At 39.0% G+C, this 72,089-nt stretch overlaps 2 protein-coding genes across 3 annotated transcripts; one reads left to right on the forward strand and one right to left on the reverse strand.

Annotated features, from left to right (window-relative positions):
• Positions 1 to 23,315: 23,315 nt before the first annotated feature.
• On the forward strand, positions 23,316 to 58,815 carry LOC129768335 (uncharacterized). Of its 2 annotated transcripts, none has more exons than XM_055769913.1 (2): positions 23,316 to 23,750; positions 56,325 to 58,814. In XM_055769913.1, the coding sequence occupies exon 2, from the start codon at positions 56,489 to 56,491 to the stop codon at positions 58,508 to 58,510; it is 2,022 nt and encodes a 673-aa protein (XP_055625888.1). In that variant the 5' UTR covers positions 23,316 to 23,750; positions 56,325 to 56,488; the 3' UTR covers positions 58,511 to 58,814. The 2 variants fall into 2 exon arrangements, with proteins under 2 accessions (XP_055625888.1, XP_055625887.1); XM_055769912.1 differs by lacking the exon at positions 23,316 to 23,750 and adding an exon at positions 55,667 to 56,135 and having other exon boundaries at positions 56,325 to 58,815.
• Positions 43,853 to 44,997, reverse strand: LOC129768336 (uncharacterized transmembrane protein DDB_G0289901-like). Its single transcript, XM_055769914.1, has one exon. The coding sequence runs from the start codon at positions 44,812 to 44,814 to the stop codon at positions 44,053 to 44,055; it is 762 nt and encodes a 253-aa protein (XP_055625889.1). The 5' UTR covers positions 44,815 to 44,997; the 3' UTR covers positions 43,853 to 44,052.
• Positions 58,816 to 72,089: the final 13,274 nt, after the last annotated feature.

Genomic DNA, 72,089 nt, shown 5'->3' on the forward strand with positions numbered 1-72,089 from the left:
GGAAACACAGTTTTTCCCGTAACTCCCCACATCAACATAAACAAATTTATATATTACAATATATTGCCCTACAAACGTTTTTCACAACTTGCCTTCGAGATACCGATGCTATCGGTGTAGGTGCAACTACTTGCAAGTTAACTGAAAAAGAAACATATAAAAAGCCACCTAATATTTTTAATAAATTGTCCTATTTTGTTTCATTTTAGGTATAGACGTAACGAGGCAGTAGAATAGTATGCGGGACTCATTTTTAAATTACAGAAGAAAAGTCATAGCCAGCAAATCCAGTGGATCGGAGCCAATGCAACATAAAAAAAATACCACGATCTATTGCTGTTCTTGACTAAAGTTTGTGAAGTGCGAGATACTGTAGATAATATGGATCTAAACAAGATGAAGGAGTAGAATTCATGAATGAGAAAGATTTTGCAGAAAATTCGAATGCGTCTGCTTCATCGGAAACAAGGAAATCGGAAAACCATTTGATGACTAGAAATAAAAATTTTGAAAGCAATAGAAGGAGAGAAACCTCGTGGCAAAATGTCGTTCTTACAATGTTTCATGCCTCATCTGCAAAATTAAAATGATAAGGATTTCCTACAATTTCAAATAGAAGCTTCGAAACTAATAGAAACCATAAATGAAAAAAGAGAGACAATGTATGCTTCTCCAATTGACTTCTCTCAGAAGCAAATTCCAATTTATTTTGATCGTCGTAATCCATTCAACGTGGAAAATGATGAAAACAGTCTTTACGGAATTTCAGTAGTATCTTCAGTAACTTACCATGTATTTTTATTTAATAAATCTATCAATCTAATATTATTTTAGAATGCATCGAAGTTTTGTAATAGATTATGTTCTTCGTTACAAATAAATTTGATGAACGTCCTTTTACATTTGATATGATGCCTTGGACTACCAAAATATGTGAACGGAAAAATTACAAACGATCATTGTATTTTACGTTTCCCTCTAAAATTATTGCACATCTCATGTTTACATAATTCTCGAACCGCGAACGTTCATTTACCTCTAGTGTCTGAAATGACGATTTTCCCAGGCTTCTCAGTTTAAAAATACGTTTTAGGGAAACATGTTCCGGTCTGCACAACGACAAGCGAGTACAAAAGTACTCAACACCAAAAAATACCCCCGATATGCATTTATCTGCAAAGCGGATTCTCCTAGGCACATTAATGTTGAAGTCCGTGTTAGGGAAATACAGCTCAGTGGGAAAAATACCCCCGACTTGCAAGTTTTGACAAATCGGATTCCCCTAGGCACATTGATTTTGAAGTCCGTGTTAGGGAAACACAGCTCGATGGGAACAAAAATATTATTATTAAGGTTATTAACGTTAACTTTATCTCATAAAAACGTGACCTGTTTTCTGATTTGGCACCCTTCCTGAAAGTCGTCGTTCAACGTCAAAAACGATTTAAAAAACACACACACACACACACACAAAAATAGAAATCGATGAAACCATAGTTGCGAGCGAGCTAACATTTACAAAACAACAAGCGGACATCATTCATGCTGTTTTTACACACATATACACACAGCTCGATACAAGAATCGAAAGAAATGAAATGCGTTGGCGTTCGTTGTACGGACAATGAGGAAGGAGAGTGGAACTATTGCGATTTGAGCTTCGCCATTTTTCGGTAGTTCGTAAAGATATTTGCATAAATCGATTGGAAATATTTCGTGTCATACAGTGAAAATATTCTGTGCAATATTTGATTGTTGTTGAATGGAATAACGCTATGAAGTATGTTGTACACAGAGAACAAACACGGTTTTATTAGACACGTACCGGCACGAGTGCTCCCGTAGCCGAGTGGTTAGCGTCACACCTAACATGCCGGGGGTTCGGGTTCGATTCCCGTTCTGGTCGGGGGAATTTTTCGTCAAAGAAATTTGCTCCGACTTGCACTGTGGTCACGCGTATTCTAGAGCTTGTCACTCAGAATGCACTCAAGGGGTGTTATTTGGCATAGAAATCTCTACCAAGTACTGGTAAAATTGATGCAAGTAATACTACGTTGAGACGGCGAAGTTCCTCTAGGAACGTTAGTGTCATTTAAGAAGAAGAACCGGCACGAGCAAATACATGATATATTCATATTGTCAGACATAGCAGGTTCTCAGTACGAACCGACAGCACAGACGGTGTGGAGATATTAGTTTTCAGCGAGAAGGTATATCCGCGTTGACGACATTGATCTTTCTATCACGAGTTTAGGAAGCGACAATGACTATAATGGATTTTTAAGTAGGATGAACATACTTTCTAGATGAAAATTATGAATGAAAAATAACTTTTATATATCTCATATGTAATATGTTATATATCTAATACAGGGTGGGCCATTTAAAGTGGAAGGATTTGTTTTTGCAATAGCAAAGTAAAGAAGTGGAATTTAAAAAAAAAATTTTGAAATTCATTTATTTTGGTCCAAGGAGCTTTGTTCTAAATACTTTTTGATTATGATATCTCGTAAATGACCGCCTCTGGCCTTGACCGCAAAATGTGCCCTTTTTTCGGCATTTTCCATCACTTTGCCCAATGTTTCGGCCGATATGGCAGCAATTTCTTGTCGGATATTGTCTTTCAGCGCAGCCAGGGTCCTTGGTTTACCAGTGTATACCTTGGATTTTAAATATCCCCATAAAAAAAAGTCACAGGAGGGTTGTATCCAAGACACGACCGCATAGTTGACGTAGGATTCCGTTAGGCTATCTGCTGCATGCTGATTTTGGATAAATTGTAAAACTCTTCGATTTTATTTATATTCCATCTAGCATAAGTTCTATCCAGCTCATTGAAACATCATTCATCTACGTTCGATGGTTTGGGTCAGTTTTGTCTGGTTGTTAGGAAATGTTTGTTCACTCCACCAGTGTCCATAACCGAGTGGTAATGATAGAAGGATGGTGATTAGTCATTAGATAGTGCGTATCACGTACCAAAGCCGCCCTCTGTATTCCTGGACGAGATGGCTCCTGTGTAATGTATGGATGAAATAAAGAAAAAAAAAGCTCATCAATCATCATCGAACACAAATTTTATCACCAGAAAAAAAGTGTTACTTTAGTATAGAGAAAATATATTTGAAATGGAAAAGGTAATTTCATTTATAATTTTTTTTTCTGAGTGTTTATTCAACCCATTTCCTTTTCACTTTAAGCCCAACGGAACACGATCCTACATGCCTCAAGGCGAATTTCAATTGAGCGAACAGCACCCAATACGATATATAGAGCATATGTGGAATCACTTTTTCGAATACTCATTTTTCCAATTTTGCTTGTCGCATGAACTTTCGTTGGGAGAAAAAAAAATTGTTTCATATTTCAAGTCATTTTAACACAATAGCTACCATATACAATTTTACGCTTACAGTTCTGCTAAAAGTTTCAAAATACATGATCGGTCATTGATATGAAATTTCACGAAGCAACCAACATAAAAGTTCCAAATTTTAATTTTATTTATATTCCATCTAGCATAAGTTCTATTCAGCTCATTGAAACATCATTCTTCAATCTACCTATCGATAGATTCTTATTGGAACGAAAATAACAAAAAAAAAACTCGTTCATCACTCCGAACTTATCCGCCAGCACGTATGCAATCAGCAATGTCCACGCTAGTTACAATGAGCACTATCCATTTATGCGCGTCGTTAGTTAAACTATCGACCACGAGGGTATTTACATGCTGATTTCCCCCAGACACCTTGGATTTGAAATCTCTGTTAGGGAATACATGTCGGTGAGAATAAAAGCTCCCCCTACTTTCATGTATCTGCGATGCCGATTTCCCCCAGGCAGCTTGGTTTAGATGTCTCTGTTAGGGACCCGCCGCATGTGTCTTCAATTTCGACCTATCAGAAGTGGGTATTTCCGTTAGGATGGGGGTTGAGATTTTTCAATTGTTCGATAGTTAGTTTCATGACATATATTATTTTAGTCAATGTAAAAAATTGTTATAGAGTGCCGGAATTGAATGACGCAAAAATCTCATCAATCCATCATAAAATAACTGAGCAATAAGCATTTGAAATTGGACAATTTTCACGGTGCGCTCGATTTTCGATTTTCAATTTGTACCCCAATATGTTCCCGAAAGACGTAATCCTACGTCAAAAGTCAGGAGGCGTCAAATCAGGTGATCTCGGTGGCCAGTCATAATCGCCGTTTTTTGATATTAATCTTCCGGGGAACATTTCGCGCAATAATTTGGTCGTGGCAGCCGCTGTATGGCATGTAGCGCCGTCCTGTTGGAACCAGTAATTGTCTAATTCATTTTCACGAACAAATGGCAATAAAAATCGGTTATCATTGTCCGATAATGCTCCCCATTCACGGTTATCGTTGCTCCATTTTCGTTTTCAAAGAAGTACGGGCCGATGACTTTATCGGCATAAATGCCACACCACACAGTAACTTTTTGGTCGTAAAGAGGTTGCGTTTCGATGAATTGAGGGTTTTCAGTAGCATAAAACCGACAATTTTGTTTATTCACTCCTCCATTCAAGTTGAAATGCGCCTCATCAGACATTATGATTTTTTGCCAAAATTGCCACAATTGAGAAGTTATTTTGAATGTACAGCTGAACAATTTCAGCGCGTTGTTTAGGTGTGTATTGTTCCATGGTTAAAATTGTACTGAAATGACGCTTCCAACGCGGTATGACATTTGTTAATCTGACATCTCTGTCAAAAGTTATGGGGTTGCCAGATGCATCCACTTTAAATGGCCCACCCTGTATGTTCTATATCTAATATCTAATACTCACGACGTCTGGCAGCGATATTTATTTAGGGAGGCATATTGACGTAGGACTACGTCTTTCATTTCTATACCGGGGTGTAAAATCAAAGTTTCGAGAACGAAAGCGTTACGCCGGAGACCGAGATTTTGAGCGTTAATAGCTCCTAAACAACTGAACGAAATGGTATGATAAACACTTCATTCGAAAGATAAAATGTCTACGCGTTCTATACTTGTTACTTTTTGATCCAAAAACTTGTTTCAATAGTCTTAAAATTGTTTTCAAAACAGGCTATTGAAATCACCAATCGGTATATAAGCGAGCGCCGCTCGGAAATCCACTCAGTTCTAATTGAACAGCAATTGGAGCATGTTGTCGCTGTTGTGGTGAAGCTCTTCGTTTATCATGAAAGCTCTGATGAACGGTGTCACCAAGAGCCTGTTTGTGCACCTTAAGCCAGACATGAATCCATTAGGAGGAGAGTGATGCCACAAACGGTTCCCCGGGAAGATCTCGAAGCAGCCGCTACACACACACATACAAGCGCGGAATTCTTTCCGTTTGGATGCCATTCAGCACCGAGAAAGATCCGGAAAATAATCTGCCAGTTCCTCTGGGAATTTAAAAATACATTCATGTGAAAGAGTTTATTTGAATGTTTTCTATCCATGTAACACTGTGACCAAATACATTTGGTTTTGTGATTTTTCAATCAATCGCAATTAACAGGATAGCTTCTGAAGATTATTCTTCCCCATCAGTAGGATATTTCCGTATCCAATATTGGATGCATAAAACCTTGTACCTCCAACGTAACGCTCTCATTTTCGAAGTCCCCAAATATTCATTTATTCATTCATTCAGAATGGATTCAGATTCAACTTCAAACAAAGGATCACTGAATCAACGATAGTCCTACGTCACCATTGCGGTTATACCATAGATATAAACCATTTTCTGTTTTTATTCTTTATAAGCTTACCAGGTTCGAAGACAGTTCTAAATTGTTCAAATTGCAAATGATTTTTTTTACTACTGAAGTAGTAAACATAACTAAATAACTAAATATCTAAAAATGTCGATCCGTTCTAAAATAATATCCGAAGTGATGAATAAGCGAATTGAATAATATAATTTCGAAAATGCTGTCTTATTCTCAATACAACCCCTTACAATTTTTTAACAGTAAATATTGGAGAAAGTCGGGAAAAACGGAAATGGCGTGTAAGATGGACGCTTATGTATGACTGATAAATTACATTTTTAATTTAAGTTTCAATGATTTATAAACTTGCAATACAGTGTATCAACACTTTTGACACTTACTGTGTATGCCTAGGCGGTCTTCTTTTAAAATTGTAAAATGAAACATAAAAGTATTATGCAAAAAAAAAGTTTAATGAAGATTTCTTCAGAAACTAAAATTCTTCTTGTTAACAAGTAATTTTGTTGGGTATTTTTTTAAGTATTTTTTGTTACGTGAGTGATTTACCATTACTTTTCTCTCATTTGATCGAATCGGCGGTAAGTTTTCTCATTTTTACTTCAGAAATATTGATGTTAATAAATACTAATCAAGTCGAGTCAGACGAACACTCCACCGAAGAGAAAGATGAACATGTTGTTTTGAAAACAATTTGATTATCTCCCCCTTCTTTTTTTAACAGATGCTCACTAACTAAATACGTTTGCAAGAGTAACTAGAAATCATGGAAAAACCAGGGAATGGAAGAAATTGTAAATGCTGTTAAGGGAGGGTCCCCCGTGAACATAGCTGCGTTGAATTTCAAAATTCCAAGAGCAATACTCCTACGGCACTTCAAAAATTCCAATTTTTAACCTACAGCTAAGGCCATTTTTGACAGTTTTCAGCAGGGCCCGAAATCTTCGAAGATGAAAAATGAAAACCGACTCTCTTCACAGTAGCATCGTTTCGACTAGAACTACTTCGGAATTCGCTGTCAACGTGATTTGAATTGACTAGAAAATGTATTGATGAGCGTTGAGAGTGAGGGTGACTGAAGAACTTTTTTAGCAAATGATTATTCTAATTGACGTGACTGATGAATACAAATCTGCCTTGTTACGGTTACGGTTTCGAGAAACATCACAATTCCAGAAAATTCTAGAGAACACATATTTTACTGTCGAGAGTTTTCCTTTCTTTCGAGTGATTCTTTGGTTCGCGATGAGTCATACAGAAGATATATATTATAATACATAATGCATGATGCAATCTCAATAGAACGTGATGCAATTCTCCAGCACACAGCGCGAAGGAAATTGCTAGAATCAGGCTTCAATAGAAAGCAAAAGTATATGTGTATAATGTGTATATAATGTAAATAGAAAACATATTGCATCGCGCGTAAATAGACTTATATGCATCGTTAGGAGAGAAAGAGAAGGAAGATAGCAAAAAAAATGTATACTCACGTGTGTATAAATACTCGATGAATTTGAAATAAAATCAGTTAATCAGTTACTCTCGGAAATTCTAAGAGTGCACTTCTTCTGTGTATATTTTCAGTCCAGCAATAAGCATAGGCCTTTTATGGTACTAACTTGTGCTCGACTAATATTCGCAGAATCACAAACACGCTTCCACAAAGTGAATTAATCGTACGTGGGGTTAGCACCACGAGTTCAACGCTAACATGCCTATTCATTCAACCTGACTTCAATCCACACCTTGACTCCCTCTGAGACGAACTTCGTCACCCACGTATACAATCTTATTCGTACGTCCATTTAAAGTGAAACGAAAATTTGATTTCTGATGCAAAAAAGTAGTTACACCATTATTTGACGGTTTATTGTTTACCCACCGTGGTTTGGTGAAATGGTTTTCTTTATTGTAGAATCAGTTGATTGATGATTAATTTTCCCCTCGCCTAACAATACACTAGCTGATCGTATGTCGCACTTTGTTCCATATCAATGCATTGAAAATTTACCTCGAACGCTATTCCGATGGCCTCTTTCGCAATAGACATGCATTCGACTACAGTCGCTTATATACTTGTTGCACCAGTACCATTATTTCACATCTCATAACTACATCAATCTATCTTTGGCACCGCATGTAAACAACAGCAATGGCAATACTTGCAAGTATCAAATATCATGCAACATGTTATTTAGTATTTCCTCAGTGGTATCGCACCTCTAGACATCATTCGTACAACGTTAACCAACCAGCACCAAACAAGCGTTCGCCATAGTATGCATACAGAGCCATACATTTGTGGCTCGAAGCGACTAGGAATATAAACACTTCTCATCATTCTGCGCTATTCTCAAAAGAAACGCTTCTGTTGACATTACTGACCTCGAAAAAAGTGGCATTTCTTTCTCATGCTTGAGATAAGCGCAGCTGTCATCCTTATTGGAGAAAGTTTTGCTACAGGCAAGCGAAACCAAATCACATACAAAATTCCAGGACGACATTTACTTTGTTGGTGACTAAATACACGAAATAAACTCTTTCTGTTAATCTCAATCACCTCGAATAGAGTAGCATTGCTTCATTATGATCAAGATTAGCGCAAATGCAATTTTAGTTGAAGGCTGTTTTTCGACTAGTACGCGAACCCTAGTAACTCATTACATTCCAGCACGACATTCACAATTTTCTAGATTGATATTCTCTAAACAATTATTTGGCCCACAACCCTAACGGCTGCTTCGCCATAGCGTCAGTTCAATGTATTGATGCAATGTCAAATGCACCAATGAAGCCCTTATGACGACGGAAAACAAGCAATGTTAAGTGCTTGCAATAATGAAAAAGACAGAATATTTGCCTCAGCAGAGATTCATGACTCATACCCTAGTGAAAATATTTCCCTCCCGCTATATTCTCTCCTTGTTTATATTTATCTTAACGCGCTGCATGATTTACACCACCAAACAATTGTCCATCATAGCATCAACAATCAGGCGATTGTTGCAACAGGGCCAATGCACACGGGAGCAGCTACAAATGGGGTTTCGGCGTAGCGAAGATGTACTATTTTTACGTACGGATTATGGAGCACATTCCTGAACAATTATTTTCTTGGTGAGCCGAGTGTAATGATTCCCCACACAATTGTGTAGTTCGGATGTAAAGATTGCAATGTCAGAGACATCAGATAGCATGAGATCGCAACTAAACGCTCGAATGGCTGTTGAGTCATGTTGACGGAGAAACTGTTGGAAGAAGCCAAAACTAACTCATTCCCAATTCCATGTAAATTCTTAAAGGTAAATTTCTTCATAGTCCCCTGACTATCCTCAGCAGAATATGACTTCGTCTAGCCCTGGTTTTCAGAACAAGAGTTAGTGCGATATCTCCTCGACCTAGAGAGGAGATTCTATGGGAAGTCTATGTCGGAAGTCAGAAAATTGGGTTTCGAACTGGCGGAAAAAACGAACTGAAGCATTCGTTTAATAAACCGACTCAGATGGCTGGAAAAGTCTGGCTGAGCGGTTTTCAAAATGTGATCCGAATCTGTTATTCCGGTTGACGGAAGCTATTTTGGATGTGAAAAAATGAAAAAAATTACAAGGCCCTTTTATGTGATTTTAGTTCAGCCTTTATGTTCAATCATTTTCAAGGCCTATATGAAGAACTTCATAACCTGTTGAGTAGATATGCCATAGGAATGAAACAATTTTTTTTGCATAATTCGAGCACAATTTGAATTTTGGGATGTAAGGGTTTTTGGTCATGAGAAATGTTTCTATGATGGTATGACACCCCTCCCTCCTCTGGAACGGAGAGGGGGTCCCATAAAAATATTCACATATTTCAACCTAAAATATTCCAATCAAACATGAAAATTGAAAATTTTCGGAAAACTCTGAAGGAAAAAGGGAAAATTCGGAAATAATTCCCATATGTTCTAGAATTACATAGTGACAAGTGCTGTTAGTTTGCGCTAGCGAAATTGATCTTTGTTCGAAACTGGAAATGGATTTTAATTTGATGAAACGCACTCCTATATCTTCTTCTATCTATACCAATAAAAAAGTATCGCCGAATGTGTTGATAAGAGCAGAACTCGAGGAAGAGATTGTCTGATTTGGGGCTGTCTTTATTATATCATATTTTCTGTATAAAACATTTATTCCATGCAACGGAGAAACATGTTATTTGCCAGTGGTTGAAAAATCTTGAACGAGAATTGTGTCTGAAAACAATCTGATATTATAATGATGAGTTTTGTTAGAAATACTAGGAATTTTATAGTAAAAGGTACATTCAACGGGGTCTGCCGTACAAATGGAACACAAATTTCTGCATTACTCGAGAATTAATCAAGCAAACGAAACCAAATTAGGCATTTGGAGGTTTTATGGTGCAATAAATGATTCTACGGTTATTAGATACTTCTTTTCCCTCTCCTAGGAGGGGCTGCCATACAAATGAAACACAAATTTCTGTATAACTCGAAAACTAATCAAGCAAATGGGATCAGATTTGGCATGTGAAGATTTTAGGGGGCACGAAACGTTTCTATGGTGAATAGACACTCCTCTCCCCTCTCTAAGAGGAGTAGAGGGAAGGGGTCCGTCTTTATTCTATCATGTTTTCTGTATCAAACATTTATTCCGTGTAACGGAGAAACATGTTATTTGCAAGTGGTTGAAAAATCTTGAACGAGAATTGTTTCGGAAAATAATCTGATATTATAATGATGAGTTTTGGTAGAAGTATTAGGAATTTCATAGTAAAAGGTAAATTCAACGGGGTTGATTAGAAGATCAATCAATGAACATATCTGCGATTGGACTCATGAACTTGCGCTTAGTAAGAAAACATGAATGTTTGAAGGTATTGATTACAAAAAAACAAATTTTTGGGCGAAACGAAGTTTTCCGGGTCAGCTAGTGGGTTATATTATTTTGGAAAAGACCTCAATTCTCCTACTTGCCCCCAGTTCCGTCCAATCGAAAAATCTTGGGCAATTGTCAAGTGGAATTTGAAGAAGACTCGGGATGCTGCAGACATGAAGAGATCGTTGAATAAAATGGCCGCTGAGTTTGACCAACAGAGAGTCCTAACTTCGATGGAGGGTATTCGGAGAAAAAGTACGAAAATTCATCAGAATTGTAACGGAATAATTTTGTCAGTATTTTTTTATGAAAAGAACAATAAAATAATTGCATTTTGATATAGAAACATGTTTATGCCTTTAACCAATCCAGATTTTAAATGTTTCAAGCTTTATGTATTTTTAACGACATATTATAATAGTATTCTTAATAGGAAAAAAGCGAAAAATTTACCACATGCTGGTTTAAAGTAAGCGCTTGTTAGGGGTAGGCCATACATTGGCTCTCAACTCTTTGAAAGTCATCCCACAAACATAATGCTTCACCCTTGGATCCAAAGTAGTTCGGTTTCTTGTGCTCGATGTTTACCTCCATATGCAGCCAGGATCCTATGCTTCAAGTCCATCCTCTTTTCTAGCACTCAGCATGTTAACAGCAAGTCTTAGATATTTGTCTTGCTAAAACTGAACACCCCACCATCACCACTTCTGGAGCCCCATCGTCAACAGCCACAACAAGGGGTAGCACACAAAACCACACACCGACGGCAGCAGCGATTGTAATCCTCCCAGGTTTTTAACGCAATTGATACGACCGAAGCGTTTTGCATTGTCCCTCCGAAGAGGAGGGGGAAGAATGCGAGCGCATAAACTCATTCACCTTTATTCACCATTTCATTCCGGCTGGGTGGCTCGGGTTGGGAAGGAACAAAGAAATTGGAGGGAAGGAAACGCGCCAGCTGGAAAACTGTCTTTCCCCGCGCGGTGACATATTTCGGTTGTTATTTGCACGCTCCGAACTGCTTTATTATGTTGTCAGTTTTCGCTAGTAAATAAAATAAATATACGGCAAGCGTTGTAAATTTTGCCTGCGCGCTGCACTAAATCATCTTAATATGAAAAATGTATGCGAGGTGCATACAAAACGTGACAATTTTATGCTTGTTTCTTCCCATTTTGTGCGCAGATATCTGTTGTCTTGTCTCGCGTGTGTAGGACCAAAGTGCGAAGGGGGGTTTAGAGGATCTTCCCGCCGGGCTCGATTCTGGCGCGGAAGTTTCTGCGGTCGTGGTAAACAATTGCACCAGTTAATAGTAACGGGTGCTGCGAGTCTCGACTCCCTTTGTGAGCAGCATAATTTACTTTCGAGAGGGCTCGCAGCTGGTGCTTGGATTGCTACTGGCAGCGGTTGACATATAAGTTCACTGGTTTGCATTCGGAAAGACGTGACACCTTCGAAACGTCTGAAAAATATTAGTCTGCGATTGTCGAATTTGATCCAGCTGCTAACTCACCCGTAAAAGCACTAGCAAAACTTGAACCCAATCCACAAGTCTATTCCCAACTACACGGTCGCAAACACCCTCGTAAAACTCGAAGAGTCTGGAAATTTATGAAAAAGCGAAAAGTTCATTACACGATCGTTATGATTCACAATTTTACGATCGGTTCCATAGGAAAATTATGACAGCAAAGTCCGGTGCAATCAAAGAGTTAGATTCATGGCGGCGAACTGCGCTTCTCGGCCACGGTAAGTTTCGAAAGTTTTAGCTCTAACCTCTCCGCACTTCTGTGTGACAGTAACGGTGTGTATAATGGGAATTATTATACAAGTTTATTCAACGTAAATAAAGCAAGAATTTATAGCCTGTTCCGTTCCCCGACAATGAGTCCGCGCTCCGCACCGGCTTTGTGTACTTAGCCGGGGTAAAACAGCGATAAAGATTTTATTATCCCATCGCTCTGCTGACCGCCCTTTGCTCAAACTCGTTCGTTTTTACTTCTTCTGGTTTGCGAGAAGTACTTTCCTCTTGAAGTGGGTACCTACATACCGCGGATGCCACAGGAAAACACAGGATAACTTCAGCTCTCTTATTATCTTATTGCAGCCTGTGCCGCACATCGCATCGGCTGGTAACTTCCAATTTCTGCGCTCTGTTTGTAAGGTTTTAATGCAGCAATAACTCTTCTACGAAGGGTGCGCGCGTTCGTCTTTTTCTCCAGTGCTCGCCAGGTCAACTCTATGCCGGGTTCGATTCGCGACGAGGTGGACGAGGAAGGACCTCAACTCGAAAAATACTTGTCAAAGACAGTCGTAAATGATGGCTGGTAACAAACAGGGTTGGGCATGCGAAGTATTCACGTTCACTGCGTTCGCTCCGCTTGGAAGGGTTTATTGTCGCTAAGCGGGGAAATAGTTTTTCGCGAAGAGCATAAATGTCTTACGACATTGGTTTTCATATATTTATTTTAATTTGTGAACTCTCGAATGTAAACTGCTTCTTCTGCTCTTGGTAAATGGTGAGTGGCGTATGACAGGGAAAATATTTTAACCTTGGTCCCGTTGAAATACTCTGAGATACGAGGGTCACTATTTATATTTCGGGAATTGGCAACACTGATGTCATGTGAGTCCATCTGACGGTTCCATCGTAAAGTTTGATATTTTTGACGATATACGTACTCATTACATTTTGTCATACGGACGCTATTTGTTTATTTCATATTTAGTTGAAAGTTTGGTCTCGGCAAAAAAATGGAACTGAATCGTGAACATTTTCGTGCGATGATTTTTTACGACTTTCGACGTGGATTATCACGACAAGAGTGCGTCAATCAACTTAATTTGACTTTTGGCGATGAAGCTCCATCAAAAACCACTGTGTATCGCTGGTACAGTGAATTCAATCGTGGTCGTAGTTCGCTGTCCGACGAGTTTCGTGAAGGTCGTCCAAAATCGACTGTAGTGCCAGAAAACATCGATGCTGTGCACGAAATGATTAAGCAAGATCGTCATGTAACCTATTGTGAGATTGAGGCATCCCTAAGCATTAGTTCCACCAGCATATATGCGATTTTACATGAACACTTAGTTGTTCGAAAATTATGTTCACGTTGGATCCCACATAATTTGACAATCGCTCAAAAAAAAAAAAAGGATCGTGTCGATTGGAATAAATGCTTTGAAAATTGGTTTAAGCGCACGCGCAAAAGTGTATCGATCATCGTGGCGAGTACTTTGAAAAACAATAAAAATATATTCGCAGCTTAACTTTTTGTTTTTGTTCCTATTCCTGAAATATAAATAGTGACCCTCGTATTACTAAAGTTCGGTGTTCGGTGGTCAACGATTCGATAACACTGAAGAAATTCGTGACGCAGTTACATCGTACTTAGAAAAGTTGGACGCTACACACTTCGCGCTCGGAATATAAAAACTCGTGCCACGCTATGAAAAATGCCGCGAACGTTACGGCGATTATGTAGGAAAATAGAAAATAAAACGTAGATTACGAAAATCACCAAACTTTATTTTTCCGCGATTTCTGAGACACTGAACCTTATTTTTTGAACAACCCTAGTATATAGTTGAATGAAAGTTAGAAATACGTGTTTCAAGTAATTAAATAACATGATGTGAAAATTTTCATTCAAATTTTAAAATTTAAAAACCGGCTTCGTGTCTTCTAATCTGATAGAGATTACACTAACGAGTTTGGGACTCACATTATGGCACTAATTTGAAGTAAATTTGAAAAAATATTCATTCATTTATGCAATAGATAGAAGTATTAAGAATATTCATACCAAATTGAAAATAAATCGGTTCAGTTGAACTTGTGATATGTGATATCGTTAGGGATATCATCCGTCCTGATTTAACAGGACATGTCCTGATTTTGAGATTCATTTGAGGAATCCTGATTTAATTTTCGTATTCTAGCATTTGTCCTGATTTTCATAAGAAATTTAATTTCGTTGACGTATCGTAATTTTTCTGTGTATTTTGTTTTTGTTTGGCAAAAGTTAATGAGAGATATTGGGTAACAAACATGTTTCAGGGTGTGGAATGACACAAAAGAAACTTTTCGAATATAAAATAATACTATAGCGACGCAGAAAAAAACTAAATTTATAACAAAGCATAGACGATGAAGAGACGAGAAATAATAATCAAAAAAATCTTTAAGGGGGTATTCTAGTGTAGAGACACGAATTTCGGACGTTTTTTCGAACTCCGTAAAAATAAAACAAAGAATATTTTTACTATCCATTATATCATTATTCGTTTATCTATCTTTCAACAATAAAACAAAAATAGGACCGAAAAAAAATATTCATAATTAGAATAGTTACATGCTGGTGAAGTGAGGGTGTTCAAAAAAAAGTTGTGCCATGGCGTACACGATTCCAGTCCTTCTGGTTATCTGAAACAAAAAATCGAACAGATTCTGAATCAGTAAAGATGTCGCTATGGCATGAACCTCGGACAAGTCAAAAACATGGGTTTTAACAAAATGGCGGCCGTTTGAAAACAAAAATGCTGTTTAAAACGTTTTTTTTTGCGTTTACCGATTTTTTAAAAATAGTAAAATTAAAAAGTTATAATTTTTTATTGGTTCATGCGATAGAGAGATGTATGCAGATTATTTTCATATAAATTTGACATAAATCGGTTCAGTAGAACTTGAGATATCGTGTACGCCAGTTAGAAAAAAACTAGTTCCGAGAGAAACGCGTTTGAAGTTCATTGTGATGGCCGTAACAGGTTAGATACCACATCACTAAGATGGCTCTAACTAGGTGAATAATAGGATTTTCGATAAGTCCTTTCTAGAGTATATTCTTGAATGCCTAAACTACAGAAATATGGTAAAAAAAAAATTCGATTTTTTCAGATTTCTAGACTAGAATACCCCCTTAACTGTCAAAATTCACTTTTTTCATATTGTCTTGGCAAACATTGATTCAAAAAACAAAATTGACTGCAATTGAATATGTTGCAGATTTTTGGAAGAAATATAAACGATTGGAGTGAATGTCGACACATTGGTTTTACCTTCGAGTTGTGCCGGAACTATCCTTGTTTCAAAGAAGGTCGTAATGATTATGAGTATGAATGCTGCTTATGTGATCCATACGTTTCACCTGACAGCAGCATAAACATTTTGTTAATCTGTTGAAACAGAAGTTTGGAATTAACAATCAACCATTACAGGTACACCTGATATGAAAAACCGCAAACGTTTGGCCATTGCGGGCGACTATTTGTTTAAGTGTCAGGCTGCGGTCTACCAACGTTGGCAGTGTTAACGGATCATTAGAAAATGTATGTAGTACTAAACGATGAAACAAAGTTTAAACCAAAGGAAAAACGTAGATAATACTAACAAATATTCCATGGTAAACCATTCTATAAAAATAAAATTAAAAGAAAAATCAATTGTGAAGCATATATTATCGATCGTTAACCTAAAATCGCTGTTTCAATAATCATCGTACGGAATTATTAATTTATGTGTTATATCTCGATTTTGCGTTCGCTCCGTCATAGGTAATTTTTTCTATAAACATCTTCCATATTCAAGAAATACATTCAAATATGTATGCGTTCGTAAAGATAGAAGCTAGCTATTAATATTTAATTTTAGAATTTCCTAAATTCCCATTCATCAGTACTGTTCTATTCATGACAATTTTTCTTGATAGCAACACTTTACACAATTATTTCTCATTATCATATTTTCAAGATTGAAGTAATAAAGCTTCATGAAAACTAAAAAGATTCTGTAATTCGCAATTGTCAAAGGCGATGTTTTCTTCCAACATTTATTTTTCATTGATTTTTGAAATTTCATGCAAAATGTATAACGTTTTTTTCAATTTCCTCAACTTGTTGTTTCAAAAATGATATTAGTAAAAATTATGGTCGAACAAATGAATGTGTAAATCAAACTACTAACAATCCAAATGAAAAAAAAATAAAACAGAACCTTACACGAAGAAATATCTTCCCTCACTCCAGTATAAATAAATAAAAAGATGAACTGATATTTAACTCATTGCATTTAAAAGAGATTTTATCCTACATCAGCTGGCGGGTCCTTAGAAATAGCTACGCGGGCGACCGGTAGACCGCGGACTACGCTTTGACCACCAATGCCATATCCAAACCCTGAAACATTACAAGAACATTCAATTGGCATCCAATTCCAAATCAATGCTCAATTCTGCGAAAATCAAAAATCAAGTCCGGTCGTTCAGAAAAATTTGGTCGGCAGAAGGTTTACACCGTTATGCATTATAACAGCTTCAAATCCATAGATTGTGCTCCGCAATTTTTTTTGGTATGATGTTTGATGACTCAAAAAACGAAGAAAACTCTCGTATTCGTACAGGAACCATAGTCTCCAGAGTATTTTCACCGCATGGATCGTCCGAGAAAAATTAAAAATTAGTAAATTTGAGCATTTTGATCTATTGAAGCGGATATCACATGCAACAGTTTTTTTTATTTATATCTCAAAGAATGACATTGATTCGGTTATAATCGTAGCTATGAAAATTGTCCTGATTTTCAACTCCGCCCACATGGTATCCCTAGATATCGTGTACCCCAGTTTGGAGAAATCAGTTTCGACAAAAATGCGATATAATTTTTGAATCAAGAACATTAGATACAGTGATCGCTCGAACGTTGAAGTGATAACACGCTTTTATTGGAAGACCACAAAAAGCCTTTGTAGCACATTCAGTGCACCTATTTTAACAATAAGCGGAATCTATTCATTGAATAGATAAAAGGAAAATGAATAAAGCTCGTAAGAATACAGTGAAAATAGCTTTCTCGAGCGGTGATAAGGCACCTGGCCATCTAGATGTGATCCGTTTCACGGCAAATGCTCTTAAGGTTCCAGCCTCAGAAGTGCACTCGATCTACAAGGATGAATACGACCGTTGTTTCTATATCAAGTTTCTCGACGAGCCAGATTTTGAGCGTTTTGTCTCTGGAATCGAAGAAGAATACCCGTTCGAATATAATGATGGAGGAAGAACAGTTGTGCGACTGGAGGTGGCGAGCCGACTCTTCAGATATGTAAGAATCTTTAATTTACCCCCCGAAACCGATGATAAGGACATCGCCGCTGTGCTTAGCCAATTTGGCGCAATACGACAACATGTGCGTGAAAGGTATCCAACAAGCTACGATTACACAGTGTACAGTGGAATACGCGGCGTTCACATGGAAATAGCCAAAGAAATTCCGGCTAGTTTATACATTGGACACTTCAAGGCACGTGTATTCTACGAGGGATTAAAGAACAGGTGCTTCCATTGTAAGATGGAAGGTCATCTCAAGGCCGAGTGTCCAAAAGCAGCCAGTTTCAATCCAGCTACAAATACTGCTTCGTATAGTGCTATGGTTGCGGGTGCAGTTGCGAACAACTCAAAAAGCTTAAACAATAGTTCTCCACAACTGAACATGACACCACTACCATTGGAAAACAATAGAAAATCTTCGAACATTAACAATGAACCTGAGGACCACAGTAAATCGACCGGTTCAGCTTCAAGCGTGTTACCAGCAGATGGAAGCAAGGAGGGTAAGGAAGAGAGCATGGAGTTTTCTAAACAGCCATCGACCGAACGAGAAAATCCGATTGAAAAACAATCACCAGAAAGAGGACACTGTCGGACCAAAACAACGAACGATGCACAAAAGATGGAGAACCTGCTCTCGCAGCTATCTCGTAGAGAGAGATCACGGAGTCTGCATACAGGTAAAGGGAAACGAAATCATACATAGATCGAATTTGTGTGTATTTAAGAAACGAATTGTTATAAACTCATGCCATTTGTTCGTAATCTTGCCACAATCAACTTGAACGCCATCAGCTCTCCTGTAAAAAGGTCGCTTCTCAAGGACTTTATTTGGAAATATGATTTGGACATAATATTTTTGCAAGAATTAGCTTTCGAAAATTTTTCCTTTTTGACCACTCATACTGCGATTGTCAACATAAGTGAAGACGGGAAGGGTATATCCCTGTACCCGTTCTGCGCAATAATTTAGTATTTTCTAACGTTATGTTAAACGTGAATGGACGAATCTCTTCCGTTACCATCGATTCGACCAATTATATTAATGTTTATGCCCATTCAGGAAGTGGGTTCAAGAAGGATAGAGAAATTTTATTCACTGAAGATATTCTAATCCACTAGGCTCACGGCAAAGAAAATGTCCTTGTTGGCGACTTTAATTGCGTGCTAACCGCGGATGATATGACTGGTTCAGGAAATAATTTTTCCGCTGGCTTGAAGAATTTAACCGATTCTCTTGAATTAAAAGACGTAGAAAAATTTATTCTGAAGAAACAAACTATTTTCACTTTTGTCAGAGGCGCATCAAAGTCTCGTATTGATCGATTTTATGCTTCGTTGGAATTCATAAAAAATGTTCAAAGTGTTAAAACAATTCCGCTATCGTTCTCCGATCACCACAGTGTGATTTTGAAGGTTTCTATTTGTCAAAATCAAAGTATAGTTTGTTCAGGTCGAGGATATTGGAAACTGAACCCACATTTTTTAAATGATGAAGATGTTATGCAGAGATTTGTGGAAATGATTAATCGGTTGAAAACACGGAACTCGTACAACAATCTGAACCTTTGGTGGAATAAGGATTTTAAATCTGGTGTTAAAAAATTCTTTAAAAACGAGTCGTTTGTGCGAAATTATGAAATAAATAGAGAGAAGAACTTTTACTACAGTTGCTTGAATGAACTGTTTATTGAACAAAAACAAAATAGATCGGTTGACGGCGAAATGAAAATAGTTAAATTAAAACTGATGGAAATAGAACAGAGGAAACTATTGTTTTATAGATATACTATAAACAGTCGCAATATACTGGAGGATGAAAAACTAAGCTTATTTCAAATCTCAGATAGAATAAAAAAATCAACAACTTCGAATGCTTCGACCCTAAAAATAAATGGTGTCCTAACATCGGACCCACGAATTTTGAAAAACGCGATATTTGAATATTATTCTGATATTTACAAAAAACAAATTGATTCAGATTCAAATGCTCAAAACGTTTTAAACTATGTAAATAAGTCTCTATCTGAAGAAGACTGCAACAATTTGGTTAAACCTATAGAGTTGTCAGAACTTGACATTGTTATTAAAAATGCAACGAAAAATTCTGCGCCAGGACCGGATGGACTGACATACGTTTTCTATAAAAAATGTTATGATGTACTTAAAGACGATCTTCTGGTTCTTTTTAACAAATACTTTTCTCAGGGTGAATATCCAGCTCAACCGTTTTCTGAAGGAATCATAACGTTGGTGCCTAAAAAAGGTGATACCCACGATCTGAACAATCGTCGTCCTATAAGTATGATTAATACGGACTGCAAATTGTTCACAAAAATTTTATGGACAAGATTGCAACCTTTATTGAGTAAGCTCATTGGTGCTGGCCAATCGGCATGTATTACAGAGAAATCGTGTATTAATAACCTACGTACCTTGAGAAATGTTGTATTGAAAGCTAAACAATCTAAACACTTCAAAGTAATGCTTCTGAGTATTGATCTAGAAAAAGCATTCGACCGTGTAGATCATGATTTTTTATGGAAGGTTCTTGAGAAATTCAAATTTCCTGAAATGTTTGTAAACTGTCTAAAAAGACTTTACAAAAACGCTACCTCAAAGGTATTATTTAATGGATTTTTGACAAACTCTTTTAAAATAGAAAGTTCTGTCAGGCAAGGTTGTCCCCTAAGCATGGCTCTATTTTGTTTATACATAGAACCGTTGATACGTATGCTCCACGACGCTGTTGATGGCTGTCTGATTAGTAACTACTTTGTCAAGGTAGTTGCGTACGCGGATGACATCAACGTTCTAATTAGAAATAATCACGAGTTCGACAAGGTTTTAGAACTAGTCAACTACTTTAGTATTTATGCTAAAATAAAGTTGAACATTGTTAAATCACAATTTTTGAGGTTTAGCAATTGTAGTTCAGGACCACATTTGATTAAGGAGATTGACGGACTCAAAATTCTTGGAGTTAAGTTTCATAAGAATTTCAACTTGACAGTTGACAGTAATTACAACGATCTCATAGCTAAACTGAATTATTCAATTTCAATGAATTGCAGAAGGAATTTAAACCTCTTCCAAAAAACAGTCATTTTAAACACGTTAATACTGTCAAAACTCTGGTATACAGCACAAATTTATCCACCGAACAACAAGCATATCGCTCAAATCAGACAAATTTTTTTAGATTCTTATGGAAAGGACAATTCTATAGTGTTGCCAAAAATCAACTCTATCTCCCAGTTTATAAAGGAGGGTTATCCTTAGAAGATGTCGAGTGCAAAGCAAAAAGCCTCTTCATAAAAAATGTACTGTATTCGAAAAAAAATCCAAATCTGAATATCGACGATTTTATACTGAATCAAATGCATAACAGCAATGTCACTAGAAACACAAGAGAATGGCTGAAGATTGCAGACAAATTAAAACAGCAACGAACATTAAACTAAACTAAGTTAATATATTGGGATCTGATCAATGAATTAAACATTGTGCCTAGAATTCAAAGCGATTTGCCAAATGTAGACTGGGAAACGATATTGCGAAATATAAGTAAAAATTTTCTGTCAACATCCGCTAAAACATCATTGTTTGTTATCTTGAATGATTTGGTTCCAACTAAAAGTAAAATGTTCAGACATAGAATTGCTGGTATTTCCGATTCAAATTGTGAGGCGTGTGGCGCGTGCGATACAATGCAACATCGAATTGAGACGTGTGGCTTCGCATGTCTGGAATTGGGTAGCAATGATTATTCGTACTCGAATGAAAATAAGAATAAATAGTCCTGATGAAATTTTATCCTTACATATTGGCGATAGAGATTGTAAAAGCAAAGCTGCATTGTGGCTTACAGTAGAAGCGATGGCGTTCAATCTAACGAATTTTGAGAACATTGGCATTGAAAGTCTAAAAAATTTTAAAAACTTTATTCGTGAAGAACAATGGAACCGGAGACAAGCATTTGATGTTCATTTTAGAACATATTTAAATATTTGTTAAAAAAAACATTCTGTTAGCAATAAAAAAAGGTTTTGGATGTGAGTGACTGTATAAATGGATGCATGTGTGGGTAAGTGTGAATGAGAGTGTACTTGGTTTTATGTTATTGTAAATAATCCTGAGGTTGCCGCAGGTAAACGGCATTTGCTAACCTTAGGTTTAAGTTAGGATAGTACTTTAGTTAATTAGTAAGATCTTTGATTCACGGATATTATTGTTAAACTGACAACTGTAAAAGATAATATCAATAAAGGAAAAAGAAGTTCATTGTAAAAAAAAAAATGCTCAATTCTGCGAAAATCAAAAATCAAGTCCGGTCGTTCAGAAAAATTTGGTCGGCAGAAGGTTTACACCGTTATGCATTATAACAGCTTCAAATCCATAGATTGTGCTCCGCAATTTTTTTTTGTATGATGTTTGATAACTCAAAAAACGAAGAAAACTCTCGTATTCGTACAGGAACCATAGTCTCCAGAGTATTTTCACCGCATGGATCGTCCGAGAAAAATTAAAAATTAGTAAATTTGAGCATTTTGATCTATTGAAGCGGATATCACATGCAACAGTTTTTTTTATTTATATCTCAAAGAATGACATTGATTCGGTTATAATCGTAGCTATGAAAATTGTCCTGATTTTCAACTCCGCCCACATGGTATCCCTAGATATCGTGTACCCCAGTTTGGAGAAATCAGTTTCGACAAAAATGCGATATAATTTTTGAATCAAGAACATTAGATACCACGTCACTGAAATGGCTATAATTAGGTAGATGATGAGAATTTCGGAAACACGCCTTCGTACAAAATACTGTATCCTATTTATATTATGAAAATTATCTATATATTTTTTTTGCAGTAATATTTGATATTTGATACATTATCCACGCATGTTAACTACAATTCCCGATTGAGTGCGAGCTACCAATCAGAAGGTCACAATAGCGATAAACTTCGCGTCTCAGCATCCTTGTCACGCCCAAGACGTGCATCATGAGCGCACTCAACATCAGCTACGTGCGAAACCTGAAGTTTCTTCCGGGTGCAAGGATTCTCTCGTTAGTGCAATATGCGTGACTGAAGAGTGTGACTGAAAGGTGTGATTTGGAAGCCAGCGCGCGTAATTTAGCTCATTCGCCAAAAGTAGAGCGGAAACAAATTGGAAGTGGGAAAGTTTACTTCCAAGACGCTGATGAGAAACTAATTACGTTGCGCTCCCTTTGAAATCAAACCCAACGATGGAATGAATATGACGTTAGTGATGGCGAATAAAAAAATAAATGCTTTATTTACTCCACGTCGGTGGATGGACGCACGATGACGAGTGGAGAGTAAATATCATTCCGATTTCAGATTTCTGTTTTCGTTTTCGTTTCTCAACACTATTTGTTTAGAAATATCTTTGTCAAACAACAGATGCTGAGGAAGGCCTAGTTTGCACGTCAATGATAGGTTTGGAAAACAGCTGGATTGATTATATATTCATCTCATTCGAAGAGTATGCCATCTATTCGATGACCTCACAGTATGTCTCTTACGAATAATCCGTGTGTGTTCTTGAGAAAAACCATATTCATTCGGTCTTTCCCCGTAATCGGGGCGTGGAAGCCAGCCACAGTGTGAACTCATTGTTTTTTGGTACAAGTTCGTGTTTGACCAGAGATGAAAGAATGCCGTGAAACACACAGGATCAAATAAGTGGAATTCCCCGTAAGCGAGTTGGTGTTTTTTTAGGGAACAAGCAAATATCCTTCAATCGCGCTCGTCAGCCGCTCTAATAAGGCTCAATAAAGCTCGTCTCTCGGCGTCTGCTCATGATTGAAACTACTGCCGGTAGCAGCAAAACGAACCGGAGGGCTATAATCACCAGCTGGATATCACGAAGCAATAGCAGTGGCGGTAGATAACAAACGATCCGGTGAGAAATTACAGCCTCCGGAATATGAGGCGGAAATAAAGCAACAAACAGTGCGGCAACTGAAAGCTCGAAACAGACCCTCACGATGCAAGAGAAAGACCAGGTAAACTAAACCATAATAAAGGTGTCAAAATACACACCAAAGATTATCGTTATGTGCTATGTTTGTGGAAGGTTCTCCCGGTTCTGGATCAAATTCTTTTTCTCACCTTCAGCTCCCTGATTTGGTTTGAATGCAGTGGCGGTATTCGAATGCCAGGTACTGTCGTTTCCTTTACATCGTTATGGATTTTTCCCTTTGGTTTCCGCAATTCTATTTGATACTGAACGCAACACAGTCGGTGTCCCTACGGGTTTCTGCATTCATCTTCGTCCTTTATCAAACAGAATAATGCAAGATTCCTTCCAGGATTGCTGCTCATTTTATTTCACCTGGACTTTAGATTTTTTTTCTTCAGCCTGCAATATGAACGTTGGTTCATTAATCGTTTTTTTGCCCCTGAATGGATGATGCACAATGACACAATTGCTAGCGAATGTTTTCGGGGCTGCACAGGGACAAGGGTATCATAATCCGGACTATCCAAATATGTTGACACCAAGTGGAGGATGAACACGGAGGCGTCTTCGATCTCGGTGTTGCATTTCACACTCTTAGATCGTAACAAAAAAAATGTTTACAAAACTTTTGTTCCGGCGATAGCAAATCTGGTCTGTCAGAGGTATTATTAAGAAATGTTATAACATTTCTGTACGCCCCGTGTTATCGTTGTTTGTTTTTCTTAAGCATGCGAAACGGATGTCTTTTGAGGAAAGTTTATTTGTGGATATCGGATCACAAATTCCTAGAAATGCTCATACTTCGGTTAACTCCGGTTGATTTTGCTGGTGAGGAATATAAACCTCGATCAATCCTTGTAATACTTTTTGCCTCGCTTTCTGAATATCTCTTTCCGATAGGTACTGAAACACTGTAAGCTAAAATTAAAATATAAAACGTTTTACAGATTATGTCGAATTTGCTCGTCACACTGAAACCAAAATTTCACACATTATTCAAGTGAAACCTTACATTCGTATTGTTATTAAATTAATCAACTGATTTTTTTTCTCCTAAAGAAGGGCAAATAGACGAAACTTTCGGAGACGAAATTTCATGGAAGACGAAACGTACGTGGAAATGTATCATAAACAGCTTGGCGGACAAAAGTTCTATAGAGCCACTGGTCGGCGAGATGTCCCTAGCAAGTTCAAATTCGAATTGGCCGAAAGGTTATGGTCTGGCAAGGTATATGCGACTGCGGTAAAAAAACCCCGGTTTTCGTTACAAACAAGTCTATGGATTCCAAAATGTTCGCTGTGTTGTTAACGCAGGAGCGCGTTTAGGGGGTGCGTTACTACCAAATATTTATTTCATTAGCAATGTTCCGGATTACGTCCAGATAATAAATGACTCAGGTATCGTACTCCGATGCCATTTTGCAATAGAATTCCGGTTCTTCAAAACATGATCTAAAAGATATGACAAGAAATCAAACTGTACGATTGGGAATGATGATGTTAGCAAGTATCCAAGTAAAGAGAATGAAAAATAGATAGTATTATAGTGAGAAGAAGATAGGATTTGAGCGTAATGCAGATAGTGTTAGACTAGGACGAACATTGCGTTAGAGCGAGACGTGGTGAGATTAGGGTGCCAATGAATGTATGGAAAAAAATCGACCCTAAAATTTCAAAAAGTTACCCTATACAAAATGGTCACCACCTCGACACTTTATGCAAAATTTCAGCTCAATCGGACTTAAGGAAGAGTGGCGCAAAGCGGTCAAAGTTTGAGTTTTTTGAAAATCGAAAAATCACCCAAAGGAAATCGAGGTTTTCGAAAAAAAATTTTTGATGCCAAATGTCTTAAAATGGCATGAAACGTCGAATTCTAGTGTCATCTAGTAATCTAGTGTTTTTGTTAAAAATCGACACTCTTGTACTTTTTTCTGGTTTTTTTTTCGGCATGCGAAACGAAAAGTATGGTTTAGGGTGCCAATAAAAATAGTTATCTCTATTTTTCATTCGGAACTTGCCACGAAATGTTGATTTGCACAATAATATACCCTATGCAAAATATTAGCTCATTCGGACTTCATTTACTGATGTCGCAGACGTTAAAATTGGAATTTTTTGAAAATCGAACAATCAGCGGAAATCGGGTTTTTTTTCAACACTTTGAACGCCCCGTCACCCAGATGTGGGTGACACTTTTTTCGTTCAATTTGAATAGGATTTTTCAACGGAATTTGTTAGAATGGGCACTTAAATGTAAATATGGATTATGTAGAATAATCAAAAAATCGAAAACATAAAAATATAGTTTTTATACTATACGTTCAAACGGTTTTATTTAGCATTACCTACTGTAAATATGTTTCTATGTTTCTGTTGTTTCTCCTTTCTGTTGACCGATTGATCTGAAATTTGGAGCACGCCTTTATCTCTGCTGTTGTTATAAAACTGCGTATTCCATGATCTTGAGAATCCAAGATGGCGGCCGCAACAAAATGGCGGACTACATATTTTATCAAAACCCTATCAATATGGGTATCAAATGAAAGGGCTTGACAAGTAGAACACACTTATTTATGAAAAATGTAAATCCAAAATGACCGCCATCACAAAATAGGACATTTTTTTCATTTCATCAATATGGGTATCAAACGAAATGGCTTGAATAGTAGACCATATTTATTTGTGAAAAATCACATTTTAAATGTACTGTTGAAAAATCAATATCTGTATGTCATCTATAGTTAGTTCTTCTAACATATCGTCCAGATCTTCACTTGCGTATAGTTCCTCAATATCCTAATCGGAACTCGATGAGATTATTCTCGAAACTTTTCTTCTAACTCTTCACATTATTTCGTCGTTACTAATTTCCTCGCTTTCAGATTCACTATTACGCCTTCCGATGAACATTTTAAGGATGAAAAAGAACATGTGTGTCTTAAAAACTATCCATAATAAACATATTGTTTTTTTGGAATAAACAGGGGCTTCTCTGCGTTGCACAATTATTATTCTCATTCTCAGAAAAACACTTGCAACTTGCTTCTGCTTTTAGATTTTTAACTACCAAGCGCAAAGAACGATGAAAACGAATTACGTGAAAAATCGGAGCTGCCAAATACGATATAGTTTATGACGATATTTTCCCACAAATGTCACATATGTTCTCAGTATGATATACAGGTAAACTTCGATATAACGTACATTTCACTTTCAAAAGTGTACGTTGTATCGAGTTGTACGTTATATCGAAGCATAATAAAGTACAAAAAAATTTTTTGACAAAAAAAAATCCGAGATAACTGTAAATCTACACGAGCTGATGATTGCGCCGGCTAGTGACCATTCTATCCTGGATTCCTCGAGTCGAGAAAGATGCGCCACGCTAGATATGGGGTACATACTAGGGGGGCGTTGCTGATTAATGGTCAGCTGCATCCCAATAGGAAGTATCCCGTGTCGGCCACACGTACAGAGCATTGGAGACAGCAACATCCCAATTACGAGAACACTTGTAATACTAACCTCGAGCCGACCGCGAGTAATCGGTTACATATTACTAACATAGATAATAAGAAAAACTGTCAAATTATTGAACTCCGGCCCCGTCAGGCTAACGCCATATGAGCCTTGATAAAATATATATTTTGGAAAAAAAAACTGTAAATCTCGACGAATAATGCAATTTTAAGACATTTGAAATAATAAATATTTTTTAAAACCTCGATTTTCGGTGATTTTTCGTTTTTCAAAAAAACTCAAATTTTCACGTTTGTGAAACCATTAAATGGAGTCCGAATGAGTTAATATTTTGCATATGGTATATTCTTGTGCAAATCAACATTTCGTAGCAAGTTCCGAATGAAAAATCAAGAGTACTACTTTTATTATCACACTAAACCATACTTTTCGTTTCACATGCCGAAAAAAAACCCAGTCCCAGAGTGTCGATTTTTGACAAAAAAAAATATAGGAGGTTGTGTCCAAGATACGACCGCATTGTTGACGTAGAACAACGCTGTTAGTTTATATAAGTCGCTTATTTATACCTTCGGATATTATTCTATAATGCTATGAAATTTTAGAAACAACTGTTGCGTTGTTGTTGAAAGTTGCATTACTTTTTCATTCTCGAGAGAAGCGCAGCTGTCACCCTTAGTGGAGGAAGTTTTGCTACTGGCAAGCGAAACCTAATCACATACATAATTCCAGAACGACATTTACTTTCATGGTGACTATATAAGCGAAATAAACTCTTTTTGTTAATAACCTCGAAAACAGTAGCAATCCTTCATTATGATCAATATTAGCACAAATGCAATCCTAGTTGAAGGCAGTTTTGCGACTGGTACGCGAACCTAAATAACTTATTACATTCCAATAAGACATTCTAGATGCTTGGTATTCTCTAAATATTTTTTGGCCCAAATCCTCAACGCCTGCTTCGCCATAACGTCAGTTTAATGCATTGATGCATTCTCAAATGCCGGAGAACGGAAGCCCTTATGATGACGGAGAACGAACAATGTTAACTGCTTGGAAAAAGACTGAATTATGCCACACAGCTTGTACTCTGCCCATGGATGCGAATTCGCTGATGAGTTTGTCAAGAGCGGCCGCCTTCACCACCAGCGGGGGGAGCTTGATTTTGGTTGCTGCCCGGGTAACGGCGTTTACATTTTCGACCAACGCGCCGAAATCACCTATTTCGCTGTTGTTCGATGCGGTGTAACACCTGCGAAGGCTCGGTTCAATGCGAGCGCTTTTCACTGCACCAACATCGCGTGCATCATTAGATGACGCTTGCCTCGAAATTTTGACGTAGGACTACGTCTAACCGGAAGATATAGGGGGTGAAATGGAAATCTATGCACTGAACAAGTAGGAAAAAATACAAGATTTGGAACGCTCGAGCATTTCTCAATAGATCGCAAAGGTTTTTGCATCAATTGATAGGAAATATATCTACGCATCTATCATAACGAATAACATTTCATTTTTCTTGAGATGAATAATTGAATAATTGAGAAATATCAAGCATTGTCCAAATGCACTATGTGCCCATTTTTGATTGGTCCATTTTGTTCTCCTCAAATCGTACCGACCAAAACGGGCAACCAGAGCAGCAGCGAAATAGAATGAAGCACGATTGGAAAGGAAAAAGAAAACAATTAACGAAACATTGGTCGCAGTCTCACACATGCGTAATTCTCGAGCCAGCCAGTCAGCTTAAAAATCCCCGCTCCGCTGGCGTAACGATCATTCTCATTCAAACCGTACACCACATCGGTTCGCATCACAACACATCAACAAACCAACCCAAGCAGCCATGTCTGGACATGGTAAAGGAGGAAAAGTGAAGGGAAAGGCAAAATCCCGCTCGAACCGTGTTGATCTGGAGTTCCCCGCAAGGGTAGCTAGGCCGAGCGCGTTAGTACCAGTGCACCAGTCCACCTAGCCGGCGTTATATAGTTTCGGCCGCCGAAGTGATCGAGTTAGCTGGCAAAGCTGCTCGCGACGATAGGAAAACCCGCATTCGGAACAGAACACATTCGGTTCGGTGGACATCAAGACAACAGGCAGTTGCAGCGAGTGGCGAGTGGCAAAAACGCAATCGCAAAACGGCATCAGGTAGCAGAAGAAAAACGTTTGTTCTTTATACAAACTGCTTTGGTGGCAAATCCAGAACAAGGCGGCATCGAGGGCGTTCGAAATGGGTTTTTTCAAAACCACGAGTACTAAGTTTTCTAAATTGGAACCATTCCATAAAACAAGGCGCTTTTCAGGGCCATTAAACCTTCCAAAAAAGAGTTTAGGAAATACAGTTCAATGCTTTCTAAAACATTATCCAAAATAATAATAAAACACAAATTGATTTTTTCATAATTTGTTTGCCAGGATCTGATGAGTATGTGAATTTGGCAGTTGTTCTGAGCTTATTGATTTTCACCAATTCTTAAATTGCTTCTAGATTGAAAGTACAGTAATTTACACTTATCCCGACATTTAGCTGGACGGACCTGTAATGCGACATATTTAGTTGGAAATTTTTATAAACATAGAGTTCGGGGTCTAAATTATGACCCCACATTGAAAGTCGACACTGTACCACTGTCATCGCAAATGTTCAATTACAGGTTAAAATTACCTCCAATCCGATACTGAGTGGTGGTAATGCGACGTGCCATTGAATGTAATTTACTGTACAACATGTCACAAAGCTGGATGGGAAGAAATTTTCCAACTGTGAAAGCTGTGGCGAGTGGCAAATGCAATCGCTAAACAGAAAGGTTTAGCCGAACAAGATGGGGATATCGAGTGATAACAAAACAATAAACTCTTTAGATTGAAGATAATTTTGTGATCCTGAAAAGGACCCTTTTTAGCCTGCATGTGAATCCAACGAGCGAACAAATCGTAATGAATGTATTTTTTTGCCATCGCTCCCTTTTAACGCTCATTCGTTCGTCTCGTTGGACTCGCCCCTCTGGCTGAGTCTGCCGATTTGTCTCTATCATGTGAGTGTGTACCGCTAGAGTATAAAACACGCGGACCCCAAAAAATATCTTATCATACTGATTTTAACCTCCGACCGAGAAGGTCACGTTTTCTTTCAGCTCGGCAGTTTGGCGTTTTGGACAGCGGACTAGGACGTCTCCCCCTGGCGATTCCGAAGGAGTTAATTTTAATTATTTTTAAGTGGCAGCAGAAGAAGAGTGGAAGAAAGCAACAGCTCGCGTCGATGGTGGAGCGCTTGCCGGCAAACCGGAAAAGCGCGCGCTTTTCGGCGTCATAGACGCCACGCCCCCTTTTCGGGCAGTGTTTGCAGTTCAACTGTAGTGTTGCTAAAATAAAAAATATATTTAAAAAGAATTTAAACACGCATACAGACAGTGAAGTGGCTGAAACAATTATCACAACATGTGATTTTTCATAGTGATTCGCGTCAATTGGTGGTTTTAAAGTGCTTTACCGGAACGAAGTGAACTTTCGGGTACATATCCCACTAGTGAAGATCCCTCAGTAAAGAATTTTTTTGTGATTATCACACTTTTTTCTGCTGACTATATCAGTGATATAGTCAAGCAGAAGCATGGCTTCTAGTAGCTCCGGGCCTCCGGGAGGCCGGGCTACAAACTTCTACGAGGGCAGGCCTACCGAAGCCACCGCTCCACTATGGGCGGACCCCTCAAATGGCAACCTCCAAATACTGCTTCTCAGAGCTACAGGAGACAAGGTGCTTCCAACGAACCCCTTCACCGTGAGCAAAACCATCAATGCAGTTGCAAAAGATTTCAACAGCGCAAAACCACAGCGCGATGAAAAGAAGAAACTGCAATACATCTTGACAACTAGGGACGAGGATGTTGTCGGTAAGTTGCTTTCTATTACTAAACTAATAGACAACACCCCTGTAGAGGTGATCTTTCACCCAACTTTGAACCAACGCAAATGCGTTGTAACATGTAGAGACGTCATCGATTTAAAAAACGAAGAACTAGCGAAAGAGCTTTCCGATCAGAAAGTGATCGACGTTAAGCGCATAACCAGAAAAGACGGAGAATCCATTATTCCTACACCAACACTAATCCTCACAATTCGCGGAACCGTTGTTCCCGAATTCATATATTTTGGCTTCATTCGCGCTGGGACTCGGAACTACTATCCGAACCCCATGCAGTGCTTCAAGTGTTTTAATTTTGGGCACACCAGCAAAAGATGCAAGCGCGAGGACCCGCTATGCAGAAACTGCAGCAAAGAACATCCCAAAGACTTCGATTTTAAGATGTGCAACTCTCCAGCACTTTGCATCAATTGCCAAGGAAACTACTCTTCTTCTAGTAGGAAGTGTCCTAAATGGCTTGAAGAAAACGAAATAACTAGGACAAAAATAGATCGAGGAATCTTTTACAGAGAAGCAAAGAATCTACTCACCCAAAACAATGGTCCAACCTTTTCAAGCGTCTTACAAGATAGAATTAACAAAATTCGGGCACCAATGGCCGGCTGCAAGTGCAAATGCAGTTGCGCCTCGGCCGCTTCGGCCGCTTCTAGTCGCGAAAGCACTCCCTCAGTTATGGACACAACCATGACCGAATCGTCTACCGAAAGTTCGACAACCGAATCAGATAGCGAATCGGTAATTTCAATGGATACATCCGAAGCCCCGAAAAAAAACAAAAGGAAAATAAATAAAGAATCATCTTCAGAATCAGAACAAAAATCTGAAGATGAAACTCAAATCAATAAAGAAAGAAAAAGAACAAAAAATGAACAAAGAACCACAACACCAACGAATAACAACAACACAACCATAACAAAAAACAGCAACAACAACAACAACAACGCACATCAAACAAAAAACAACAACAACAACCTACATACATCAAAAAACAACAACACACACACACAACAAACACCCCAAAGACCTCCACACCAAACAAGAACAACAACACCTAGAAGAAAGCTTCTCTTTCCAAGGGTAAAGGACAATCGAACTAATCCTCTTTTGATAGTCCAAACACAACACAACTAAGACTTAGGAATTAGAGTTAAATCACTCTAACACATTCACTCCAATACAGAAATTCGGGATACAATGGAATATCAGAAGTATCCGACAAAATATTTTAGAATTGAAAATGCTTATTTCGAGCTCCAATCCTACAGTCATAGCCCTTCAGGAAACTATGACACCAAACAACTTCGATAAAAATTTCATTCCAAAGTTCATCACATACTTCAAAGAGGGTCCCAACCCCTCAAAAAACGGAGTTCCAATCGCAATCAAAGATGGCACTCCACATGATCTTCTTCCCATTACCACTGATCTTCAGGCAGTGGTAGTGCGCATTAAACACCCCTTTCCAATCACCGTCGTTAGCATCTACATCACTAATGATTCCAATCCGAACACTCTACGCGGCCAACTGGACCACCTGTTCGCCCAACTTCCCGCCCCAATCATGCTTATGGGTGATTTCAACGCCCACTCATACACCTGGGGAGGTGCATACCTCGATCGAAAAGGATCCATCATTGAGGATGTCATATCCGACCATTCTTTTCTCCTTCTTAACAACGGCCAACACACCAGAATCCATTATTCTGGTACTACTTCAGCCATCGATCTCACTATAGTATCAGACAAACTCTCTTCAAAGCTTTCTTGGAACATCCACGATGATACTTGCGGAAGCGATCATTTTCCAATCTTCACTTCCTTCGGCCAAACTTCTCCAGAGTTTTCAACAAGGCCAAGATGGAAATTTGAATACGCTGACTGGGCTGGCTATCAGTTTGACATTGAAAACCGCCTCTCCGCTAAACGAGATTGGACAGCCGAGGAATTCTCCAAAGTTGTCCTAGAAGTTGCAATGGTGCACATCCCCAGAACCAGTGGCATCCCTGGCAGGAAATGTGTCCCATGGTGGTCGCCTGAGCTGAAGGCAGCGATCAAAGGTCGACGTAAGGCCCTACGCAAATTAAGAAAGGCCCATCCGGACAGCCCACTGAGGCCCACTCTGCTTACAGAGTTCCAAAGGGCTCGCAAAGAAGCTAAGATTGCTATCAACATAGCCAAGCACAACAGTTGGGTTAAATTCGTCAGCGAAATTAATCCCAACGCGTCAACAAAGGAGTTATGGAGTAAGATTGGCAGGCTTCATGGCAAGAAAAGGAGCAAAGAATATAATCTTCTAATTAACGGTCAATACACCAATGACCGGAAAATCATCGCCGAGGCGTTTGGAGATTTCTTTGCATCCGCCTCCTCCAATCAAAACTACGACCAAACCTTTCTAACCCATAAAACGGAATGCGAAAGAATTCCCATCGATTTTCATACCGATGTGGAATTTGACTTCAACAAAAACCTCTCCCTCAAAGAGCTCGATTGGGTACTGAACAAAGTCAAACAAGGATCCACAGGACCTGATGACATCAGCTACCCTATGCTTAAGAATCTACCCCATCTCGGGAAAAAAGCACTTCTGAAGCTCCTCAACAAAGTCTGGGACAGTGGAACCCTCCCCAGTTGCTGGAAAGAGGGTTTAATGATCTGTATCCCGAAACCAGACATGAACAATCATCTTCTTGACAATTTCCGCCCCATCACTCTCCTAAGTTGTGTTGGGAAAGTCTTGGAAAAAATGATCAATCGACGCTTAACGACTTTTCTAGAGTCAAATAAGCTGATTGATCCCAGACAATTCGCCTTCCGTGCGGGAAAAGGTACAGAAGATTGCCTTGTAGCAATCGAAAAAATCCTAGACGACGCAACTGAAAAATTACATCACATTGACATTGTTTCCCTGGATTTATCCAAGGCCTTCGATCGGGCATGGAGGTACCCAGTGCTGAAAAGCCTTTTCGACTGGGGGATTCGTGGGAGGTTAGGTCTCTTCATTAAAAGTTTTCTAGAAAACCGGTCTTTCAAAACCGTTATTAACAACCACCAATCTTCTCTAAAAATCCCAGAAAACGGCTTCCCACAAGGCTCAGCACTTTCACCAACCCTCTTCAACATTGCCATGCAATCTCTATTCGAGATTATCCCGGACCATATAAAGGTCATAGTCTATGCAGATGACATCACTCTTATCTCTACGAGCTGCTTCGGCTTAATTCAGAGAAAGAGGCTTCAAAAAACCTTAGACTCCATCCAAAACTGGGCTCTAAAAACAGGTTTCAAACTTTCCCCGGAGAAATCCAAACACATACATATCGGAAAAGCTCTCAGAAGGAGAACCTATCTTCAGCTCAACAAAATCCCGATCCCTACAATGAGGACATTGAAAATACTAGGGGTTACTTTCGACAAGAAACTCAACTTCCTATCACATTCCCAAAAGACCAAAATAGCCACCAGAAAGAAATTGAACATCATCAAGGCTATCGCAGGCAACCTAGCCTCTGGCCATAGAAAGACGCTGCTAAATGTTGTAAATGTTTGGTTGGTCCCACAAATCCTTTACGGAATAGGCACCTTCAGCCGTGGAGGGGACAGGGTGTTAAACACCATTCAACCAATTTACAATAAAGCAATTCGATTCGCAATTGGCGCTTTTCCCACCAGTCCTACTCTTGCTGTAATGGCAGAAAGTGGGCAACTTCCCTTCACCCACCTGGTAACAAAAGCCATCACTAATAAAGCCATCCGTCACTTGTCACTCCCCGAAAACGACCACAATGTCCCAATAATACATAGAGCTAAAACATGGTTCAAAAATCTCACGAACAAAGATCTTCCCGATATATGTGAACGTTCATCTGCGACGGGAAGAAATTGGAACGTCAAACCGCCGAACATTAACCTTGAACTTCTCAAGGCAGTTCGAGCGGGAGACCCTTCTACGAAAGTCAAAGCCTGCTTCAATAACCTCGTTGCATCCAATTTTCAAATCAACCACCAGGTATACACAGATGGTTCAGTCAGTGCCGATGGAGTTGGATGTGGAATCTTTGAGAGTAGATACACTGGTAGCTTTTCTCTTCCACCGCAATGCTCCATCTTCAGTGCGGAAGCTTTCGCCCTTTTAATAGCTACCCAAGAATGCACCCATGAGTTTCTTCCTACCACAATATTCTCAGACTCAGCTAGCTGTCTCCACGATCTTCTAAGTGGAAACAGCAAACACCCATGGATTAAGCAAACAGAAGAGGCTGCTTCAAATAAAAACATCTCCTTCTGCTGGGTTCCTGGTCACTCAGGAATCCGCGGAAACACAGCCGCCGACATACTGGCCGGCAAGGGCAGCAAAATAGAACCCCCAGACATGCCCTGTCCTCCATCTGACATTGTACGCTGGGTAAAACAGCAAGTCCGTGAAAGTTGGGACATAGGTTGGATAAACAGCCGTCCCACTCATCTTCATAAAATCAAAAATTCCACTCTCCCTTGGGAGGACCGTCTCAATAGTAGGGAAAGGCAAGTCCTTACCCGTCTTCGAATTGGGTACACTAACTTCACCCACTCACACTTGTTCTGCAGAGCCGAAAAACCCCAATGTGCTTGCAACGTAGCACCCCTTTCCGTTAGCCATCTTTTACTTGAATGTCAACATACCAAAGATGCTCGAGTCCGACACAACATAGGTCAGAGTCTCCGAGATATCCTCAGTAGAGACGAGACCCAAGAAACCAATTTAATTGCGTTTCTGAAAGAAACCGACTTCTTTGGTAAAATCTAAACCGAAATACTAAATACCTTGGAAATTGCTTATTAAAGTTCGCCACTTCACAGTCATGTATGCGTGTTTATGTGTGTATACACATGTATGTACGGGTCGGAAGGAAGGTATTCATACATGTATATACACGCATTCAATAATAATAAATAGCAAATAATATAATATATACTCTCATACCCACATCTATCTTCTATCCATTACATTATACTTTAATCAACTTCCTATTCCTACAGCCACACTCACCAAGGAGGATAAATTCATTAAATAAACCTCTCCATTTTTCAGCTATACTATATACCATTAAATTCAAAACAACTATATTTTATTATCTATTCAAACTGTATTTCATTTCATTTCACCCCACCCCACACCCACTCCTCCCCTCTTTCCTTCCCATACCACTCCCACCCCCTCCCACTCCACTAATCCCACCCAAATCCTTTCCACTCCTTTCCTTCCTATCCTCCTGAGAAGGGCCTTTTTGTTTTTTGGCTTTGGAACACGCCTTTCGCTGGGTCACTTGTGCTTCGTTACTGCTTTGGTCCTCGGATCAGTAAATTTTTACTTTTCTTTACAGCATATATTAAATATCTTATGAAGCATAGGATCCCTTCCTACCTTCTTCTTTAACCGAGAGTCGAGCGGACAGATCTGATGAGTGATTTTTTTTTTGGTTTCCCTTTCGCCAGTCCCCTCTGGGCTGGTTTTATTGTGGCTCTTCACTGGGCTAGAGGCGAATGAACTGCAAAGTTTAAAGCCTCTTAAAAACAAAGAAAGAAGAAGAAATATCTTATTTTCTTTCAAACCGTAAACCCGTGTGGTTGTACGGCATCGGCATCGTGGACGTAACAAAAGAGGACAAGTTAAGGGAAAGGCAAAGTCTCACTCGAACCGTGCAGGTCTCCAGTTCCGTGTTGGTCGCATTCACTGATTGCTCCGCAAGGGTAACTAACAGCGATTATAGAGTTTCGGCCGTCGGAGTGCTCGAGTTGGCTTGCAAAGCTGCTCACGACAATTAGAAAACCCGCATCAAGAACAGAGCAGCTTCGGTTCGGCGCTCATCAAGGCAACAATTAGTTTCAGTGAGTGGCAAAGTGTTTCTCCGACACGTCGCATTAAATGTAATTTACTGAACAACATGTCACAAGCTGGATGGGAAGAAATTTTCTAACTGTGAAAGCTGTGGCGAGTGGCAAACGCAATAGCTAAACAGGAAGGTTTAACCGAACAAGATGGAAATATCGAGTGATAACAAAAAAACAACACCAAAGGTTCTTTTCAGAACCATCAACATATTCATAAAGAGTAAACAGTAAACTAATCCATTTTTCAGGTAGATAGGTAGGTATTCACGTAGGAGAAGAAAATAAAACAATATATTTAAAATATATATTTAACAAAAGCTGACCCCATTGTATAGTCCTACGTCACTCCGGTTATGTTCCCGACATTACCCACCCGTCTTTTATTGCCCCTGGCAATGCGTTCATTTTTTGCAGGGCTCGAGCCTGCCTTCCTCTTCTTCGTGCTCATCACACACTACACGAAGCGTCCAATTTATGACGCGGAAAGAAAAACACAATACGAATAACGCGAAAAACTAACAGAAAAACCAAACGACGATATCCAAGTTGGATTACCACTGGTGGGGTCCAATCTTAGATCGAAGCGCAGCGAAAGCAAAGTGAACTGGATTGCTCAACAGTCCGATGCTGAATGAAAGTTTTCCTCAGCGAGATCCACTGTTTATACTCTAGGCAAGTATTCCCCTTCATTCTTCTACTTTTCCTTCGTTCACGGAGACTTGCAATCCTACGATTTCCCCTCCTTCTTCTTCTTCTTTTTGGCTTTAAGAGGGCTTTTCAGTTCATTCGCCTCTAGGATTTCCCCTCCGTTAGTCGTCGATAAGTTGCTCGTTATTGACATCTCTGTTCGGGAATGCTCACAAATGGACAGAACAAATGTATGGGAAAATGGAAACGCTTAAAGTTTTCATGAATTTTAACCATTTACAAACCAGGGGATTCCAATGTATAGCATATTAAACAAATCTTACGGGATTTTTGATTAGTTTAGTGTGTAAATCGTCAAAATCCGTTCGCGGCAAAAATAGTTATTAACGTTAACTTTATTTCATAAAAACGTGACCTGTTTTCTGATTTGGCACCCTTAATGAAAGACGTAGTTCTACGTCAAAAAATGTTTCAAGATGACACGAGATCTCAACGTTTCATGCAATTTTAAGACATTTGGCATTAAATTTTTTTTTTCGAAAATCGCGATTTCGTTTACTCCTCCTGTTTGCGACTATCATTACACCCCGGTGCATACCACCCTAGACAAATCAGCTGTGTTGTCTGGTGTGAACGACCAGCAAATACCAGACAAACAAAACCCGATAGACAAAACATGGCAAACAAAACGTAGCAAACAGAAACAACGGAAACAATCCAACCATGTGCGAAAGGGAGACGAAAACAACATCGGAGAACAGCGAACAACAATTTGAAATCTCACCACACCCGAAAATCAACGGAGAGTAAAACATCGCACATGGGAGAAACAACAATAATAACATCAGCGCGCTGTGAAATCGTACTCCAGCGGAGCGAGATCAGTCGAGGATTGACCACCACAGGATAATTTTAATTACTTACTTACTTTACGTCCACGCACCAATCATCAGTGTTGGAGATCGATGCACGGTCGGTGTTCTGGCCTCTCTTCATCCATGCAAGCTTCGCTCGCAACAAGAAACATCGGGCTGTTGTGCTAATAATAACACAACAATGATCAAATCAACTGTATCCGCTGTCCGGCCTAACCGAACAATAGAACAGAAGGAATACTTTTAAGCATAAATAAAATGGCTACTGTAATATATCATATGTATAGAAGCGATAAAAATTTAATACGATCATGATTAAATCCGGCTCTGTTATAGCTAATTTGCTAATGTGCCTAAATAAATAAATAAATGAATGAAATAAGAAAGGTCGAAGGACAACGGTCAACGTCATTTCAACAGGAAAACACGAAAGCCCATGCACAGGTACGCATACATGTGAACACACAGACGCAAATACATGCTTCAATACGTTCATGCTGCCCGACGGCGGACGGGAGTTAATCGTTGGCATCTAATAGCACAATCAAACTCGTTCCTCCGGTTGTGAGTACCGCCCGATGAGTCAGGCTTCTATGAGTCGAATTTCTTTTGAAGCACCGAAAAACACGAAATAACGTCATAACGCGAAAAAGGTCATAACCCAACCAAATTGTCAACGTTGTGACTATTTTAATTTGACACTACTGAAAATTCGGTGAGTTGCGACGTACCCAAGATCTAAGAGTGGTCGGGTCAGGAACCGGTTTTTTCGGATCATCTTCCTCTAGTCCGTTTGACGGATCGCTATAGTACCATGTTCGAAAAAGAACTAGAACTATCGAGAACCAGAGGAGCAGAGACGAATGAACTCCTTGAGTTTAAAGTCTCTTTAATTCAAAAGAAGAGGAAGAAGTAACTCCTAAGGAGGATTATTGTAATAGCTGTTGCATAAAGAAAGAAATGAAGAATGAAGAATAACGGAATATATTGCCGAGTCGAATGATTTTGGACCAGTTTCCTCGGTTATCTTTCTAAATTTCCCACAACTCTCTGCCATTGCGATTACCCAAGTCAAGCTATAACCCTTTATAAGATCGTGTCAACTTTTTGCCACCCAGAAAAACTTTTTTTTCGCTGCACTTGGAATATTCTTCAATATTTTGCTTATCCAAATACCTCTAAAGGTATCTGGGAACACTCCAATTTTTTAGGGCTGCTTAAAATATACGATATTAATTTGGGAGTCGTTTTTATGTTACAAAACCACGATAGTAGAGCGCCGGTTGTTTAAATTCGTAGAAAATATAACAAGTTGATAGGTTTTTCATTGGAAATGTTCTATTTAGAATCTACTGTGTAAGATCATGCAGTTTTTTTTCAATTAAATAAATGCATTATTTGATGGAAAATTTACATTTTCAATTTTTTCTTTGTAAGTCTATATAAAAAACATTTTTTCTCGCTGCACTAGAAATGTTGTTTTTATTTTTGCATAACCAAAGACGCAATAAAGTGAGCTAACAAAGCAGCGGCAGTGTTTTTGGGGTTAACGGGTAGTGGCATCGAGGTTTTCGAAAAAAAAATTTTGATGCCAAATGTCTCAGAATTGCATGAAACGTCGAGATTTGGTGTCATCGCGAAAAACTCTTTTTTGCTGAAAATCGACACTCTGGGACATTTTTTTCAGAATAAGAGACGAAACGTATGGTTTTGGGTACCAATAAAAATAGTTATCTCAATTTTTCATTCGGAACTTGTTGCGAAATGTTGATTCGCACGATAATATACCCTATGCAAAATATTAGCTTATTTGGACATCATTTATTAGTGTCGCAGACGTTAAAATTTCAGTTTTTTGAGAAACGAAAGATCACAAAAAAATTTTTTATGCCAAATATCTTAAAATTGCATTACTCTTAGAGATTTACTGTTATCCCAAAAAAAAATGTCAAAAAATTTTTTTTTAACTTAGTCATTTTTTCGTTTTGACAAAACATTTTTTTTTTGAGATAACTGTAAATCTTGACGTGTCATGCAATTTTAAGACATTTGGCATAAAAAAAAAAGAATTTTGAAAACTCCGATTTCCGGTGATTTCCGGTTTTCAAAAAACTCTAATTTTAACGTCTGCAACACTAATAAATGAAGTTCGAAATAGCTAATATTTTGCATAGGGTATATTATCATGCAAATCAACATTTCGCAACAATTTCCGAATGAAAAATCGAGATAAATATTTTTATTGGCACTTAAAACCATAAGTCCCAGAGTATCGATTATTGACAAAAAAAAAATTCGAGCTGGCACTAGATCTTGACGTTTCATGAAATTTTGGCATAAAAAAATTTGCGAAAACCCCGATTTGGGTGATTTTTCAATTTCCAAAAAATTCAAACTTTGACCGCTTTTCGCCACTCTTCCCTAAGTCCGATTGAGCTGATATTTGGCATAGCGTGTTTTTTCGAGGTGGTGAACATTTTGTATAGGGTAACAATTTTTTGGAATTTCAGGGTCGATTTTTTCATATAAAGGGTGTGTCACATCAATTTGCATCACGGAAAAAACGCTGTAGAAATTTAATTTTTAGGAATTATATCTTCAGCTTTCGCTTATAATCAGATATGAGTGTATAGATCACGTTGGCCATGCTTCACTGTCAATTTTTCGTTAATTTGGAAAAATGTCGTCAAACGAAAAAGAGCGTCGTGAATTAATCCTGTGCACTCATTTCGAGAATCCGGAGTTGTCACATCGGGACATCGGTAAGATGCTGGGAATCGTCCAATCCACGGTCAGCAGAGTACTAAAACGATACTTCGAGAACCTAACCATCGACCGGAAGGTGAAGAACGGCAAAAATGGATGCTCCGTCAGTGAAAAAGATCACAAGCGCGTAGTCAAGCAGTTTGGACGTGATCCGAGAAGTTCGGTCCGGGATGTCGCCAATAAGCTGAATTTGTCAAGTTCATTCGTCCAGCGGACCAAGCAGCGGGAGGGCCTGCGTACATACAAGGTTCAGAAGGCTCCTAACCGCGACGAAAGGTAAAACATGGTGGGGAAGACGCGAGCCCGGAAGCTGTACACCGAAATGCTGACGAAGCCGCATTGCCTGGTAATGGACGACGAAACCTACGTCAAAGCGGACTTTCGTCAGCTGCCGGGCCTGTTGTTCTTCTCCGCAGAGGACAAATTCAGCGTTCCGAAGGAGATTCGCAAGCAGAAACTATCCAAGTTTGCCAAAAAGTACATGGTGTGGCAAGCGATCTGCTCTTGCGGAAAGCGGAGCGCCCCCTTCGTGATGACCGGCACGGTAAACGGGCAGGTTTACCTTAAGGAGTGCCTACAGAAACGCTTACTACCACTATTGAAGCAGCACGAGGGCCCGACCATCTTCTGGCCGGATCTCGCTTCGTGCCACTATTCAAAGGACGTGTTGGAGTGGTACGAAGCCAACGGGGTCACCTTCGTGCCAAAGGAAATGAACCCGCCCAACGCGCCGGAGCTTCGCCCAATAGAGAAATATTGGGCGATTAAGAAGCAGGCCCTCCGGGAGAACCCAAAAGTTGTCAAATCGGAGGCGGACTTCAAGAGAAAATGGATTTCTGTTAAAAAAAAACTACAACCTGACGTTGTACAGAACCTTATGGACGGGGTAAAGAGGAAGGTGCGAGCATACGGGCTTGGGCTCGAAGTATGAATAAAAAGAAAATGCCAAAAGTTGTTTAATAGTTTTTATTTTACTGTCTAAAATTTCCAAAAGGATCGGTCTACTGGGCGAATTTCTACAGCGTTTTTTCCGTGATGCAATTTGATGTGACACACCCTTTACATTCATTAGCACCCTAATGGACATGCGGTTGATTTGAAAGGTCACATTTTGAGTTACGAATTAATGTTAACGAGCTCATCCCCTATATGTTATTCTATGAAATTTGGGCCACCCTATAAACTATAAGATGACCTGTTGGAGGTGGAAAAGTTGAACAAAAGGAGAACTTATAATTGATGCTGGATGCGGAAGTAATTTTGGCGGCCTCGATATTAAGCAAATTATGTGGTTTAATTTTCAAAATTAATTTTATTGAATGTTATATGTCCAAATATATGTTAACATCGAAGTGATGTTATATTTTAGAGTGGAACATTTGAATGATTGAAATAATAATTTTTCACTCCACCAGAAAGGAAGTGGTATTGAAAAATACCAGTTTTCCAAAATTTAACGAACATTCTTAATGATTACCATATGTCCGTTTTATCTACATCACAAAAATATTGAACTATTCGGTCTGTTTCTATTCCAGTAAAAAATATTGAAATACGCTTTTTTGTAAAACATTTGACGGATAAAAAACAATGTAGATATTGCACTTCAAAAAACCGCATTTAACTGTTGAAAAACATAAGTTTCCATAGATACAAGCGAAGTCCTTTCAGCTTCTCCGTTTTGCCCCCGATACCCCTACATTTTTCGAAGGCATCAACACTTTGTTTGATGAATGGAATGCTTTAACACGTTCGTCGCCTCATCACCCAGATATGGGTGACATGGGTGAGGAAACTCGGTCGAGTTGAAAAGGATTTTCCAACCGAATTTGATAGAATTGGTACCTGAATATAAATTTAGGAAAAATCATGAAATCAAAACTAGAAAAATCTAATGTTTCTTCTATTCTTTGTATTGATTCACATTACGGATGCTTTGTATTACTGTTTCATGCGAAACCCATAGATTATGACACTGGCATGTTTTATATTTGTTAGTTTGTCTTCAAATTGAAAAAAAAAATTGCCAGGAAATGTATAAAATATATACAAAGCCAGACTTCCATTGATTTATTTATTTGCAAGAAACTTAACCGGATCACGTTGGGCGACGAACATGTTAAAAGGCTAGAACATTTTTGGATAATGAATAAGTAAATTGGTTAAAAGATATGCAGAAGTTTTGAGCTGTAGATAGAGTATACTTTGCATCGATAATTATTTCACTTCACTTTTTTTTACAAAAAGAACGAGGTTGTATTTACACTTGCAATCATAATATGAGAAAGACAAACAGAAACGGATGCTAGTAGCTTCAAAACACTCAACAAATGACATTTTCGATGAATTCAAAGTGCCTCTACTGGTATTCGAAAATAACCTACAGATGAGAGCGAACAAGTTGGAGCCATCACATTTGATGCTATTTTTAGTTTTTGTAACACTGATAGGTTCGTTGACATAGCGGAACCTTATATGTTTCGGCTACATATTTTTGTTCATCGGAACCTGTTATTTTGCCCGCCATAGGTTTGAACGAACGTGAAATGGTATTTATGGGAGAATAAATGAAATTGGTACTTGATGGTTCAGTCATGCAAATCACTATATTCGTTTTCTGAACAGTATGAATATTCTCAAGAACAGTCTTTACGTTGAACCCGTAGGTTAGCAGAACAACATATTCTACAAGTAACAGATCATTATTTATTATCGCTAACCTACATTTGCACAGCAAAAACAGACACACAAATACAACGCAATCGGGCTGATAGCAAACTCTAGCCGGCACTCGAAAAACTGTTCGCCGAAGCGCCCGCTTTCACATTGCCACTGCTCTGGAAGCTGGAGGAAGAACTGAACGATTTGTTGATTACGGTTCCATCGGCCAGCACGATCGTTTCCGCACCCGTGTTGCTATTTGCTCCGGAAGCGGACCCATCGTTTCCTATCTGAAGCGATTGACTCGATCCGGTTGACTTCGAACCCTTTCGGTCGGCCTCATCAACGGTTTCACTGTTCGTCTGAGCCTGGCTGGATTGGCTTCCGTGCTTATCGACGACTGATGTTCCGGCTCCACCACTCGTCTGCTGCAGGACGTTGCCATTCTCCCGCTGCTCGTTGGTGTTGGTGTTTGCGTTCGAAAGAATTTGATGGTCCTTTCCGAAGTTGGCCGACTGACTTTGGCCACTGTTTTGACTCTGGAAACTGTTACCGGATTGCATCGTTTGTTGTTGGGTATTCGCCGCACTCAGCTGACCGCTCGATCCATCGTCTGCCAGGTTTGACGACTGACTTCCGCCCGACGTTTGCTGCTGAATTCCATGCTGGTTGATTATGGTTTGCGAGCCGGTATTGGCAACACTGCTTTGGCTGGAGCCGCGCTTTGGTGGCTTCATACGATCCGTGAAAGATTTGTATTCCTCCTGTTCGTATGTTTTGAATGAGATGTCCTGTCTCCGCACGCGAACCGCACGGCCATCGAGTTGTCCGATGACGATAGACACTAGAACAAACACACCGACAAAAATCCTGCACTTCATAGTGATTGTATACACAAGCGCCCCACAATTCGATCCTCACTGACCCAAACGAGATGTCGAACTAAAACATCGAACATAGACGGCGCCAAAGTTAAACCAGACTCCCGTTGGCCATATCAGTTTTAAATTTCCAGTTCCCCGTGTGCGGGATCTTGAACTTCACGTCTGTTCGAAGTTGTCGCTGTTGGCCTGTGTTGGTTTGAGAATCGGCGGTTTGTTGAATAAATATAGTTGGACAGGGTGGAGGCAAGTCAAATTGACGAGCGGTATCAATGAATTTCTGCAATAACGGATGGGAATTTCACCGATCACGCTATTCCAAATAAATTGTTGCTGATTTCATTGCATTTATTGGAGGGTAAACCATCAATCGAATGCCTAGAAGACTAGCCAAACGATTCCGTAATCTTGTGGCTGTGTGAGTCAGACAAAACACAAGGTGTTCCAGTTCCGGTTATGGTAATATGATTGGATATTATGGAAGAGGAAAAAATGAATGATGCTCACACCATCGGACGTAAGTTAGCGCTGAAAATAAACCACCATATCACTTTCTACAGTGAATCAATGATCAGCAGACTAAAAAATAAACATGAAGCTATTTTTTTCTAGAAATGACTGGTTTCATCTCAGCAGGGGATTTTTCAGTTGTTTGTTTCTGTTTGTCTTCCATTAACTCTATTTTATTATTCGTCAATACAAAGTCATATTTCACGAGATGCACACAGCCCAGTAGCAACAAAACTTGAGTTCATCTTGTGAATATACGCAGTAGAATCAAGAACGAAGCAACTAAAACAATACTCAAAGTTGCGTTTGTGATCAAGTTTTTTTTAACAATTTAAGGATAAACCACCTGAACATGGGTTTTCGAAGATTTCGTCATTTGCGAATTAGTCGAAATCCTACATTTTTTAAACCTTCTACAAAAATGTCTTTACGTCCTTATCAGTTTATTTGCAGCAGCCATGACGAAAACAGTCAAGTAACTACGCTGGTTTTTTTTTCGTACAGGCATCTCCATCCTGGAACGAAGAAGTTGGATATCGTGAGGCTCTTCGTGTGTGGCACTTTTTGCAGTGCCACTTTTTCTTTGATCGTGATTTTAGTATTTCGTATAAACAATATCTAAATCATTTCATTGTCGTTTGTTTTTCACACAGAGCGCAATTATTTACGTTGTTAAAAACAGATATAGCTACGTCTACCTCATCGAACTTGAGGGGATATTCTAGTATAGAGTTTTTGAAAAAATCGATATTTTTCACTAAATTTTTCTGGAGTTTTCATTCAGGAATGTACCTTAGAAGGACTTTCCGAAAATCCAATTTTTATCGATACATCTGTGTGTTACCGTGTGAGTTATCTGTGGGCCGCTTGTTTGGAGCTGGTTGGATGGCGATGCACGAAAGATGGCTATAGGTGCGATACCACTGGGGCAACACATTTGATACTTGAAAATATTGCCATTTTTGCGTTTTCGTGGGTTGTCAAAGATATAGTGAAGTGGTTAAGGTATGTGAATAACTGTGGATGTTGGTGGAACAAATATTCAATCACATGTGGCCGAGTGTGTGTGTGTCAAATGCGAAAAAGATCGCCGGAAGCGCTATGTAGACTCAGTGCAATGCCTGCATTGTCATTTTCAGGCTCACCAAAACTTTCTAATGAAGAGTGATTTATGAAATTTCTTTGCATTTATAAATAATATCCGTGTTGATAAGCAATCTTATCGCTAGTCACAACTTTTTCCCATCTTTTTGGCAATTCACGGATCTTTTTGCGGAAGTAATCGGCCGGTTTGTCGTCTAACCACGAATCGATCCAAATTTTTAACTTCATCAAAATTGGAGAAGTGCTGGTCAACCAGGCCAGGTTGCCAGGTTGACCAGGTTGCATCGATCGAAAAGGTTGTAATCGGGCGGATCATCGCAAAAATGAACCTTCCATTTTTGCGTATCCAAAGTATGTTTCTCGACATTCGGCCGAGCATTGTGTAGGGCAGGGTGTCTGTAGGGTTGTCCCAAATTAATAAAAAAATGTAAAACAAAATTTTTAAGTTAAATGGTTTAATGTACTAAAAGCTAGACAATAATTAGGCAAGTATCAGTTGATAGTTATCACATCCCTTCCTTCACGTTTGAAAAAAACAATTCAGTAGTGCTGCAATTACTCGATAAGTTACCAATTGTGTAAAAATAATTTTGAATAATTGAATGTTAGGTCCGGATAAAGAGATGACAAGATCATCGCAAAATACCAATGCTCCGTGACACTCAGCTATACTCCATCTACAGTATGAAAAAAAAAAGTCACAGGAGGGTTGTGTCCAAGACACGACCGCATAGTTGACGTAGGATTCTGTTACGCTATCTGCTGCATGCTTATTTTGGATATGTTTGAAGAATTACATTGTTAAACTCTTCGATAATGATTTGGGTCCGTTTTGTCTGGTTGTTAGGTATGGTTTGTTCACTCCGCCAGTGTCCATAATCGAGTGATGATGATAGAAGGATGGTGATTGGTCATTAGATGGCGCGTATCACGTACCAAAGCCGCCCTCTGTGGTCCTGGACGAGAAGCTCATCAATGTAATATTAGATAATTATCATTATCGAACATAAGTTTTCTCATCAGACATATACAATTATACATATACAATTTTACAATTACAGTTGTGCTAAAAGTTCTACAATACATGATCGATCGTTGATATGAAATTTCACGAAGCACCCAACATAAAAGTTCCAAATTTAAATTTTATTTATATTCTATCAAGCATAAATTCTATTCAGTTCATTGAAACATCATTCTTCAATCAAGCCATCGGAAGATCATTGCTGGAACGAAAAAACACTTGCTCATCGCTCCCAACTTATTCGCCAGCACGTATGCAATCAGCAATACCCACGCTAGTTACAATGAGCACTATCCATTTGTGAACGTCGTCTGTTAAACTATCGTCCACGAGGGTATTTACATGCTGATTTCCCCCAGACACCTTGGATTTGAAATCTCTGTTAGGGAATACATGAAAAATGCTTCCCCTACTTTCATGTATCTGCAATGCCGATTTCCCCCAGGCAGCTTGGTTTTGATGTCTCTGTTAGAGACCCGCCACATGTGTCGTCAATTTCTACCAATCAGAAGTGGGTATTTCCGTTAGGATAGGGGTTGAGATTTTTCAATTAATCGATAGTTAGTTTCATGACATATATTATTTTATTCAATGTAAAAAATTGTTATGGAGTGCCGAAATCTATTGACGCAAAAATTTCATCAATCCATCATGAAATGACTGAGCAATGAGCGTTTGAAATTGGACAATTTTCACGATGTGCTCGATTTTCGATTTTCAATTTGTACCCCAATATGTTCCCGAAAGACGTAAAAGAAAATAATATATGTCATGAAACTAACTATCGAACAATTGAAAAATCTCAGCCCTTATCCTAACGGAAATACCCACTTCTGATTGGTCGAAATTGACGACACATGCGGCGGGTCCCTAACAGAGACATCAAAACCAAGTTGCCTGGGGGAAATCGACATTGAAAATACATGAAAGTAGGGGGTAGTGATATCCGATTTATGAAATTAATCGTTCATCAGCTAATCGAATACTTTTCAGAAGTTTGATATTCGATACGATTAATCGCTCCAAATAATCGATTAATCGATTAATCGTCACACTGAGAGGAATAATTAGTTAGACTAATATTTCTCATTTGCAAGAAAGCCATCTAGAATCAAAAAAGTGTTCATTCCGCCTGATAATCAATTATTATCTTTTGCGCTTAACTCATAAACGAAGCTCAATTCGCGTTGACGGCATTGAGCTTCTTCGACGAGTTCAGGGGAGCGTCAAAGATAATAATTGAAGTTCAGGATGGAACTGCAGCGGCCGTACGTTTTTTTCTCTGGATCGATTAATCGACGAAAATTATTCGTTCGCTTCGATTATTGGTTGCGCAGTATTCGTTCGATTAATAATCGATTTCTGTAGGAAGTATTCGATTAATCGATTAATCGAACGATTATCGAGAATCACTAGTTGGGGAAACTTTTGTTCCTACCACAATGTGTTCCCTAACAGAGAAATTAAAACCAATTCATTATCAAAGGGTTTAACGATGTAATTCTTCAAACATATCTGAAATCCTACGTCAACTATGCGGTCGTATCTTGGACACAACCCTCCTGTGACTTTTAATTGAGATAGACGCGTAGAAATATTTCCTATCAATTGATGCAAACATCTTTCCGATCTGTTAATAAATGTTCGAGTTATAAGCATTTCGAATGCGGGTAGGGTTAGCAGAAATCTGCAAATGTATGGGAAAAAGGAAGTTCTTCCAGTTTTCATGAATTCAAACCACTTGGAGATTAGCGAATTGTAATGTATAGCATATCAAACAAATCTTAGAGAATGTCCGAATCGATTGGTATGCAAATCATGAGAATTCGTTCACAGTGAAAATAGTTATTAACGTTAACTTTATTTCACAAAAACGTGACCTGTTTTCCGATTCAGCACCCTTCCTGAAAGACGTAGTTCTACTTCAAAACAAATGCTCTTGCATTTGAGACAAGATGTTAAGGAGGCGATCTGGCGTAGTGGTTACATCCGTACCTCTTATGCTCAAGTTCACGAGTTCAAATCCCACTCCCGACATTCTTCCAAAAATGAAAGTAAAAGTGGCGAACCACCTAAAAGTGTTGAAAGTGTGCAAAAGTGGCATTGACTCAACATGTTTAGCAGTTGTTTCCGGGGTGATTTTGTCCCATTCAGTTGAGATTGCCTGCCGCAATTGCTAGATGCTTGTTGATTTTGGCTCCTGGAGCCGGGAGACTATTCTGGCTTCCTCCTTGATCATGATTCCATCAACGAACACAAGTTCCCCAACGCCGGATGTAGCAATAGATTCCCACATCATGACTCTACCTACAGGAAAAAATCAAATTCGTGCTCAGTTGGTTAAAAAATCAATTTTGCTAAAGTAACTTACCCCCGCCATGCTTGATTGTAGGCCGCAAAGACTCCTTTTTAAACTTTCACCGGTTCGCCGCCATCAGACCCAAATAGCATTACTTTCGTCTCGTTTGACCAAATCACCTTATTCCGGTTATCACTGGTTCATGAAATGTGGTCCTGGGCCCATCTTTTTTGATATTTTTGCGAACAACCATGGTTTCTTAAGTGCTACTCTGCCCTTGAGACCTTTCTTATGAAGACGTTTTTGGACGGATTGCGATGTCAGTTGAATGGAAAACTAGCTTTCAATCTGTTTCACAATTTTCGGAGCTGATAGTAGCCGGTCCAGCTCCGTCTCCTTGACGATAGCTCTGTCAATTGTCTGCCAGTTGTCTCTGAAGCTCGCTCCGAATGCTTAGCTGGTGAGATAGAACTACACGCGCTTCCAGTATACAAAATTTAAATCGATAGAAATATATATGCACCCGTGGTCGAGTTGTTAGCGTCTCACATTATCATGCCGGGTGTTCGGGTTCGATTCCCGTTCTGACCGGGGTTTTTTTCGTCAAAGAAATTTCCTTCGACTTGCACTGTGGTCACGCGTATTCTAGAGCTTGCCCCTCGGAATACATTCAAGGCGTGTTATTTGGTTTAAGAAATCTCAACTATGTATTAATAAATGACGCTACATAATGCATACGTTGAGACGGTAAAAGTTTCATAAGGAACGTTAACGTCGTTCAATCAATATATATATATAGATAGTATACAAAATCCAATCCAATGAACTGAGCTGTAGAAATTTTTAATCAAACTTTGTGCAAATTAAAAAAAAAACGGGCGGAAGAAGGTGATGTTCAATACATACCAGAAATATGAAATGAAAATATGAAAAAAAATATGTAAATACTCACCTACACGATGCATACGATGCTCATGAGACACCTGGAAAATTAGAGCACATGATTTCATACTAGCCATTTTTACACACCGTGCGCACCTACACTGAGGGAAATCTTTAGTAAATATGACCAATTTTTTCGACCCTACTAATCATTGGCACATTTTACGAAAAACAATTGGTAGGCAAATATGTCAAGCAAACATTACGATTTCTTATACCGATATTGGATCAATATTGGCCGAACAAAAGCGATTCGTCTCTTTAGTAATGGCAGATTTATTGGTCCACCAATGGTACAATATCAGGGTTGAGACAATATTTTTAATTAACTATATTCATTTAAAAAGCTGTGTAACTATGTACAAAAGCAGTAATTGTACAATAACAGTTACATAATAATAAACATTACATTGTAATATATAATAAAGTCTGCTTCATTTAATATTGGAACACAAACAATTGCGTGTAGTTCAGTCATTTATTAACGAATTCATAATTTGTTTTTCATACAAATGTAACATTTTATTTACTCTTTCATAAAAAAAAATTAAAAAAATTATTCATTGCTGTTTCGAAAAATTCTCGTACTTTTCCCGTAATACGGCACATTAGGCGGCGCACACCCTTTTCGTCCACCGTTTTGGCGATTTGATTCCACCAGTTCTTCATTTGAGTCATGTTCCTAACAAGTTTTCCCTTTGCCTTAAGCCTCCGCTTCGTGATTGCCCAGTATTTCTCTATCGGCCGGAACTGGGGGCAGTTTGGAGGGTTGAGGTCCTTCGGTATTACGCTGACCCCGTTCGTTGCGTACCATTCCATAACCGTTTTGCTGTAATGGCAGCTTGCGAGGTCCGGCCAAAACATTACTGGACGGTCATGGCCACGAATAAACGGCAGAATCCGTTTCTGTAGGCACTCTTTTTTGTAGACTTCTGATGTCATTGTCTTGTCAGTGAGAAAGACTTTGGTTTTCTGTCCACAACTGCATATTCCCTGCCAAATCATGTACTTGCGGGCAAATTTATCCGCAAACACGAACTTAAATTTTGCAGGTACATCCCCCCGAGCCGTCGCCAAATAAAATTGTTGACCTGGGATTTGCCCAAAGTCCGCCTTCACGTAGGTTTCATCGTCCATCAGAATACATCCGTCGAACTTGGTCAGCACTTGGTCGTACAGCTTTCGAGCACGGATTCTGGCCACATTGTTCTGCTTCAGCGTCCGATTTGGCTGTTTGCTGGCTCGGAATGACCTTATTCCTTCCCGGAGACGAATTCGTCGCACCGTACTGTGAGCGGCCTGGAACTTATTGGCCAAATCGCGGTCTGAAAGATTGGGATTCCTCTTGACGGCCTTGATGACTTTCCCACGCAGTTTCCGGTCGACAGTTCCACTCCGACGCTTCGAATGCGGCTTCCAAGCCGTCGTCAATGTTTCCTTGTACTGCTTGATAACACGCCATACGGTATTTCTGGGCATTTTAAGCTGTTTAGCTAGCTTAGATGCCGACAACAATGGATTTTCAAGAAAACTGTGCACAATTTTATCTCTCCGTTCGGCTTCCATGGCGGTTGTTTACAAAATGCTATCGTTTGGTGTTATGACATAAATACATGGTGAAAGGTAATGAATTTCCCGACACGTGGGTGAAAAAAGTTTCCATATCCGTCCACTAGGAGCGCCACAATGAGCAAAAGAATTTGTTCCAATATTAAATGAAGCAGACTTTAAAAACAATAGTTCCATTCTTGGCTACATCGCTGTTTTTCTTTCTCTGGGGACAGTGACAGCTGATTAGCAGGCAGTCGATGGTACCAGAAAACAGCACTCTTCCTCCATATTTGCATTTGTCCTGATGAAAACATGAAACATAAATATGTTAATGACTTTATTTTATTTTTTTAATGCCAGCTGAAAAAGAAAAAAAAAAGCTTCTCTCGACCGAGGAGACGGACTCAAATTTATATTTAATAAAAGCAAAATATTATTCTTCTGTGCATTTTGAACTGTCCTTGAAGCAAGATATCCATGGATATTCAGATTCTCAACGATCGAGGATCGCTCCAACGATCTTCGGTGCAAAGTATGGGGGTATCAATTGTGATAATATGTACTTTACTGATGGGTCCACAGGATTTGGAGTGTTCAACGAATTTTTTAGCACCTCACACAGTCTTCAGTATCCTTGCTCAGTGTATATTGCTGAATTGGCAGCGATTCACTGAGCGCTGGACAGCGTCGCCTCAAGACCTGTTAAACACTATTACATTGTAACGGATAGTCTTAGCTCTGTCGAAGCTATCCGATCAGTGAGGCCGGAAAAGCACTCGCCGTACTTCCTTGAGAGAATACGAGAAATGTTGAGTGCTTTATCCAGACGCTGTTATGATATTACCCTTGTCTGGGTCCCTTCACATTGCTCAATTCCGGATAATGAGAGGGCTGACTCATTAGCAAAGGTGGATGCGATTGAAGGCGACATTTATCAGCGTCAAATCGCCTTCAATGAATTTTATTCTTTAGTGCGTAAAAATACCATCGCTAACTGGCGACGCAAGTGGAACGTTAGCCTCAAACTGTGGTTCAAAAGTCTGGAATTGAGTCGGGACTTTATTCGCACCTTCTCCCGACTCATGTCCAATCACTGTTCGTTAGATGCATTACTTTTCCGTTTCAATCTTTTTTTTTTTTTTTTTTTTTTTTCTTTATTATAGTGACTTTCAATACATTTTGGCTGGTTCGTCACTTTTACTTCCATTTTTGGAAGAATGTCGGGAGTGAGAATTGAACTCGTGATCTCTGCGTGGAAGGTATGGATGTTACCACTACGTCAGATCGCCTCCACGCGTTTCAATCTTGTCAGCAGCAATCTCTGCGTTTGTGGCCAAGGTTAACACGACATCGAGCACGTTGTTTGCTCGTGCGAGGTGTATCTGGTCGCCAGATCGAATTTAGAAAACCCCCTTCGGGCCTGAGGAAGATTGAGCTTTTACCGGTGAGAGATGTGTTGGCTCGGTTAGACCTTGATTACATGTCCCATATATATGTTTTCCTTAAAGCTATCGATCTTCGTGTGTGATTGTCCCTATACCCACCTTTCCTTCCTTCGCGGTTAATTCATTCCCTTGCTATAAACAGTAGAATATGTTGAAACGTAAAAACACTATAGATATACGATTTAGATTTAAGAAGTGCTCATCAACTTCCTTCTCCTAAAAATATGTCACCCTTCTAAACTCGAGTTCACCGCGAGTAATCGGTTTTCCACCTTAATAACCATAGATGTAAGAAAATTGTTTAAGTTTTTTTTAAAATTATTTTTAAGAATTCGGTTCCTTTTAACTTAAGTAACTGAACCTGTAAAAATAAACGAATTAATAAAAAAACAACAAAATACTTACCTCCAAATTCCAAATTGCACAAATGCAATTATACTGGACAACATAATCTCCATCCCAGCTGTACTCCTGAGAGCTGAAAAGAGTGAAGAATTTTGTCTTTCGGTACTCCCTCGTGTGGTGTTTTCGCTAGAGTACTTCTGTAGAAATGAAGAAGTGGCGGATTTTAGCTAAAGGGGCTTGTTTATAATTGTATCATGAAGCTGTTTACCTGCAAAATTCGATCACGAGGAAGTGCTGTTGGTGGAATCCTTACGAACAAGTGGAGCACGGACTTTATTTTTGTTGATTAATTTTAGTTTTTCCACTCGTTGATTTTCGTTACTGTTACGCTGCTCCAACGTGCCATATATTATGTGAATAAATTGTTATCTACGCTTAGGAGCTGGAAAAAAGATATTTAAATATAGTGAATCAGAGCAAAACCAAAACGTTTACCTTCAAATCGCTTCGCTTTCGGTAGAGAAATGGCGACACACACATTTGCTAGGCATGAAAACACACAAGATTACAAATGCTATGTAATAAAATATACGAATCTTTGGTAGGGATGTACTTTGCATCTGACATCAGTTTTACAGAAGTTTGGTAATATGTACAAAAAATGTATACATTTTACCAATGTTTCAACTACTAAAGATTTGGTAGCTGCATTTACTAAAGTTTTTCTCCAGTGTATAAACAGTTCACACCTTGTTGATAATACACAGACACAACAAAGCACATGGTAAGTAGAAACACAAGAGAAACAAAACAGTACACAAAAAGAAACGTACAAAATTGAAGTCATAAAAGCGAACGGAAGAAATTTTAGAAGTTTTTAATCGCGAAAGAAAGTTTTCGGAAACCCTGTAAGCTTTGTAAACTTTGGTTTTAAAAGTTTACTGGAAAGTGATTGGAGAAGGTGCCGCAATCGAATTATTAGTACTGATGCAATCGGTGCTTGAACAGGTGGCGTAATCGCAAATAGTTAACTTTTATCGTTTCGTCGTTTGACTGATGAAAACCAAGGCGGTAATAATTTATATTATTCATGATTAAATTCATGTATTTTCCACAATATTTGAAAAATCATTTGTTGTTCTTACATCGATTTATCTTTAATCTGCATAGCAGCGGAAATTCATCCTGGCCTGGAAAATCTGGACTGTAACTGGGCTCAAACATCTAATTGGCGTATCATCTCTTTCTAAACGCTCATCCTAACAAAGAGGGAAAACACATGGTAATCAAGTCCGGCCAATCCCAATCGGGCTGACAGAACCAGTCTCGTGGGGACCTTGATCGTTAGAGGGTTCATCTTGTTCGCACACCGCGTGACCGAGAAAACCACCTCCAGTTGCGTGTTTTCCAAACAACCGGCCAGGTCGTCTGCGATGACTCAGTCCATCGGTGGCGCGCCGTTTGAGTCCAATGACTGCAATGAAAGGACGCATATCGAGTGGCATAACATAAGACGAATCCGAGAAAAGTCACGCACCGGGCTGAACCTCGTCAGGTGGTTGATTCAAAACAATATTCCGCTACGCATGCACAAAAATTCAAACCTGTTTTTTTTTCTCTCTCTCTCTCTCTCTCTCTCTCTCTTCGATTGAGATGATACGGCGATCGGATGAGAGCTAGCGGATCGACGTAAATAACAGCGGCGGATTGGAAATATTTGCAGATCACAATTTTTCCCTCTGTTTTTGTTTTACGTAGTTTTTGCTTCTTTTTTTTCTGTCTTCGGACAGCGAAAACCTGTTGACGAGAGGCGAAACCCGCGGGCGCATGAGTGTGTGATTTCTTGAAGTCCGCCGTAAGACGTGTCTTGATCGAACGGGGAAATCTTCGCCGTCAGTTGTGGTCACAGTATTCTTGAAGAGACTACAAAACGTCGTTGTGTTGGAGCTAGTCAGTATGTTTGCTTAAAAGGCGATATATCGTGGCTTCAATTGGGCCAGGTTCGATATCAATCGCGCAGTTAGTTTCTCCAAGATGTGGCAGAAGTCGCATGGTCGAACGCAATTTAGTGCTGTGCTGATTATAGTTATCTTCGGCTTCAGTGAGTATTGCATAGTGTTATTGGACTTTACAAGGCCAACGTGAAGTAGAAGGTCAAGTGCGTTTAGTTTTGAATTGGCATGTGTGATTTGTATGCATATCATGTGGATACGAAGTTTAACTATGAAGTGATGTCATGCTACGATCGTGTGGACTGAGTTGTTGATAGAAAATATTCTTTTTTTTTCAGTTGTCGTTAACGGTGAAAGAGGGAACTCCGAAACTCATGTGTACGGTATAAAAACCATCGAAGGTTGTGACCAGCATCATCACAACCATAGGTTTCATCATGTAACACCAAGACAAGTGAACTACGCGGGTCAAGTCTACGGACAGTATGGCCTCGGACAGCCTATGAACCTATTCTCACAAGTGGCAGCAAATACAGTCGCCGTATTGACCAATGTTAATAAGCAGATTTCTTCGGCTCTCAATCAATTAGCTCAACCGTATGGTGCCATTGGTCAGGCTGGATACGGTGTTGGTAGTTATGGATTAAATCAGTATCCGTATGCTCCATCCTATCCCCAAGTTTATCCTCAAACTCCTCAGGTCCATGGTCGACCTCCGCAACCACCCTATGGCTATCATCCAACTCCACAGCCTCCTCCACCACCACCGCCACCATATAGACCACCGCAATCACCACAGAAACCACCATTTGGTCCACCAGTACCACATCATCCACCTTCACAACCACATTATCCTCCACCACAACCTCAACATCCACCGCCGCCACCTCATGGCCGTCCTCCACCACAACCTCATCCTCCTCCTCCACCACCCCATGGTCATCCACCACCTTCGCCCATCAAACCTGTCGGACCACCCACAAGTCCTCCCAAACCATTTGTGCCAAGTCCAACGACGCCAAAAGTGATTCCTGCACCTCCCGTTCCCCCGGTTCCACCAGTACCAGCTCCACCGACCGTCATAACGCGTCCAATACAACCAACACCAGCGCCGCCACTCATTCAACCGATTGTCACAGACAAACCTGCGGTTAAAATACCAACAACAACCGAAATCGACATTGAAAATGTCTCCTATGACATCGATATTCGGGGAGAATTTGAAGACAAGAAAACCCGGAAGCGTCGACAGCTGTTACCCAATTTGTTCAACTCAATTGGCAGCGTCGTTCACGCGGGAGTGAATTTAGCCAGTAGGGTAACTAATCCCCAACCCGTTCAACAACAACCAAGTACACTGTTGGGTGGGTTACTGCTGCGACCCGGTGCAACACAAAGACCCACATATCCACAGCAACCGCCTCCGCCGTCAACTCATCCAGCACCATGGCCGGCACCTCCGCCATCACCACCACCAGCGCCACAACCCCCATACGCACCATCTACAGCGTATCCAATGGTGATCCCTGTGACCACTCCACCCCCGCAGCCTCAGCCTCAAACAGCCGCCCCTTCACCAGCTGAACAGTCAAACTCGGGTGCCACAATTCCTGAGCTAAATCTGCAGCAGCTAGGAAATAGCGATTTCACTTGGACGCGGGAAAGCATTCTGCAACATAATCGTGTTCGCCGTGACTCAGATGCTATCTATTTTCCTACCGACAACGATGAAGTCCGTCCCTATCAGATAAGGCCCGTTAGGCCTCACAAGAAACCAAACCAAGGTTCGCAATCGGGCGCCCAGAGTTCGTCACAAAATGTGTTCAACGGCTTCGAGCAAAGCAGTGGATCACAGTCACAGTCCCAAAGCATCCAGAATGCTATGGGTAGCTTCAACCAGAACTCCGCCGGTAGCACCTCCGGTAACGTAGCCGTCGATGGTTCTTCCGGCCAGCTGAGTGCAGCAAACACGATGCAGCAAAGTTTCGAAACGGCCGACTCTTCCGGCAGCAAAAACACCGCTCAAAGTCAGTCGGCTAATTTTGATAAAGACGGCAATCTAGCGCTGACATCATCCAACGCTAACACCAATTCCCTCCGGGAAAAGGACAAATTCAAGGAGCAGTCTAACGCAGGATCATCTTCGACGAACCAAAATCAATTCGGAACGTCATCGAGCAACGCCCAGACCGACTCGGAGACATTTTTCGAGAACGGAGTGCAAGGTAGTAAGAACAGTGCTTCCAGTCAGTCGCAGCAGGTTAACAAAGACGGGTCGTTTACCGGTTCCAACTCTAACGCGATGAGCAATACCTTCACCGGACCAAACGGGCTGCAGGGTTCGTCCGCGTCCAGTCAGTCGTCGAGTGTCTCCCAGGGCCTCGGTGGCAGCGGAACGTCTTCATCCGCTTCCTCTTCATCCAGCTCTGGAAATGGGGGGAGTTTTAGTATCAGTGGATCGTTCAGCGGATTTCCGGGAAATGTTTTCCCATTGCAGAATTTGTTCAGCCAGCTGAAGGGGTAGCTTTCCGGAGAGTGAGTCATCGTTAAGTGCGTTGTAGATTTAAGAGGATGAATAATAAAATAAAGTTTATAATATATTGTTTTTTTCCGTTGATCAGCTTGTATTGATCTGGAGTTAAGATTGAAATGGATTTGTACGTTTGTATTGGTCAACATAGTATACTATTCTTTATGCATACAGGTTTCATAGTTTTGACGTAGGATTACGTCTTTCGGGAACATATTGGGGTACAAATTGGAAATCGAAAATCCAGCACATCGTGAAAATTGTCCAATTTCAAACGCTTATTGCTCAGTCATTTCATGATGGAATGATGAAATTTTGGCGTCAATCGATTTCGGCACTCCATAACAATTTTTTATATTGAATAAAATAATATATGTCATGAAACTAACTATCGAACAATTGAAAATTCCCAACCCCTATACTAACGGAAAAACCCACTTCTGATTGGTCGAAATTGATGACACATGCGGCGGTTCCCTAACAGAGACATCAAAACCAAGCTGCCTGGAGGAAATCGGCATTGCAAATACATGAAAGTAGGGGAACTTTTGTTCCCACCGAAATGTGTTCCCTAATTGAGACATCAACACCAAGCTGCCTGCGGGAAATCGGCATTGCAAATATATGCAAGTCGAGGGCATTTCAATATTGCAAGTAAGGTGAGTGATACGATTAATTCTAGCAAATAAAATTTAATTTTGCAAGTTTAATGTTGGTTTTAGCACATGTGGAAGTGTAAAATTATATATGGTAGCAGTTGTGTTAAAAATGAATTGATATATGAAACGATTTATTTCAATTTTCATAAATAAAAACCAACTTTTAAGCTGTCTGTTTTGCTGTGTTCATTTTCACCCAATGATATTTCATACTGCGAGAAAAATTGGAAAAGTGAAGACATATTCGAAAAAGTGATTTCCCATATGCTCTATATATAATATAAGGTGTTGTTAGTCCAATTGAAATTCGTATTGGGTTGAATAAAGAAAGTAAAGAAAGTAAAAATTATAAAACCAAATTACCTTTTCCATTTCAAATATGTTTTCTCTATATTAAAGTAACACGTTTTTACTGATGAGAAAAACTGATAATTGTGTTCGGTATCGGTAATTATCTTATATTACATTGATGAGTTTTTTTTCCTTTATTTCATCCATACATAACACAGAAGGCATCTCGTCCAGGGTCAAAGATGGCGGTTTCCATCATATATCATTCCACTTCGGCATCTTCTATCTGATACGCATCATCCAATGACTGTTTACCATCCTTCTGTCATCATTACTGTCATCATCACTCGATAAATACTGGTGGAGTGAATAAACAATATACAACAACCCAACAAAATGGCCCTTTTCAGGACCACCAAATCATCATCAAAGAGTTTAATGATGTAATTCTTCAAACATATCCAAAATCAACAAGTAGCCTAACGGAATCCTACGTCACCTATGCGGTCGTGTCTCGGACACAACCCTTCTGTGACTTTATTTTTCCCTGAAACATCCAACAGATCAGTAGCTTGATTGGAACGTGTTAAATAATATAAAAGAACATTGATGATAAATGCCTGTGGTATCTTTGAAATCGGATACATCAGCTGAATAAATGAGTTGATAATACGCACATGTGACATATACTCGACTGTTCCTTCAATTTTTGTTGTTGAGTGTACATTCAATTAGTTCCCCAAAATTGTGACAAATATTGTCTACATTGATAATCGTTTTATGAACAGTGTACTTCGATGTTATCTACTGAAATTGTGTATATCCCATATATATTCTGTCGAAAACATACCGGGAATTTGTGTTTCTAAAGAAAATGCAGTATTTGTCATCTAAATGTATACTATCGCATTCAAAATAGGTCTATACTTTTTCCAACAAATAATCCAGTCATCGAAACATGAAAAAAAATCACAGGAGGCCATATCTGGAGAGTACAATGCTTTTTTAATCACATTCGTGCTATTTTTGGTCAAAAATTTCCTCACAATTATCGACCGTTAAGCTGGTGGATTATCGTGATGAAATGGCCGTTCTTGACGAATTTTCTCTCTCAAACGCCTCATAACGCCAAGGTAATACTCTGTTTGGCCATCGGGAAAGTGTTCCGAATGGACAACAAAAATTCAATCCATATCAATATCGCCGAGCAAAATAAAGTTCACCTCATGAAGCTCAAAATTGACATGAGGACCACTGACGCTTAGGACGCAGGACTAAGCAATCTTTTTTTTGGAAATTTGTTGGTTTATCATTTCGGATATTATTGGCGAATACGTCGAAATTTCATAAATGGTTTTCATGAAAAGTTCTGGGGACCCTTAAAAAGGTTTTATGGCTTGCGTGGTTTCGTAGAATCATTTCAAGAAGCAACGATTCTTTCTTGCCTTTGCGAGAACAGTACACTAATTGGTCATATGTCGCAAGTTCCGCGCAACGAAAACAAGCAACACACAAAGCCAAACACTGATGGCTAGAAGCGACCTATAATCATTTGTACCCTTTTGATTTTTCGCCTGCTTTGCCATGGCTCGGATGGTTGTGTTAATTGCAAAACGAGCAGAAGAAGCGACCTTTGTTGTTTCGGGCACAGAAAAATTCTGAGAATTTTCCTCAGAGAAGATGCAATACTTATACGCTAGCGACAGCTTACTTACTATACAAGGGTGGAGTTTAATTCGCAAATATTCTCTTTTCGCTATCCCCCTTCGTTGTTTCTATTCTAGCTGCATAAGTTGTCCGTTATTGACAGCTCTGTTCGGGAAAGCACACAAATGGACATAACAAATGTATGGGGAAATGGGAATGCTTCCAATTTTCATCAATTTAAACCATATACAGACTATAGGATTGGTATTTAGAGTATATCAAACAAATCTTGAAAAATTTCCGATTTGATTGGTATGCAAATCGTTAAAATCCGTTCGCAGCAAAAAAAGTTACTAACGCTAACTTTATTTCACAACAACGTGACCTGTTTTCTAAATTGGCACCCTTAATGAAAGACTTAGTCCTACGTCAAAAAAAGAAAAAAAGTTCATTGGGTAGATTTGAAATTACAAATTCTGACCCAAGAAATTCCGCAGGAACCATTTTATATTAGGTTGGGGAAAAAGAAATCCACTATTTTTGGGTGAAATTCGAAATTATTTGTAATATGTATCGGGTTGTCCGATTTGGGTCGAATATGCACCGTTTTGTTGGAAAAAAATTGTTGCCATTATAAGGGTAAATTCAAAATGTCTATCATAGAGGTCTTGGTTCTTATTAAGGAAAAACCATAGCAATAGATTTTTACAATCTTTTCTTGATCTCAATTTCTCATCACTCTGGAAATTTTCCAATGCGAGAAAAAGGTGATAATCATTTGGTGCCAGATCCGAACTATATGGTGGATGAATGAAAACATCCCAATCAAGCTCTTGAAATTGTGTGGCCTTGCGTTGTCCTGATGGAATACAACGCCTCTTCTGTTGGCCAATTCAGAACGTTTCTAGCTAGCTTCAAACGGTCCATTTGTTGACAGTAGAGATCATATTATTTTATATTTTACTAAAAAAAATATATTATATTTTACTAAAAAAAATAAAAGAAAATTGAAAAACAAAAAATTGGAAAATAAATTAAATTGCACGTATTTTACTCTTGCAGTATCGGCACCAGAAACATCAATCACCATTTCAACGGACTGGTTTGCTTTTTCGCATTCAAAAAATGAAAAGTGTAAAATTTACCAAATTTTCTCTTTATTGACCTTCATTGTTAACACCCTGTAACTCACAACTGAATGGAACAAACAAAAAACAACAAAAGATTTTTTTTAGTGTGAAATTGTATGATCGATATTATGCGATTTATTGATCACTGAAGCCAACCAACAAGAAAATCATAACTTCTTCAATAAATTCTGTACAAAGTAAGTTTATAGCTTTGACAAAAAAAATAATTTTTTCGCATGGATTACACAAAAAGACCAAAACAAAATGTTCGTAGTGTTTCAGAAAATCTTCTGTTATTTTGCAAATATTACAGTAAGTTCTAATGTTAGCAGGCTAATTTATAGCATAGTGTATCTCCAAAATATCTATGAATGTTTCATTTTGATACGCTGAGCCTTTTTTTTGCCGATCGATCAAGGCTTGGAGTAAATTAGAGGAGTACTTTATCGCAAATTGTACCAGAATACAGAATGCTATGCGTACTCTCAAAATGTACGATTCGTAACTTTCGTTAGTCTTAGGTCAATCTTGCGGTTATATCATATATATATATATATATATATATATATATATATATATATATATATATATATATATATATATATATATATATATCCCATTTTTCCCGTTGATTTCTCGACAGATTTGGATTGGATTGGGTAACTGCGCAGGCCATTGCATTACATCAAGAATATGGTATTTCTCAACAAATCGTCTCTAAGCTATCCTGAAACAAACGGTCAGTTTAGTTCGAGTTTTCTGAGGATGTTCAGAGATTACTTTTGGTTTCGGATCACGGAGGTCATTGAAAACGAATGTTCTCGATCGTTCTAGGAGCAAACTCTCGCAGAGATACAACTCGCTTTGTGATTGACCCAATACACAACCGTTATTGATTCGAGCATCGATTTCTCTTACCCACTTTTTATAAAATTATTCCGCACAAAAAAAGTTTTTTTTAAATTGTGAACCGAGCACAATTTTTAAAAGCTACTGGTGAAGTTTTGCACGATTTTGTTTATGCGAAGGGTTGCCTGTATTATGTTTTAAACTAGGGAGACAATAAGCTGTACATTTACAAATCTTATGCGGTGCAACGGAGAAAGTTCAAATTGGAAAGTCGATTTATCAATGAATCTGGATAGTATCACATCAATATTGTTAAAATGCTTCGGTGAGGCATGGCATACGAAGTACTTTTGTGTTGAAAGTAATAGCACTGCATACCTTCCCATCCATCATGGTACACACCATGGCGTGTTAAATTTTCACTCCTTGTACATCAGTTGGTACCAAGTGTTTTATTTGTCCATCAATATCATCCTTCTCTTTTAAGGACAACGCTACAGACTCTTTTACAAACTGCATCCGGATGGGTCTACATAGTCTAGTAGAAGACGGTCTTTGGTTCATCCACAGAATGTTCCTAGAGTTATCGCGAACTCTCAATTGCAGAGGAACCAAAGATGTGATTAATACTGCGCTATCATCATGATCTTCATTTGCTTCATAGGAATTCGATCGGATGCTCCATCGAATCCCTATTTGATTAGAAGCTCTAGGCGTTTAGCGGTATGATCCACCAACGATTGCCATGGAGTTTCCGCAGATTTTTCGGGCACCTTTATACATTCTGGAAGACATCGTTCATGAGCTTTGATCAACTATAATGGAGTCAATCAGTAGAACTGGTAAAATGCTTAAATATATACCTTTTATATGAAGGATAAATTTGCGAAACATTGCACTGTTTAGTCGTTCTACGTAGAAGTGTCCATTGCTCTTTCGAAAAGTCCCCGTCAATAAATAAAGACAGAGTCTCATCTTCAGTCATTGATCGCTCACGTTCACGTTTTGATTCATTTTGTGACTTCCATGCCCTTCGAATTTGACTTGTTCGCGTAGAAGTTGTTTGCAATACTGCATTCACATTTTTTGCTGCATCTTAAGATGCTCCATCAGCGCGAGCTTTCATTTACGCCGCGAAAGCCAATTCCTTACTTGTTGCCGAGTTCCTAAGGTTCTTAACTCTGCGTCACTTGTTCTGAGTTCAGCTCAGTGAATGGTTTTTGAGGTCGTCCTCTAGGTTTAATCGCTTCTCCAAAACCGTCAAATAGTTTTGGAAAAATGGTTCGCTTTAGCCAAACCGTGTTCATTGCTAGGAATCTGGTGAAAATCCTGTTGGCCTTGATCCAGCGCTTTTCTAGATCTGAGCAGAATTTTTCAAGGTATTTTTTCACACTTTCGTTGTTTTCGTTCGAAATTCCAATCAAATTTGATAGCATGTGGTCTCGTACATGAACATACATGAAGCTCAACCTAGTTTGAAGAAAACGAACCGACTTCGGATAGTTAGCAAGCAGAACCAATCCTGATACGAATTATCAGGGAGAGTTAAAAATTAGGTAAAGTTAAAAAGTAAAGAACTAGTTTTCATGCTCTTCTAAGAAAAACAGTTATATCTCTGCATGTTAAAGAGACAGAAATGATGCATCTTCAGCAAAATGTCATGAAAATGTTTTTTTCTGAGGACAGAATTCAACTAACTAATATTAGTCTTACTGATTTTTTTTAAACTTAGTAAGAATCAAAATGAACATGAAAATTACGGGAGGATTGCATCGAATTCTGATTCATGGAGCAGATATCATTATCACAGCTATTCTACTGATCGGATATCTATCAGAGTAACCTCAAGAGTACAGAATAAAGATTTAAATAGTTTTTGTGAAAATCGATCCATCAAATGCTCAAGTTATGTTAAATGTTAATATTAATATATTGGTAATATACTTGTTCTAAACCTTCAAATTCCAACTTGCCAAGTCCAGCAGTCAGCATGTTTTTGTGAGATTGCTCATGATATCCAACCCTCTGATAAGTAGCTTGCGAATGCAAACAAAAAAGGTCCCATTGCTATCATCAACTGCAATGAAACTTTTGCAAAATAACTCAAATTTGAGCTCTGATAGTGAGATAGAATCAGAAATTGAGTTGTAAATTAATATAATGCAGATAAATATCAATAGTATGAAGTCGAATCAAAAGTATGAAGAAAACAGAGTCAAATATTGAGTAAATAGCGCTGTAAATAATGGCTTAAAAGTAATGATCCCAAAGGTTCCCGAGTGCGAAAAGCAGTGTGCTGTATACTCCAAACGGTGACGAACAAAATGACGTTGAGTATTGATGCACAGACGTGCACATTTTTTAATAATATAGTAATGTTATTGTCATCTATGTCATCTAGAACTTTGTGGAACATGTTGAGTTGATATAATGCAATTTAGATACAACTTAAGTTAAAAAAAAACTAGTTTTTAGATACTCTTCTTAGAAAAACAGTTATATCTCTGAAGTACTGATAGATAGATACTATGTATCTTGGGCAAAGTTTCATAAAATTGATAGATTAACAATTTTGTTGAAGACATAACTCAAATATCTCGTAAATATAAAAAAGTTAGTTTTTTTAATTTTTACTGTAACTTAGTAAGAGTTCAAATGAAAGCGTTAAGTTATCCGCATGAACATTCTGAACAACTTTTCTGAAGACACCCAACTTCCAAAATGTAAGGTAAGACTAGAAAAGATTTATGACCGTCTTTTTTTCAGAACGGCCCTACTGTGCGACGGTCCGAGGATCTTCTGGCCGGATTTAGCATCATACCACTACACGGAGGACGTGCTAGGGTGATATAAGACGAATGATGTCAAAAAGCATGAATTGATACGCAAAAAACTGTTGATTGTGAGGTCGTGCCGAACCTTATGGTTGGACTAAGGCCATGGTTAGTGCATTCGGATATAAAGGTAAAATAAATTAAATGAATGATGCCAAAACTAATTTTAATTGTTTCTTTCGCTCCCTAAAAATTTGGTGATTATCGAACAAAAACTAGAACAATTTGAGAATGAATTTTGTGTGTGCGGATTTAAACGTTACATATATCCTTTATTTGGTTGACGGAGCGACGAACGTGTTAAAACATTTAGGACCGCAAAGAAATCTGTAAGACATGCGCCTGGGACCGCACATTTTGAGGTAAGCTTGTACGCTTCATTCCTTCGGACTCCATGTGATAGTTTTCTTTGAAGCTCCTGAGCGGTCCTTAATGTGTTTGTAGCCGTTTAGTACAAATTATACACAAAATATGTACAACACAACACTTTCATGCGTGTAGCACGCAACATATACATGCAATGAATTATAACTTCAATTTAGGGTTATTTAGATAAAATTAAAACAGTTATATAGAGGTATATAGATAGTTATAACAATAGATAGTTATAACAATTTGGACATCTCTAATCACTACTACTACCTTCACTGATAATATTGATAACACGGATAACACGAATAAAATCGAAGTGGTTATATAGTCATGCAGGGACAGATTGAAACGGAACATACAGCACATTAGATTCAATAAAATTACCGGTCAGTAGTAGCCAAACGATCTTGAACAAATATAGATTTGTCGCAAATTTATACCATACTCGCAAATAAATTATAGAATATTTTCTATACAAAAAAAAGTCACAGGAGGGTTGTGTCCGCGACACTGCCGCATAGCTGACGTAGGATTCCGTTAGAATTGCGGTTGCATGCTGATTTTGGATATGTTTGAAAAATTACGTGGTTAAACTCCATGATAATGATTTGGCGACCCTGAAAAGGGCCGTTTTGTTCGGTTGTTGGGTATTGTTTGTTCACTTGTTGCTACCACCGAGTTATGAAGGCAGAAGTATGGTGATAAGTCGTTGGATGGTACGTATCACGATAGAAGATGACGAAGTGAATTGAGATATGATGAAAACCACCCTCTGTGGCCCTGGACGAGCTGCCTTCTGTGTTCTGTATGGATGAAATAATGAAGAAAATTACCAATGTAAAATAAGATAATTATATAGGAAATCATTTTTTCTAATATTTCTTCAGTTTTTTTTTCGCCGTATAAACTTTTCTTGTGTGAAAATGAACACAACAAAACAGACAGCCTAAACCAAACGACCCGTTCTCGTGCGGGAACACACTTTGGTTTTTATTTATGAAAATGAAATTAATCGTTTCATATATCAAGCCATTTCAACTACTATATACAATTTTACACTTACACTTGTGCTAAATGTTTCACAATACACGATCGGTCATTCATACGAAGTTTTACGAAGAAACCAACGTTAAAGTTCCAAATTTAAATTTAATTTGCTAGAATTAATCGTATCACTCACCTTATTTGCAATATAAAAACAGGAAGTGGGTTATATCTATGGTATAACCGCAAGGGTGACGTAGGACTATCGTTGATTTAGAGATCATTTGTTTGAAGTTGAATCTAAATCCATCCTGAATGAATGAATAAATAAATATTTGGGTGACTTCAAAAACGAGAGTGTTACTTTGAAGACTCAAGGTTTTTATGCATCCAATATTGGATACAAAAAACCTTGTTCTGAAGAATAATCTTCAGAAGCTTTCCTGTTAACTGCACTTGATTGACAAATCACAAAACCAAATGTATGTGGTCGCAGTATTATATGGATAGAAAACATTAAAATAAACTTGCTTGAATGTAATTTTCAATTCCAAGGGGAACTGGCAGATTATTTTTCAGCAACGATCATTTCTTTCCAGGTTTCCTCTCGATAACCAGCAAACGAAAAGAGTTACGCGCGTGTATGTGTGTGTGTGGCGGCTGCTTCTATGTCTTCCCGAGGAACCGTATTTCGATGCTGATACTCTCTTGGTCACGAGAGTATCAGCATCGGCTTTTCTGCGCTCCCTCACAGTTAAAACAAACTGATTGCATTTCAGGTCAGGTCAGGCCAGGTAATGAATCCCTCGCCGTTCAGCTCGTTCAGTAACGATGTTGTCTTGTCGATGTTCTCAGGCGTCGTGCACAAATTACGTAACGCTAAAAATCCGAATTTTGAACCACCTCCCCCCCCCCCTTTCGTAACGCAATTTCCTATTTCTAATAAACAGAAAGTAACGCAACATCTACCCCCTCCCCCCTTATCGCGTTACGTAATTTGTGCACGACGCCTCACGAAAAATGAATCGGTTTCACCACCAGAATATCATTTCAGTATGCTTTTCGTGCGTGATTGAATCGAGAGAAGGTGTGGTTTACGATGGCAATTTGGAAGGCAAACTAGAGGAGAATGAACTCTCTGAGTATAAAAATTTCGGCGACTGAGCAATAATCGATTGAAAATTATATAATTTTCGCGATACGAAACATTTTCCGTTTTTCATGTTATGCATCCATTATTGGATACGAAAATATCCTACTGATGGGAAAGAATAATCTTCAGAAGCCTTCCAGCTAATTACACTTGATTGAAAAATTACGAAATCAAATGTATTTGGTCGCTGTGTTCGCCATATAATTAAAAAACATTAAAATAAATTCTTTCGCATGGATGTATTCTTCAATTCCCAGGGAACTGACAGATTATTTTTCAGCAACGATTAGATCTTTCCGGAATTTTCTCGATGCTGTATGGCATCCAAACGAAAATTCTCGTTTCAGTTTGGCCTGCAAAAAACTTTTCTGAACTCTAATCCATCAAATTTGGAGCCCTGAAAAGGGCCGTTGATTATATGCTAAGCTAATATAGCACCCTCTCCTTGAATTCGACGGGCCAGCTGAATGTCCTTGGGCATGATGTGACGCGTTTTACGTGGATAGCACACAAATTTGTATCTTCGAATAAGCCTCCTGCAGCGTCATAACCGCGGAACTTTGGAAGCGCAAGTCGGTTTTGAAGTCCTGAGCAATTCCACGATCCAAAAGCTGCAAAGGTAGCTTGCGGATCAGCAATTCGGTCGACTTCCGATAGCGATGAATTTCACGCAAAGTTCCCGGTCGATAGCGATGTGGCTTCTTCACCTATCCTGCGGCTGGTGCGCTTATCCGAGCTGCTTTCGTGTGCCTTACCACTGAAAGACTAACTTGCTATCTGCTTGGTCCCAAACAAACGAGTCGTCACGGTGCGTGAGTAGAGTAAGAAATGAACGAAAGCAAGGGAAGTGTCATTTTATAAAACATAAAAGAATCGAATGTAAACCCCACCCTCTTTATTATATAAGCTTACTGTATACTCACGAATATAATAAGGGTGGGATTTAGATTCTATACTTTTATAGTTTATAAAATGACGCTTCCTTTGCTTTCGTTCATTTCTTACTCTACTCTCGCACCGTGAGGACTCGAGCTCGTTAGTATTTCGCAGACAGCTCGTTAGTCATTCGGTGGTAAGGCACACGAAGTCAGCTCGGATAAGCGCACCAGTAGCAGGATAGTTGGAGAAGCCACATCGCTATCGACCGGGAACTTCGCATGAAATTCGTCGCTATCAGAAGTCGACCGAATTGCTGATCCGCAGCTACCTTTGCAGCATTTGGATCATGGAATTGCTCAGGACTTCAATTCGACTTGCGCTTCCAAAGTTCCGCGGCTATGACGCTGCAGGAGGCTTATTCGAAGATACCAATTTGTGTGCTATCCATGCAAAACGCGTCACATCATGCCCAAGGACATCCAGCTGGCCCATCGTATCCGAGGAGAGCGTGCTATATTAGCTTAGCATATAATCAACGGCCCTTTTCAGGGCTCCAAATTTGATGGATTAGAGTACAGAAAAGTTTTTTACAGGCCGAACTGAAAGGAGCATTTAGCGAAAATCGTGGTTTCGATAATAATTCGTTACCGATAGGTGCCATGGATATGGATTTCTTAATGAAGAATATGAAATACATGACATGATGTAGTGAATATATCCGAAGAAATCACTTTGGTGAAACTGCATTATAAAATTATTTGTGTACGAATGCCGCAATCGATAGTCGACTCTAATTAGCGCTGGGTAATTTCCTCGGAGGACTCGATTCCTCCTTTGAACATAAATAATCTCTTTCTGGCAAAACGATGTGGTATGAATCACATTATTTGAATGATAGAATGAAGAAGTTTTCTGCCAATTTCCTTCAACCTCCAAACGTATCTTTCTCCCGTTTGTCGTTTTCGCGTTCGCTAATCCTTTCTCACAACACCCATTTCTCGTTTGAGAAATTGTTGAGTAAACATTGTTTGCCAGTGCGCGTAGAGCGGGAATTCCTAAAGATTCATTGCACCTCTAATAAATTGCCGAAAGACGTGATCTTACGTTGATCGCACTTGATTGAAAAAATCCAAAACGAAATGTATTTGGTCGCAGCATTATATGAGTAGAAAGCAAATAATCGCTCGAAAATGACTTGATTTTCGCGATGTGAAACATTTTCCGTTTTTCATGATAACAAAACCAAATGTATTTGGTTGCAGTGTTATATGGATAGAAAACATTAAAATAAACTCTTTCGCATGAATGTATTTTTCAATTCCAAGGGGAACTGGCAGATTATTTTTCAGCATTTGTGTGTGTGTGTGGTGGCTGCTCCGATGTTTCAAGCGGAACCGTGGCATCACTCTCCTCCTGATGGATTCCCTTTTGGCCTTAGGTGCACAAACAGGCTCTTGGTGACACCGTTCATCAGCGTTTTCATGATAAACGAAATTAGCTTCACAAAAACAGCGACATGGATCCCAATCGCTGTTCAATCATAACTGAGTGGGTTTACGAGCGGCGCTCGCTTATATACCGATTGGTGATTTCAATAGCCTGTTTTGAAAGCAATTTTAAGACTATTGAAACAAGTTTTTGGATGAAAAAGTAACAAGTATATGACGCGTAGAAATTTTATCTTTCAAATGAAGTGTTTATCATACCATTTCGTTCAGTTGTTTAAGAGCTATTAACGCTCAAAATGTCGGTCTCCAGCGTAATGCTTTCGTTCTCGAAACTTTGGTTTTACACCCCGGTATAGAAATGAAAGACGTAGTCCTACGTCAAAATGCGCCCGAGTTGCATATATTTGTAATGCCGATTTTCCCCTGGGCACCTCGGTTTTGATGTCTATGTTAGGGAATACATTTCGGTAGGAACAAAAGCTCCCCCTACTTTTATGTATTTGCAATGCCGATTTCCCCCAGGCAGCTCGGTTTTGATGTCTCTGATAGGAACCCGTCGCATGTGTCGTCAATTTCGACCAATCAGAAGTGGGTATTTCCGTTAGGATAAGGATTGAGGTTTTTCAATTGTTCGATAATAAGTTTCATGACATATATTATTTTCTTCTATATACAAAACTATAGGAAGTTGTGTTCAAGACACGACCGCATTGTTGACGTAGAACTACGCTGTAGTTTAATTCAAGTCGCTTGTTTATAACTGCGGATATTGTTTTATAATGCTACGAAAATTTTGAAATTACCATTCTACCAGTTGGGTCGTTCTGAAGTGTTTTTTTTATTGTAGAACCATTTGACGATAATTGTTTGATGATTCATCTTTGTGCTCGCAGAACAATACATGCTCGAGATAAGTGCAGCTGTCATCCTTAGTGGACAAAGTTTTGCTACAGGCAAGCGAAACCAAATCACACACAAAATTTCAGAACGCCATTTACATTCTTGGTGACTAAATAAACGAAATAAACACTATCTGTTCATCTCAACAACCTCAAAAAGAGTAGCACTGCTTCATTATGATCAAGATTAGCGCAAATGCAGTCCTAGTTGAAAGCAGTTTTACGACTGACACGCGAGCCCAAATAAATTAATAACTTAATATAACTGATTGAATAACTTGGTATTCCCCAAATAATTTTTTGGTGCACAACCTTAACTCCTGCTTTACCATAGCGTCAGTGCATTGCAATGCATTGATGACAGAAAACAAACAATGTTAACTTCTTGGAAAAAGGCTGAATATTTGCCTCAGCAGAGATTCATTACG

This window comes from Toxorhynchites rutilus, chromosome 2, assembly GCF_029784135.1.
Source record: "Toxorhynchites rutilus septentrionalis strain SRP chromosome 2, ASM2978413v1, whole genome shotgun sequence".
Taxonomy (NCBI): domain Eukaryota; kingdom Metazoa; phylum Arthropoda; class Insecta; order Diptera; family Culicidae; genus Toxorhynchites; species Toxorhynchites rutilus.

Coding starts and splice junctions, on each gene's coding strand:
- LOC129768336 (XM_055769914.1), bottom strand. CDS start 44,814: ATGAAGTGCAGGATTTTTGTCGGTGTGTTTGTTCTAGTGTCTATCGTC.
- LOC129768335 (XM_055769912.1), top strand. CDS start 56,069: ATGTGGCAGAAGTCGCATGGTCGAACGCAATTTAGTGCTGTGCTGATT. Junction 56,136..56,324: donor TATAGTTATCTTCGGCTTCA/GTGAGTATTGCA, acceptor TTTTTTTTTCAG/TTGTCGTTAACGGTGAAAGA.